The sequence below is a fragment of the Plectropomus leopardus genome, chromosome 16 (genome assembly GCF_008729295.1).
Source record: "Plectropomus leopardus isolate mb chromosome 16, YSFRI_Pleo_2.0, whole genome shotgun sequence".
In the NCBI taxonomy this organism is placed as follows: Eukaryota; Metazoa; Chordata; class Actinopteri; order Perciformes; family Serranidae; genus Plectropomus; species Plectropomus leopardus.
In genome coordinates, this window is record NC_056478.1 from 23,936,128 (window position 1) to 24,008,216 (window position 72,089).

The 72,089-nt window shown below is 38.5% G+C and overlaps 3 protein-coding genes and 1 long non-coding RNA gene across 4 annotated transcripts; 2 read left to right on the plus strand and 2 right to left on the minus strand.

Moving 5' to 3' along the window:
- The first annotated feature begins 1,054 nt into the window (after positions 1-1,054).
- aig1 (androgen-induced 1 (H. sapiens)) lies at positions 1,055-21,035 on the plus strand. Its single transcript, XM_042503959.1, is given in 7 exon segments — positions 1,055-1,150; positions 3,432-3,587; positions 7,505-7,606; positions 18,463-18,578; positions 19,151-19,175; positions 19,178-19,319; positions 20,408-21,035. Coding segments are annotated over 7 exon segments (657 nt in total). The 3' UTR covers positions 20,428-21,035.
- Positions 21,036-26,597: 5,562 nt separating this feature from the next.
- Positions 26,598-28,907, minus strand: adat2 (adenosine deaminase tRNA specific 2). Its single transcript, XM_042503830.1, has 6 exons — positions 28,670-28,907; positions 28,024-28,128; positions 27,543-27,693; positions 27,354-27,460; positions 27,024-27,096; positions 26,598-26,727 (listed from the first exon to the last, which is right to left on the minus strand). Exons 1-6 carry the CDS (start codon positions 28,760-28,762, stop codon positions 26,699-26,701), a joined length of 558 nt encoding a protein of 185 aa, XP_042359764.1. The 5' UTR covers positions 28,763-28,907; the 3' UTR covers positions 26,598-26,698.
- A 936-nt stretch (positions 28,908-29,843) lies between these two features.
- Positions 29,844-37,268, plus strand: pex3 (peroxisomal biogenesis factor 3). The gene is made up of 12 exons (XM_042503164.1): positions 29,844-30,071; positions 31,705-31,836; positions 31,983-32,064; positions 32,363-32,406; positions 32,554-32,675; positions 33,392-33,458; positions 33,558-33,612; positions 33,854-33,992; positions 34,079-34,149; positions 34,224-34,346; positions 34,527-34,623; positions 36,405-37,268. Exons 1-12 carry the CDS (start codon positions 29,999-30,001, stop codon positions 36,486-36,488), a joined length of 1,089 nt encoding a protein of 362 aa, XP_042359098.1. The 5' UTR covers positions 29,844-29,998; the 3' UTR covers positions 36,489-37,268.
- LOC121955289 lies at positions 36,390-48,407 on the minus strand. The gene is made up of 4 exons (XR_006106623.1): positions 48,368-48,407; positions 48,011-48,133; positions 41,262-41,390; positions 36,390-36,476 (listed from the first exon to the last, which is right to left on the minus strand). It is a non-coding gene; the product is annotated as an uncharacterized LOC121955289 (long non-coding RNA).
- Between the last annotated feature and the right edge of the window lie 23,682 nt (positions 48,408-72,089).

The following is a 72,089-nucleotide window of genomic DNA, read 5'->3' on the forward strand; positions in this document are numbered from 1 at the left end:
TCCACACACAAGCATGCACAGAGATAACAAGAAACACAGACATCAAGTTAGATACTAGCTCAGTATTTGTAGGATGTGTACGTGTAGGATGATACACAAACACACACACACACACGTATAAGCCAAAATGTCTCTAATGTCCAGTCGACCCCACACTTATTGGATGACACCTGATCCTCCCGGTGGGAGATTAGAGGAGAGGAGGAGTGATGAGGAGGAGAGACGGGTGCATGAATCCTCTCCACGTCTCTCTGGAGAGGAGGGCCAGATCCATCCCTGCGAATGTTTTGATGAGAGTGTTTCATTACACAGAGGCAAAGGTTAAAATACAGAACTGGTTTCTCTCTCACGTATTTGTGGTGTGTTTGCTAATATTACGCATGTATAATTTCATCTAAATACAGTGTGTTTTTGACGAAAAGGTTAGAGAAAAGATTTATTTACAGTGGTTGCCTTCGAGGGAGCTAACATATACACTACAGTAGCTGACTGGAAATTATATTTCCTCTCATCTCTTTTAAAGACAGACTTACATATAATCAGCAACAATAATAATAACAAGAGATACTCGATGTTTTCTTTCTCTGAAATATTTTTAAAGTGGACCTATTGTGCTTTTCCTTATTTTCTCTCTTATATATGTAATGTTACAATTTCAGATGTTCGTATTAAACATGGACAAAGTGTTAAAAAATGAGCTAAACGTATGCAAAAAAAAAATCATGCTAGGGCTTCAGACTGGTGTGAATACTCTGATTCTAATGTTTTTTTTAACTTTGAGCCAAGCTGACATTAGCTCATGATGGCTTTCTTTATGGTGGGCTCATCGGCTGTTGGCATGCTGGCAGGTGTTCACATTAAAGCGTACGCTACTACGTGTAGCTACATGATAACATCAGACAAACACGTAATCTTGGTTGCTGATGTGTTAAATTTCTCCTTGATTTCGGCGTCCAGTTGTGAAGACTTTGGTTTAGAAGCTTTTATTGGGGATTTTTTTTTTATGGTAAAATAGTGCTGCTATACTCTGTAACAGTTGCTAAGACGTAGAGAGATGGAAGACTTGAAAGCACTGACCAGTCAGAGCAGAGTGGGAGGGGCTCTTGAAGGGGCTCTTTGCGAAATTGAGGGCATGGTTCTGAACGTGGAGGTAAGTGGTGGAGGCTAATGGTGCTAACTCCATAAACAGTGCTAAACAACAGCAACAGCGCTGAAAGATATAACGGTCTTAACCAGAACCAGAGGGTGGGTGCTACGCTTCCACAACAGTGTCATCCCAATATCAGCCGTAACCGTCCTATGACAACAGTGAGAGCAGCGGTGATTGGCTAGCCAGATGGATGCACACTCAGGGACTCACATGCTCTAACTTGCACGTTGGGCCAGACCATCTTACCTCAACAAAGCATGGAGAATAAAACACTCATACATCGTCTTTTACGTAACTATATCAACAAAATGTCACAACGGGCAGATCCTGGCCTGGAGTCAACAGGTCAGAGGTTTTCAGAGGTCACTACTGACACCATGGACGAGGAGAAGCTAATTATTGAGGTGAAAAAATTATTTATGACACCACACGTTCTTTTTATGAGGACAACCATAAGAAGGAAATGGCGTGGAACACCATATCGGGAGTTATGGGAGTGGATGGAGTTATTACTAACTTCTGTACTGATATAATGCGTCTGATTCTGTAATTACTGTGGGAACTCCTCAGTTTTGCCACTCCAGCTGATCGGTAGTGCTGCGCCGTGCCGCACTCAAACCGCAACCGGTAGGAGTTCACGGATGAGGGAGCACGGACGAAAACCGCAGCTGAGCAGTTATGCAACGCACATGCAAGCAGTGGAAATCCAGGGCAAGCCTTTCAGACGGAGCATGAATACAGGTGTTCCAACACAGACAATATGAGGAAAATAGTGTTTTTTGAACATTCAAGCATGTAAACATGTTCTAGTAGAAACCCAAAATACCAATTTGAACTTAAAAATAAGCCTAATAGGTCCCCCACAAGCTCCTCAGTGTCCTCACAGTGTTAAAACATATCTAAATCTGACTTATTTTTAAGTCCTTTCCATTTTATTCCAATATGAACGGCGTTCCATCGTGTCCAGATACTTGCAGCAGGTGCAGGATGCGCTGCCTTTTAAAAGGAAATGGTAAGGTTGCATTTTCAGTATGGGAGGTCAAGTACATTCAAGTGGTTTAACTTTGAGAACACTGTTGCTAGGTGACGGGCAATAAAAGGGAAAAATTGCATTAAAAGATGACAGATGATTTTATGTTCACCAGATTTCAGCTTCAAGTACAGGGAAAAGAGTAAACTCCAACACTAGTGAAGGCAAACATATTCATTCTCCATGACAATAAAAAGGAGGTGTATGGAGTAAAATATCATGAGTTCATGAGTTCCATGTAAGTTTTGACATCAGTTAACCCTTTGAAACCTGAGCAAATTAGCTTGCTTTCTTTAAAAAACATCGCAAAGCCGCAAGTACCTTAATAAGGAATGGCCCAATAATTAGCAGAAAAGTAAAGATGATACCTAAAACTACTGGAAAATAGAAAAAAAGAAAAATATAAAACAAACATACAACCAAAAAAAACAAGAAAATATCCTTAAGAAAGTGTCAAAAAATTATTATTTTCTTCTTTTTTTGCAACACAATTTTTAATGTATAACTAAGAAATTGGTAAATATATTTTTCTGGACATTTTTCTCTAATTTTTTTCATTTCCTTGTCACTTTTTACAATATTTTTTCTTTTTTTGTTGCAGTTTGCAGGATATTTATTGCCAGGTTGCTCTTTATGTTTGTTTTGAAAGAAATCAAACCATTTTTCTCAAGTTTCAATGGTTAAAATGCTTGTGAAAGGCATCCAAATGCAGCACAAGAAAACTGATGACGGTCTAGGGTTTGAAGGGTTAAAGGCTGAGCTGTACAGGGTCGCTTACAGTCAGTGGGGTGGACGATGCCAGATGTCTTTACACTTTGTGGTGAATAAACAGGGACCACAATAACACTTCAGCGGTCATATTTGCGTAACAAACTGGTTCTCCGGCTGGCTGTGTTCACACATGCTCGTCTCAGACTGAAGCCAGTGTCTGCAGCAGCGTCTCCTGAGGATGTTGACACGACTTTAGGGTAATGTATGAAATTAACGACTGAAGTAGCGGAAGGCGAGGCAGGTTATGGAAAAGTGGGTGCACCACAAAATGCAATGATTGCTTTGATTGCGGTGCAGCTTTTTGCTTCAATGTGCTGCCCTGTCTCATCAACTCTTCTTCTTTCGCTTCCTCCTCTAAAAAATTTACCACCTCAGCCCCTTCGTTCTCCCCGTGTCTCTCTAGCTCTTTGAAGTGTTTGTCATGTGAAAATGTGTAAGCTGTTAAAGGGCTTGCTGAACTCTCCCCCTCTCTGTGTGTAGGTGATCCAGGCGGTGTTTTTTGGAGTGTGCGTCCTGATCGATGTGTCCAGTCTGCTGACTAAGGGAGGTGACAGCAGGGAGCAGGAGCGGCAGCTGAGGAAACTGATTGGCCTGAGGGACTGGATGATGGCTGTACTGGCCTTCCCTGTCGGAGCGGTGAGCGGATGGATGCATGCAAACACACACACACACACACACACACACACACACACACACACACACACACACACACACACACACACACACACACACACACACACCTAATAGCCTGGGGAAGGATCAGCCTGGCTTGCAGGAATCAAAGGCTCAAGTTTGTGCGTTTGCAGTATAATCAGCTCTCTCTCCCTTTTTCTCACTACCTCTCTTGCCCTTCTTCAGTCTCTCTGAAGGGGGGCCCAGATGTTGATTCAGAAAGCTTGTCCTCTCGGATAAGTCTCAAAAACACATTTGTGGACTCAGTATGTGGAAGTCCCAAGTGTCAAGAGTGCTACATTTACACTTGGCTAGTAAAAAAATCCCCTTGTAGGTCAGGTCAGGACATCACAGAGGAACTCTTGCCTTCAGGCCTTTATCAGTAACTATATATGTGGTATTACAACAGAATCAGGCCATTTATTTGTTATCTGTCACATGAGTTCAGCTAGCCGAAAGCTCTCTCTCAAACAGCCGTCAGGTTTGAGGGTTTGTGTGACAGCAACAATAAACTTTTCAGCGGCTTCTCCGAGTTATATAAAGGATTTTTTTTGTCAGCAAACACACTGCTTGACAACATGTGGGAGAGGGAACCAGAGCAATGAGGGTGGTGCTTTTTCTGTTCAAAAATCCTAAAAATACTCCCACAATATGAGACAAGTCTCTTAACTCAACGGGAAGATTAATGGTGATGGAGATGGGCAAGTTGTTACATGTAAAAGTCTTTGTATAACTGTAACAAGGTTATTGTTTTAGGTTTTTGGACATGATAAACAGGGTTCCCGCAGATCCTTAAGAAGTCTTAAAAGGCATTGAATCAATTAATCTAAAAATAAGGCCTTAATTGTTAAAATGTCTTAGTCTTAGAAATACTAAGAAATGGGCACTAGGGTTTTTATGAATCTTTTTTTTCCTCATTTGACACTATAAAATCTCAAAATAAAGAGTCATTTTAAAAAGGAAACGATAAATGACCAACTGCCTCTCGCATTAACGTCAAGAAAAAGTTATGTTTTATGTTACGATAAATAGGCTATTTGGGCAAAACCCTCTCTTACCTTTAGTAACTGATGTCGGTTCATGTTGTTTTTCCTTCTGTTTGGGTTTATGTAAAAATGGTCTTAAATTTCATTTCAAATGGCATTAAAAAAGTCTTCAAAAGTCTTAAATATTACTTGTCTTAAACTGTAGAACCCGTGACAAACAGCAATGAGTAATTATGAATACTACTGTTGCTACTACTACTACTAAAAATAATAATAATAAACAATCATACATTTCTGGTGAAATATGTTGTCAAGTATCGCTAATTTAGAAACCAGTTTATAAAGCTTACCAGAAGGTCTGTTTAGTAGCTGTTCTGGAGCTTTCAATCACATGGTTTTCATCAGCGCTGGAGCTTACCCAGTTTTCATGTTCAAATTTAAAAAAGAAAATTTTCAAGCCCGTTCAAACAATACTTAACCTTTAAAATGACCATTTGTAAATTAATTAGTCACACTGTGCCACCTTGACTTAGTGAAGAAAATGTTTTTTTTGGCTCACCTCCACTGAAAACAGAGAACATTGATTTATTGATTGATTGGTAACCACGTATAACAACAGCAAAACATCTGTTTAGAAACTCTCACACCACTTGTGCAGTATAATCCAAGTCTTACCAGTCCATTTGCATAGATAAGTTTCACTTTCTGGCCAATCACCCCTGATATGGAGTGGGTTTTACAGAATGACTGACAACATGCGGAGACTTTGCGCCCAATGCAAATATGCTGTGACGTCATTTTTGACGCAGGCACCCTCGCGCAGGGTACACTACAGCTGGCGTAAACCTCGCTCAGTAAAGAGGAGCGCCGTGGAGGCATTTTCGGAAAAAAAATAGCTGCAGCTGATGTGGAACCATCTGTTGAAATACTATTTTTAAATTCTGGTGGCAAAAAACACGGACACATTGATGCCACACCCCAAAACTCAATTCTGCAAGCTGAAATCTATTTACATTTGTCAGTTGCTGTCAGTAATCGCGTCTAGATGCATTTCAATTTACGGATGTTGATAATTGAAAATGAACTGAGAAGTTCAAGACGAATTTGAACTTGTGAATTGGCCTGCTGATGCCAGGCAAGCACAAAGGTTTTAGTGAGACAAAAGAGGAATTTGAAGATATCATCGAAAGCTCAACGAAGGAATAATTGATTATTAAAATAATAACGATTTATTCTTGAGGCTTGGTAGAATCTCAGTTAAATCTCATTGTAAATGAACAGAACAAAGGAAAACAGCGTTGAGTTGTCCTCTGTTGCTTCAGACAGCCAGACGGTGACCTCCGTCTGATCCTCGGGCTGTTCTCACAGCGTTAGCAGACTCCACTCACATGGTTCTGTCTCTCTCTCTCACACACACACACACACTTACACACTTACACAAGTCCTCAGTTGGCAAAGTGCCCTGTAACTAATGCACTGAGGAACTGGTATGACTGTCTGACCACACTATATCCCAGTTTTCGACACACACGTGTACACAAACACACAGTCATGAATACTCATACTATACTCACACACTAACCACGCACAGTCGATAACTAACTGCCCTAAGCTATCAGGGTGCTAGTTAGGTAGCTGCCATAATGGAGGCTGCAGCACACACACCTATAGAAGCAGTCAGCTGGCATGGTGCCGTGTGCGTGTGTGTGTGTGTGAGTTGGGCACAGAGTTCAGTTTACACACAGTACAATAGACATGATTATCACCACAGCTAATGTCTGGAAACCTATCCTGACTGATATGGAAAGAGTGTGTGTGTATATGTGTGTGTGTGTGCCTGCATATGTGTGTAGTGACCTGGCACATGTACGGGTGGGCAGGTACATATAGTGTATACCTGTGCATGCATGTCCATATGAGCATCTCTTTCTGTATAAGGAAGTGTGGAAACTAAAGGAAGTCAGTGTGTATGTGTGACTCACAAGGACAAATGTGTGTGTGTGTGTGTCTGTGTGTGTGTTTCCTGCCTCCACCGGCTTGTTGAAAGCAGAGAACATGCCGGTCAGGCTACAATAGGGGGGGTTGGTTCAGATGCCTCGAACTGGAACCCAGATGACAGTCAGGTAATTCCACCCCCGTCCTGCAGAACATGGTCTGGCGCGGGTCCAAACATCCTGCTGGAGATACATTAGACAAAGAGTTTGTTAGCTTATGGTGTGTGCAGGATATGTAGGACAGAAGGTTGCTGTAACAGCCCACTGGCCAAGGGACTTGATGCAGCAGTCTTGTTGTTATAAACAGGGTTTTTATTTTAACAATTTAACCACCACCACAGTGTAGAAAGGTTTAAAACACGTTACTGTCCTAAATAAATACTGTACACAAGGCTCCATTGAGAAATGTTTAAGTTCTTCAAACTATACTGAGGCAGCATGTTCTGCTTACTGCGTTCTTACAAACTAGAATTACTGACACTCAGTGTCAGTAATTGACACAAACCAGTCAAGTTGCAGTTTACATCCATGTCTGTCCGGACTCATGTAGCCATGATGTCACATAATTATTAAAATACGGATGTTGCTGCAAAGAATCTACATATTTTAACACATGGATGGTTCGCACGCATCACCAGCCCAGAAAAGTCGTTACAGTCAGCACAGGATGGACACCAAAGACCGACGTCGCCTGACCAAATTTATTATGTTAAGGAACGGCTATTGTTTGCAAAACATGTCAAAGTGAAGTTTACCATTGACCTTTCTTCCACTGACCTGACCAACAGCAGGTCCATAATACACACTTGGTTTCAGTCTTTCTGTACAGCTGCTTAGCATTGATGCATTCTGTGTGCGGACTGCAGTTTGCTAACTTTGCATTTTCTTTTTCTCTCTCTAGTTTGTGGTGTTCACATTCTGGAGTCTCTACCTGTACGACAGAGACCTGGTCTACCCCAGACTACTGGACAACTTCATCCCTCAGTGGCTCAACCATGGCATGGTGAGTCCAACTATACTGATACTGCCATTGTTACAATGAACATTAACTAAGATTAAAGTTAACAATGAGTTGCAAATGTACAGAAGACTTAAAATATATTAAGTAAATATTGCAGATGACAGTAGTAGATATATCATGACCAAGGAAATTTTCTCATGGGAAAAGACCCCAGGGCACACACAGAGGAGGGATTATATAAGAGATTTGCTGTGGTCCAGCTTTGCAAACGATACCTGCTCCACACCTGCAAAGCTCAGCACCAGAACGAACTTATTGTTTGCAATTATTCTTAAATGAATTCCAGATGTACTTTGGAATAAAACGTGAACACTGGATAAGGGGTGTTTTTACTGTTCCGATGAAAAAGCAAAGAAGCCTTAAACCACGTTAAGTGGATGTGTAATAATGTGATTTAACAAATACTGTGCAGCAGTTTTAAGTAAAAAGCATTGTTTTCCCCCTAGACTGCTTTGGCCTAGAAGGGGGTGCTAACACAATGGCCACACTAAATTCTGTTCTCAAATTTACTTTTCAGAGTTAAGTTTATTTTAATCAGCTACTGTTCCAAACATTTATCAGTTCAATTTTGAACCAGTCTTTACACTGGCATCAATTAGATCTACCACGCAGCAGTTATGTCAGAAGAAAATATGTCACTTTTAATGCTGGTTTGCCTGTTAGTGGTGTCGTGGAGAACAATGAAGGCAAATAGCATCACTGAACTGTTTTAAACGAATATTCTCTGGTCTAGCTCAGCTGAAAACACAAAAAGTAGAATCAGTCAGCATGTTAGCATGTCGTTCACTACTGAACCTGTTTGTAACCTGCCCTGACCTCGTTATCTTCACCTCACCTTTTCAACTGACTTTAGTAGTTTAGATAACAGACACTCAACTGTCCTGCTGTTAACCAACAATACTTCTCACTGTAAAGAATATTTGCTGTTATATTTGACATTAGAAAAAACTTTTTTTGACTGGCAGTGATTCCTGGCGGCCCGTCAGGCATTTACAAATTATTGGGGAAACCCTGGAAAGTATTGGCATAATTAGGATTGGGATGGGACACATAATTTTTTTTGCGGCAGCCCACCCCGATTAAAACATCAGCTGCCACAAAGAGATTTTCTCTTTTTTGAGCTGGACCATCCATTAGGAGTGCTGTTGAAATGTATATACTGTTCGGTCATTGATTGCAACACACTCTCAGAGTGCAGAGCGCACTCTGGGCACAGATGGAGCAGCAGAACATCAGGCACATTAAAGGTGAAACATAAACGTTCATTCTGCTGGGTCTAAAAGTTTGCATTCCCCCACAGCAGTTTCTCCTCTCATCCATTGACTTAATCCAATCAGTTCAGATCGGATCAGATCAACTCATCAATTATCTGCATTGCGAGTGACAAACTGCTGCTGAGGAAATAAAGAAGAAATGGAGAGCTCTGCCTGTGCTGCGAAAACCTCAGAATTTAGAGAGGGGACACATAATGATAAAAAGGGACACACACATTTAAAAGAAGTAGAAGAAATACTAAATAAAGGAATTATAAAAAGGACATTGATTAAAATGAAAATTTAGGACTGCAGCGTTTTTTTCGGGTTGCCTGCGTCTTAAATAAGACCCATGCTGGTAAATTTACATGCATGTTACATGCAGTTTTTGTAGGCTGGATTGCTGTCTTAGAGGAAGCTGGAGAAGAAGCACATCTAAGCGACCTTGTTCCACCTGCTGTGGTACTAAAATGATAAATTGACTGATGGTTCCTTATATTACAAGTTCAGACAGCCTGACATGTAAAAAAAAAGTCTTACATGGGTCACTACTCGTATCAGTAGATCATAACCTCCATAAAGTAATTGATAAATCTTATCATTGGTCAAAGCTGGTGCTGGTGAACCTCTGAATTTGAATACAGTCAGCAGCGGATCGCTGGCTTTGATTTGCCATCAAGAGGAAGTGGGTTTAATCTAATGTTTAGACAGCGACTGACACGCCGTGCGGCGTGTCGACTGACTGATAACACAGTCAGCTGTGTGTGCGCGTTTAAATTGGCCTGTGAGATAATCAGAAAATGTTCCAGCACTTTGTCTGAAATATGCAAAACCTCCTTCTGAAGCTTCCTTCTGCTAGAACACAGTGCACAGAGCGGCTGAGGGGAGGCCGTGTGTCTGTGTGTGTGTTGTGTTTAAAAAATGATCATTCCCGTAACGCTACTTTGATTGAAAAAGACAAAGGCAGTGTGTGTCTGTTTGTCTCCTCTCATACTCCAAAAGATGATGTAATTGCTAAGTGGTTGCTATGGCGCCGTTGCCAAGGACCAAAACAACCAGCACACCGCCAACGGCCTTGTGTGTGTGTGTGTGTGTGCGTGTGTGTGTGTGTGTGTGTGTGTGTGTGTGTGTGTGTGTGTGTGTGCGTGCGTGTGCGTGTGCGTGTGTGTAAGACAGAGACACAAAACGTGAGGAAGTTTGTGCATACGCCTTTGTGAAACAATGTGTGTGTGTGTGCGTGCGTGCGTGTGTGTGGGATGGGAGAGACGGAGTGTGTGTGCTAGTCCAGTATGGCTGTAAATATTTTTCGGTATTCCATGGTATCACTGTTGTTTGTCTACACTGGCTGCCACGGCAACCGTGTTGCCATTCCCATTGGAGGAGGGAGGGGTCGAGTGATGTAGATCAGGGAAGAAAGAGTACAGTATCTGAATGAATCTTTTTAACAGTCAGGCCAATAAAGTAATTAGAAGTGAATAAGTGGAGGTTTTATAAAGTTCACAATGATCTGTTGTTGTCTATATTACTAATACTTGAAACCTGAGCAATTTGGCTTGATTTCTTTCTAAAAGAAAAGTAACAAAAAAAGACAGAAAATGACGTGAAAAAAATCCAGAATTTAAATTAAAAAAAATACATAAATAATTATAATATTTTCTCTAGTACTCAAAACCTTAATGTAATCTAATTTTAAATATATAATTATAATAATTATAAACAAACCTTTACTGATGTTTTTCCCAAGTAATTTGATATTTTTTTAAATGTCTCTCTTTTTTTTTAGTTTAAGTTTAAGTTTTTGGTCATTCCCTTGTCACCTTTTTATAATATTTCCACAATTTGCAGAACATTTTATTCCAAGTTGCTGATTGCCTTTTTTATCATGTTTTTGAAAGAAATGCTATTTCAAACATTCAAATACTTGCATACGGTGTCTGAACACTGTGCAAGAAAACTGATGTCCATCCATGTTTTAAAGGGTTAAACTCTAAGATTAATAACTTAGGTTACTTAGTAATATTGTCCTTCATGCCACGAAGAAACACTGTTATCACCAGTGAAAGATCAATAGACAGCACTCTATGGAAAATAATCTACTAAACATCGAATACAATGTGTTGTTAATCTCAAGGTGCATGACTATCCACCCATTTTTATGTGCACGAAAAAAAGGAGTGGAAATGCCAATATTTTAGAAAAATCTCTAAATAGAGCAAAAAAGTTTTCATGGTTGGAGGACAAGGAAAAGTTAGTGTATCAATAAAGGTAAATGCAACTAACTGCAATGCAAACAGATTCAGCAAACGGAATAGTCATGATGTACCGTGATTGATTGCGTCCGCCACTGCAGGCTTTCTTTGTCACCTCTGGATGGATTTTAACACACTTAGGTCTGCACACAGGACTGTCAGCAGAACTCTTCTAAGAGCACAGAGCAGTCATGTTAGTTGCTCAAAACTCTATTTTCTTTATCCATGGTGCCCTGCATTATTATCATAGACAGGCAACTTGACAGCTCCCCAAAAGTGAAGCCGAAAACATCTTGACCGCTCACTGGCTGTGGTCACAAATCACGCCCCTTCAGTGTTAGCGGATCGGACATGGGCCAAACTTAAATCTCAAAGTACATGTCACATCAGTTTTATTTCCTAAAGATGGTCTCTATCATTTAAATGAGTTATTATCATACTGGTGTTTGATCAAGTTTTAGTTTTTAGTTTTTTTAGATTTTTGGTTTTGATTAGTTATTCGATGCTTTATGAGAACTTTCTCTCTGGTGTTGCAGTGAAAATCATTTATCACATGTTTTGGGCGATGAGCCTCAGCATCTTCAGAGAGTTTTAATATCTGAAAGTTTTTCTCACAGTTTGTGCCTCTGGTTTAAACCAAGCATTGCTTTCTCCATTAGATAATGTGATTAAGGGGTGGGGTCCCCTCTGTTCAGTGGTGGTTACTAAGAGAATAACAAAACAAAACCTTTACTAGAAAGTGTTTTTTTTTAATATGTGAATGTGATCCAAAAAAGAGTCCAAACAAGCATAGCAAAACTAGCATGTTTGTGTCCATCTGTGTGTGTGTGTGTGTGTGTGTGTGTGTGTGTGTGTGTGTGTGTGATCGGTTACCCTTGCAGTTCAAAAAGGCATACCCACAAAAACGCACATACACACACAGTGAGGTTTCTCATAGCAACAGAGGATTATAGACTCACACTGAGCCTGACGCCACTGACCTGTGACACACGCACGCAAGTACACACACTTTTTTTTTCTCTCTGTGGTTTTGTTATAAAAGCTGCTGGCCAAGGATCAGCTGTTTGTTAACATCTGGTGAATCATTGTTGGGTACACACACACACACACATACACTTACAAACAAACCTGGGATCTGTTCTTAACCTTCTGTGTTCTGATTCATTCGCTGCGTTGTTTTTACCTTTTAGGCTTTTAGTGACTCACACAGAATAAAGCAGCCTATTAATCATTATTAATCCTCCAAACAGACAATCATAAACTAACATAATACTTAAGACTTGATTGATTTAACTATAAGCTGTTGTCATTGTCAAAAAGTAAAAGTAGATATATCAACTCTTGACAAATGAGATCATAGACAGGTTTTTGAGGTAATTTATTCACTGCTGTTTCAAGAAAAAATGTTTATAGAGTTAATGCTTTTTACATTAACTATATGAAGATGATAGGAAATTCTAAAATATAGAAACTTTTCCTCTTATCTGTAGTTCTATTTATTAATCTAGATCCAAGCGTGAAAAAAAACAACAAAAAAACCAAACAGCAATGACTCTTTCCAGAAATCATGACCCGCGTAACTCAAGAAAATCCACAGACCTTGTTGTGAGCAGTTTCTTGTAGGAACTATTTTCTTTCTGTGGCAGTACATCCGCCAACGGTTTCACCACCACACAGAATGAAGTGTGCATCTACTGCTAGCTCACCTAGCACGGCTGAGCTAACAAATGGTAAAGCTCAGCCAGGGAGGACGCCATCAATTTGTACATCTTTCACTGCACTTGCTGTTCTATGAGTAGATGCACACTTCCTTCTGCACAGTTATACGGTTGGTGGGTGTGCTTCGGTAGAAAGAAAGTAGTTCCTACATGAAACAGCTCACAACAAGGCTTGTACATTAGAAACATTATACTTTCTTTGTAATTATAAACAACAGTGCTTAAGAATTAAAGAAAAATCTAGATATAATTGCCAATGTCAGTGAATCAAGTGTACGAATAATAATAATAAGAAGAATATAACTTGGGAGCATCATTACCAGCCTGTCTCTCTGCTGAATGCTGACATTTAGTGACTTCAGTCACAGCGGTGCTGCAGGGCTCAAATTCAGACTCAATTTCTCTGAGTGTGTTTCTGAAAGAAAGTGGAACAGGATTGTCCCTCTGTGACATGATAAGCTCCTTAAGTTCGAAAACTGTTGAGCAAAATGTCAACAGGAGACTTTTCATTTGGTTTTCAGAGTTCAAGTGGAGTTCACTTTAAAAACCTTTATCGGAGCAACAAGCTCTGCATCAGCTGCTGCTCTTTGGCCTCTTAAACTCTGAAGCACCCACCAGTGGATTCATCTTTATAATCTTATGTGATGAAGCCAAACATTTTTTTAACTTTTATTTCAAAAGCCACAAAAGTTTATTTAAAATTCTACTGAGGATACAAACGTTTCCAAACATACCAGATGTGTCAGCCTGACTTAATAGAATATTCCCATTTGATGTTATGGAGCAGCTACAAAACAAGGTTTTGTAGGCTTAAATATCACTCAGTGTAAGCTTTAATAAAATGATCGAATGAACAGATACAGATATTATCATACAAATGGGAAATCTAAATGTCAATAAACTTAAAAGGAACTGAACTGGACATTTAAAATGGAAAGAGTCAGGCTTACAAAATTAACTGGCACAGCACCACCTGTGGCAAATTTGGCAAGGATACTGGTGGACTCACGTGTTTTGTATTTACTGCCAGTGCAGAGGAATAAATCTCATTGATGTACACATCAAGTTTTTGAAAGCCGATTTTGAGCAAAAATAAGCCATTTTTACGAACTGTGCCAGAAAAGAAGTTGCAAAAACATACTATGCCAACAAGAATCCACGTTTTAATGTGGAGTTTGCAGGCCTAGCAGACGAGCATCACTAGACTTTTGAGTTAATTTATTCAATAAAGCTGTTTGAAGGTCAACTGTGGTGCCTTGCTCAGGAAAAAAATTCCCAGTCATGGAAAATCTGGAAAAGTCATGGAATTAGTAAAAATCACTGAAAGTTTTGCAAAAGTAATGGAAGTTTGTTGGGTGTAATGAAATTAATTGTTAGGTGTAGTAAGTTAGCGTCAATATGCGTCAGCTTAAAGCTGGACAGTATGTGCTTTCAGCATCGACAGTGCAATGTGCAGTACTTTCTTTAAAAGACGTGCAATGTCGTGTAAGGCAAGTTTTTAGGAAAAACTTGCACATTTTTCTGAAATAGAATTTGTATTTTTTATTTGTCCTTGAAAAGTCATGGGAATTTTTAAAAACTTTTGTCCATGAATTTAACAGCATGTAGTGGCGTACGAAAGACTACTACTACTTTTTTTTCGATGGTCCAGCCACAACTTTCAGGTCACAGCCTCTGCTTCTTAGAACCATCCCAGAGCAAATCTATTTCCGATGCAACGGTCTCAGTTGTTCGTCGAAACCGGAGGATATTTGACCCCGCGAAACCTGCCCTCAGCCATGTGACCCCACCCACCCCCAGCTGTGTATCTCTGCGTGAAATGGTTTGTCCCATTTTTAGCCCCAGACCACAGGATCGAACCACCGCTGTTTGCCGAAGAGGGGGGATTTTCCACAGAGGCAGAGAGCTGGCTGCTCGAGAGAAACCACAAACCTCGGGGGGGAGACAGACAGAGAGAGAGAGAGAGGGAGAGGACAACAAAGAGAGACCTAGAAATAAAAATAGAGAGAGAGGGACGTAGAGAATAAAGGGAGTATTATTTACGAGCCGCGAGTCCTCTGAACAAAGACTAAACTTAAACACGACCGAGACACTTGGAATTCCACTGAGGCACACTGGGTAAAAGTGCAGCGTCAGGATGTTTGTGTGTGTGTGTGTGTGTGTGAGTGTGTGTGTGCGTGCGTGCGTGCGTGTGTGTGTGTGTGTGTGTACAGTATAATGATGGGAGGGAAACCTAGAATTTAAGACCCCAGGAGAGAGAGCTATGCTGTCCTTCTCTGAGATGTTGTTACTCTTGTTAGTTTGCACATACTTGGCATCTTCAGACTGACCTTTTAAATCCTCAGAGGGAAACCAGAGATGCTGATTGGTCAAAGAAAGGTTGTGACACAATGACCTCGTCCTTCGGTGTACAGTGCATACAGCGCTCTGCTGCATCAAATACACACAAGTGTGATTTTCCTGTTAAATCTAGTAAAAACCTCTGTGAATCGCCACTCAATGTGTTTAAATGTGGCGACAGCGGTGCCAAAATGAATTAATATTAAGAGTTTCTCTTCAGATTTTTAGTATTGTCAAGAATGTAGATTAACACGAGGCACTGAAACTCACTACAGAAACTAAAACGTTCATGGTTAAAACGAGGTGACCTGTTACGCCTGTGCAACAGCTGAGTAACATTACACAATACTTACTTTTGTATTTATAAAACACATGAATGAAAGTAACAATCAAAGACTTTTTACTCCACAAAGTGGTTAATGTTTTCAACCTTAAAAACACAGGTCACCCCTCAGTTTATAGAGCTCACCTCATCTGAAATAAAATAAAAAAAACAAAAAGAAAACTCTAACATCAGAAAATTGTTACAATTCTTGACATCAGAAAGCATTACTTTTCACTCTCTGTTTACTTAATTATGTTGCAGATTTAACTTTTAAAGGATAAAATTTAAAAAAAATTACATCATCAATCCACACTTAATAACACACGACAAAGTAAAAAATAATGTGTCTTTTTTTTTTTTAAATCCAAAAAGTAATCTTACCTTTCGCTGCAGCTTTCCAAATTGTTTAGGTGTACCCGGTTTGCTTTAATCATTCTTTAGATGCATCTAAAACTCGATTGGAGTCCTCCTGTGGCTAAAAGCACTGATTGGACAGTTCAAACAGGCTTATCCAGTCCAGGGAAAAAGGAGCAGTTGTACTCAGTGGAGAATGCATCGATTTGAAGTGGCTTAAGGTTTGTATTGACCTGCTAGCTTTCAGTCCAAGCTTCAAATGCATTCCTACCTGAATAGTAAAGTATACACTGAGCCTTTTTTATCTTTTAAGGTGGATTCATAGATGTGTATTAAGTAGTTCTGGAGCGTATGCATTTAGCTGCCACATGTCTACATTGCAGCTAACCTGCCCCTCCTTAACAATGCAGTTATAAAAATGACTAAACATTTAACTACAATAACTAAAATAAAAAATATGTAAAATTTATTGAAAGATCAATATAACAATGCTATAACATGACCACAATGAGCACGCGTGCCCAGCTGGTACAGGTGCATCGATACTGCAGAAAATAAGTACTGAAACTGTTTTTAACACTCAGAAGTGATATTTTTGACAACACTAGAATCTAGACTCCTAGTCCTTCATATTTCAAATCTGAAGATGTTTGCTGCATCAAAAAAAATCAAGTTATTTCAAAATGTTCAATTCAAAATGTAATTAATATCGATGGGGTTTTGGATGAAACTGGTTGTATTCAGTGTTTAAGTTCAGTTTGTTTTTTTGCCAGAAAATAAACAAACACTTAACCAAACCTTCCTTAAGGGTAAACTTTGGTATTTTTTACCTTGGACCCCATTTTCCAATGTTTTTGTGTCTCAGAGACTAAATGGAACAACAGTTTTTGCTGTTGGCCCAGTATTAAGTCTTCAGCCTGTGTAGTCCTAAAACAGGCTGTGATGTACCCACTTGGGGCATTGTCAATGTACGTACACTAAAATTGCTTCTTTTTTTTGTTTTTACCACTGACAGACTCAGATTGTTATCATAAGTGTCTGACAAAGAAACAAACTATTTCTCCTTACCTCTCGCTTGATTGGGCTCTGTTTTGTTAGCTTGTCTACGTCTTGCACGTGGAGTCTCGTTCTGAAGTCTTGTAAGTTGAGTTGGAGGAAGGCAATAACAAAACCAAGCAGAATCAAGCAAATGGTTAAAAAAAATTCTTTGTCAGACAATCTGAGCTTGTAACTGGCATAACAAGCACTTTTAATGAACGGAAATTGACAGGGCACACCTGCCCCAAGTGGTTACATTGCAGCCTGTTTCACTGCAGCCGGCTGGATCAGTCTTTTCAAAAATTGACGTTCCCAAGTCACAAAGACACAACAACGCGGGAAAATAGGGTCGTTGTTAAAAAATACCAAAATTCCCTTAAAAACTGCAGCCTTTATACCTTATTCACTCCAACAGCATCAAACCAATCACTTCATCATCATTTCTAACTGTCAGTCTGGGAGTAATTAACAGATGGAAAAATCCCAGTCGTTTTTTTCACCGCAACATAACGAGGCCGAGCGGCTTGACGGCTGGAGACAAAAGAGCTTAGCAGCCTGACTTCGCCCAGGGTGAAGAGTCTGACGTGCACACACGCCCGCACGCACGCACACACACACACACACACACACACACACACACATTGGACTACAGCTGTGCTCCTGAGAGTGCAAATGAGGTAAGAGGTCTCGACTCTGCTGAGACGATCATGCCTGCGGTGTGTGTATGTGTGTGTGCGCCATCTCTGTTGCTGTGTGCCTGTGTTTTGTATTTGAGTGTCCCCTGCTGGACAAAGACAGGAGTTCATGCCTAAACTGTTAACACCTCCCGCTCATTTGTGAAAGTCAAGATTCACCTGAGAGCAGTTAATCAATTCAGCAGACATGTGCTACTATGCTGCAGACAATTAAAAATGATCATTTGCATGAATTTGCGAAAAGCTTTTGCAATTTCTTCAAACACAAGAAGAATTACTTTTCTAATGTGCACAAGTCAGTAAAGGATGTGGAGGCTAAATAAGTCGAAATGTGCAAAAGCTACTGAGAAAAATTGTACTTCCTTATGTTTGACTGAAAACAAGACAGATAAAGTTAAAAGCACGCAGGGATCAGTACTGGTGGAGGGTTGAGGGTATACATACTGCTGTGTGTTATTTTGATGCAGTGTGTTTGTTTACCGCTGTCTGATGGTGAGTCACAGTGACACCGATAACACCTCCCGCTCATTTGTGAAAGTCAAGATTCACCTGAGAGCAGTTAATCAATTCAGCAGACATGTGCTACTATGCTGCAGACAACAGGTGTGCAAACACACACACACGCATGCACGCACACACACACACACACACACACACACACACACACATAGTTTATATATAGGGGTGAATGAATCATTCAAAGACAACAAACTTTTACTTTTTAACTCTGGTAACCACTGGAGTTAAAAAGTAAAAGGTTCCCAGAAAATCCATCCAAAAAGTTAATTTTGTGATCTTTTTTTAGATTTTATATTTATTTTAAAAAAAAGTCTCTTTCCTTTTGTCTCTGTCACTTTCTCTTTCAGCACACCACTGTTCTTCCCTTCATCATCATCGAGATGCGGACCACCCACCATCGGTACCCCAGCAGGTCGTGGGGTCTGGCGGCTGTGTGCTGTTTTGGCGTGGGATACATCCTCTGGTACACTCAATAAACACCACATACACTTCACATCCAGTTTTGGTTAAAGCAGGTAGCTAAGTGCCAGATACATTTAGTAGTATGGTATAGATAACATGTAGATTTGTCTCGTTTTGGCTGATTTATTTGTACTTGGTGTAGAATTCTTTTAAAGGCCTTGTAAGTTCAGTTAGGCTTACTAGGCTTTAAAGGGACAGTTCACCCCAAAATCAAAAATATGTGTTTTTCCTCTTACCTGTAGCGCTATTTATCAGTCAGTCAGTATTCTTGTTGTGTGAGTTTATTTATTATCTGTTTAGTTCAGTTTGATTTTGGTTCAAATCTTTTTGGTTAAGCTCAATTTTGGTTTAAGGTCCAATTAATCTTTGCTTTGCTAGTTTAAGCTTAATTCAGGTGAAGTCTGGTTTATTTTAGAACTTCCTGGTAGGGTTTTAATGTAATTTCAGCCTAGAAGTTTGAGTACAATAAAACTTTAAAATGGTTGAATCTCTAACAATAACTGTTGTGTCACATAAACCAAGTCCAAAATGTATTCTAAATGCAAAGTGACTTTCTGCGTCCCCGCGACCCAGGACGTGTTGGGTGCACCAGGTGACAGGGGTGTGTGGGTGTACCCGGTGCTGGAGCGCATCACTCCGCTGGCTCGAGTCGTCTTCTTCAGCGCCATGACCGCGGTGATTTGTATTTTCTACACCCTTGGAGAAATCCTCAACAGCTACATCTGGGACCAGCCACAGACAGGTACACAATGCACATGCAACCAAAACTGCTTTAATAAACAAATGAGTTTAGTGTTTTATTTCATTTATTGTCTGACTCTTTTTAATTAGTTTGTTTCCTCTTTTGGGTCGCTTTGCAGTGTGAGCAGTAGTTACTAATGCTGGAAAAGCAACTTTTTTTCTGCAGGAGTCTCTACCATTGAATATAGCTAGGAATGCCCTCTGCCTGAAATGGCCTGTGATTGGCTGAAATCTCCTGTCACAGGCTAGATTTGTCTGAAAACAGTGAAGAGGAGGCAAACAAGTCAAGTTTTCTCCCATTCCACTTGAATTGTAAAGATTCCAATGGTCAAAAAAAAACTCCAAGTGAAAGCAATGTTGTTTTTTGTTTTTTTTTTATCAGTCTAATGTCTTTACATAAATAAATACTGATACAGATATTAAAGATGTTATATTAATATATCCAGTAAAAGAGTCTTACATGAAAAGTGCTGCTACACTCATTCTCAAGAGCTGCCAAAACATCTGGAACCAATGGCAAGGGCAGAGTCCAAAATTAGGATTTACAATTAAATTGTGCCTTCGAATGTCTGGAGTCAAAAATTCTCATGCAGACTGAGGAGAGCTTCATTCTCACTCAAAAGTTCCGTTGTTAATTAACTTTACTGAATTTCGTTGGTCAGTCTGAAAAGTGCTTAAAAGCAGAAACAGACGAAGCATGTGCAGACGGGCCGCCTCCTTGTTTCCCAGTCTCTCACACACACACACACACACACAGACAGACAGACACACACACGCACAAGCATGCGCTCTCCCCCGTCCATCTGCTCAGCAGGTCGGCAGGTAGCACTCCACCCACACCAGAGACATAAATCTGTGTGTGTGTGACTTTGTAGACAAGAAGCCTGCAGCCTTAGTCTCGAGTTTTACTCTCACTTGAAATACCTCCCACACACACAGACACACACACAGACACACACACACACACACACACACACACACACACACACACACACACACACACCAACCACACACACACATACACTTTAACACTTTGCTGACTTCACAAAGTTCACTCTCCTTTCTCTCCTATTTGTCTCTTTCTCTCAGAAAAGATCAAAGGTGAGTGATCTTCCTTCCACTGTGCGGGCATCGAAGTCTGCCTCAGTCGGACAGAAGAGGACGAGTCGTGCCCCGCCCACCCAGGACAGCACAAGAACAGAAAACAGGCGACCTCTCTGGAAAAGACCATTTACCATCGAACTGTACTCAACAACAAAATCATAGAAAATCATCGTTTAACTGTACATATAGAGGGAAAAGGCGACAAATGCAAGCAAATCAAAACTCATCTTTTCTTTTTTCACTGGCAAAAACTAAGCAGCCGTGTTGCATCTGGCTTTGTTATGTGGAGGACAGTGGACTAAAACACAGATCTTCAACACACACACACACACACACACAAGCATTAACACACACACATTAACAGTATTTGTTATTTGCTTTTCTGGTATGAACTACTGATCAAAGTGAATGAATTCCTTCATCAGCTACTGCAAAAGTACTACATTAATAATGTGTTGAACATCATCATGATTATTATTATTATAATTATTGTTATTATTATTATTTATTATTAATATTACTATTATTATTAATATTATTATTATTCATCTTATAAGTCGCACTACATGTATGGAAGCAACTTGATGTTGGTATGAAATCAATAAAGCTCGAGTGGAAAATATTTCCTGTCAGTCGGTCCGGTTTGGATCCAGAGCAAGATCTCAAATTTTGACTCTGTGTGGAAATTTTCTCAGGTAAGATGAGCAGTACACTACACCATGGATACTCAACTGGCTTTGCCCCGGAGCCTGGGGGCCATTAATGACAAGAGGCCAGGGGCCAGACGCAGCTGCCCTGCACAGGTCAGGTGTACACAGTGGTGTTTATAGCAGTTGAGGGCATTTGGTATTATATTGATATTATATATGATATTCTATCGAGGCCAGATTCAGCTCTTGGGCCCTAAGTTGAGTATCATTGCACTGACAACACCTTCATGAGTCTGACACATATTGTCAAATGTGCGTAATCTTAAATATGGATAAAACTTGAGTTTTCATATAAGGGACCATCCTGTGTTGTTCCACTGAAAAAACAAAGCAACATCTTGGGATTGGCTAAGTGGGTGACCTCAGCACCCAAAAATGTTAGAATAAATGAGTTGCATTTAATGATCTAAGACTTCTTGTATGCAAACAAGACTTTGACTTTTAGACTTTTCAAAATGTTACACAAAGCTTCACAGATGCTTTTGCTTTGCCAAAATGACCCTTCCACCTGACAGGTGCGGCATATCAGGCTGCTGATTACAGCGACCAGCCCGAGGCACAGGTGTAGTGATGATGCTGTCTAGTCAGCATCTTGATTTTCCACACCTTTCAGGTGGATGGGTTTTCTTGGAAAAAAGAGAAATGCACATGAAGAAACACAGTCAAACAAAACTGTGCACAATTTGAGTGAAATAAGCCTTTTTTGTGCACAGAAAAAAATCCAAAGAAAGATCCAGGTAGTTCTAGCTGCCTAAACCAAATCAGACCTCTACCACACAGGTAGGAACTTATTCTTTCATTCAGATAGGAGAACTTGTTGATGCACAGGTACTATATATGTATGTGTGTGTATATATATATATATATATATATATATATATATATATCATTGTGACTTGCATTTGTCTTATTTTAATGATGGCTTTGATGGAATTTCCTCAAATTTGGGAACAACTTCCACTCGGGTGTGGAATGGAAATTCTCAAGTAAAGTGCTAGTATAAGTTGTACCACTGGTCACTGACTAAATGTGTGTGTGTGTGTGTGTGTGGGGGGGGGGGGGGGGGGGGGGGGGGTCAGTGGAAAGTTGATTAACACAACATGAGACTGATGGCCTGGGTTTCATCAGAAGATGGATTTCTCTCTCTCTCTCTCTCTTCTCTCTCTCACACACACACACACACACACACACACACACACACACAGTGGCTGGGTCAGAGTGATGAAAAGGGAAGGAAATTTCTTTTAAAATTTCACCAAATCCAAAACCTAACTGCTTTTCAAGCTCTCTGTCACCATGGAAACCCAAACCTCAAACACAATTAAGCACAAGATGAACAGCACTCACACATCCACTGCTCTCTATAGTGGTACTCTGTCAGCTGGCATTCTCAGTCGAAATAAAGCACGAGAGTGAAAAGAAAGTGGTATGGAGACCTGTGTCATCCAGGTGCGAAGGATCGCAGGCATGAGTCCTCTGAAAAAGAGAAAAATGAACGTCTACTGAGCGTTTCATTCCTCAACATGTGCTGAGCAGACTGATGGAGCAAGACGAACACCATTTCCTTTTCTTTAGGCTGTAAAGGTTAAAAGCAAGAAACCACAAAACACATCAACACTGTCAATACAAACCAAACTCCCACTGTGTGCCGCAGTGAAATAATGATAATAACAATTTTTTTAAAAAAAACTGTATTTTCTCTGGCAGTTTTGTTCTTTCACCTTTACACAATATGACATCTCATATTACACCGCCTTTTTAAGTGTTGGGAAGTGTGTGTAAATGTGTGTGTGAGACTCGCACTGTCAGTTTGGAAAGGAGAGTTTGACACAACACTGTTCATTAGCGGTTAACAGCTAACTCGGCTCTGCTCTGCGTGTGTGTGTGTGTGTGTGTGTGTGTGTGTGTGTGTGTGTGTGTGTGTTGTCTCTTCATTAACACGTCAACTCCTCCACTCTGAGGTGACACATTAAAACATTCTGGAATTTTCTGCTCTGCATTAATTAGCATAGATTTACATGCTAACGAGCAGAGAGGAGCTGGACCCCGGCACATGTTTCAGGCAGATTTAAACCACGTTTTGATTTGTGATTTTTAAAACCGTTTTTTTTTAACTGTCCTTGGAAAATAAGGAGGGGAAAATGTTTATGTGAAATGTACGCACATGTTGCGTTATGGTAAATCCTCTTCACATTTAATCTTTGGTTTTTGCAAGGTTAGTGTAGGGTAGCGTAGTAAAGGATGGGGGGTGGGGTACGGCAGGGTAAGGGGGGTTAGGGTAGAGTAAGGTTGAACAGGGTAAAGTAGGAAAAGGATAGAGTTGGGTAAGGTAGAGTAGGATAGTGTAGGGTACAATAGGACAATAAATTGGGGTAAAGCTGAGTTCTCAGTTCGGCTGTGATCGGTTCGGGGAGCTACCAAACCGACCAATCAGCACACATTTTCAGCCCGAGCCCAGTCCAACCTGTCGGCTTTTCAGTACCCAGTGTTGGTTTCAGCTTGAGAACTTAAGGATAGAGTAAGGTATGGGGGCATAGGGTATTATATATTAGTCTAGGATAGGGTTGGGTGTGGTAGGGATGGGTAAGATAAGGTATGGTAGTGGGGGGAGGGGCAGTTAGGATGGGGTAGGTTAGGAAAGGGTAAGGCAGGGTAAGATATCATTCCCCCAAAGAGGAAAATGGTTTGCCACCACAGACAAAGACATAGACTCAATATACACAACATGTCTTTTGTCACAATAGGTAACACCATGCAGAGGGAAGTTCAGTTCTACTGCAACAACGAAGAGGGTCAATAAAAGGGTGATGACTGGGTGTGTATTTCATATGTAAAATATAAAACAGGAAGTATAAAAAGTATTAAGGGAAGGAAATTATATGGTGAAACATTAAAGTGAAGAATTGGGAGTGGAAACACTCATTTGATGGGCAAATGAGAGAACAGAAGAGTGTAAAACCACTGTCTTTTAACACAGAGACTGCGCTATAGAGCCGCGACAAAGTCCCTTTTTTTTATACCTCTTTTGCATTCTTACACAAAACCAAAGTATGGCGGTGTCATGCAGCTCCAGTGTGAGATTATACACTGCATGCATTATCGTGGGATCAAAAGAGGCGTGACATGTAACACAGCAGCGTCTGCCTCTAGTAGCATGGCAAGAACAATCATTCAAGGTGTCTTTTATATGGCAACTGATCTTGTCCTCTGCTCGGAGGGTAAGGACCAGACCTGATTGTTTTCCCAAGTTGCTTAAATTTTCGGCTGCTGTTCTTCTTCTTCAAATAGCTGCTAACAGCTACTTTTAAAATCTCCTGCGGTGGCTCTTTGTTTTTAGCCGAGTAGAACTAAAATATTTGGTGATTCTGCTTTTAGCCATTATGCTCAAAAATGCCAGAACAGCCTGCCAGATCCAAAAGGAGCTGAATATATTGATAATTTTAAATGTAAACTAAAAATCTTTTTATGTCTGGACTTTACTTATTCTATTTTTTTAAGGTCCATTTTTGCATATTTCCTATGTTGTTCTTATTTTTGTTTCTTCAGTCAAACTGTAAAGCACTTTGAATTGCATTCGATTTGTTTGAAAGGTGCAATATAAATCTAATTTGACTGATTGATTGTGCCAGATATAGAGAACGGCAAGCCAGCCACCTGCAGAGTGTCAGAGATGTTGTGGCTTCACTTTTGGGGAGCGCATATGTTGTCTAATTTTGCATGCATTCTCACACACACGCACACACACACACGCACACACACATCACAACACTTGTAGCTAATGATACATCCCTACCACAACCAGTTCATAATGGGATGTCATGAGAGGTAGAGTTACTGAGGGGAGATACATCCCTCCTAGTGTTTGCAGTAAGGACTACAAACCATCATGGCATCCAGTAAAAGACTACAAGACCCACAATAAGCCAGCAGGCAGCCAGGACACCTATTGCTGCTCAGCTGAAACAAATCAGCTGCCTGCCCTGAGAGCTGAAGCTGAGCGGGAGTCATGTGGAAGAGAAGACAATGACTGAGACGGACAGAGAGTGAGAGCTGAGCGTTTAGTTATGTTACTCAGGAGACAGTGAACTGGAGTTTTGATTTACATGCCTGTTTTTGTTTTGTTTAACATCTGTCTCAAAGAAATAAGTTGAACTTTTAAAGAAGACTGAATTCACAGAGTTTAAGTTGAAAAGCAACATTCGTCTTCATTCACACCTCCAAAGCTCCAGGAGAAAAGCTTTAAGACATCACAATGAGTTAGGAGAGGGGACATGGTGAAATGGTGTGTTTGAATGTGTATGTCTGTCTAACTTTGCGTCTTTCTGGAAAGTTTCATTTTACATGGACCTGTTTAGAAGTTATGCACCTCTTTGTCCTCCCACACACTTGATCTTTTTGCTGGACTTCAACCTCTTAGGACACAAAACATGGTCATCAAATAACTGTTGACCGAGTGGACCGACAGAGGGACCTATAGAAACGCTGGTCGCCGCTTAAAACAAAACGCTGAAATAAGTCACTGAACACAAGGGGAGAAGGAAGAAAAACTTAGAAAGAAAAAAAAAATTGGTAGAATAGGAGTGAAAGCAGGGAAAATGTCGTAGAAAGCAGAAGGGAAATTTGTTACAAAAAATAACAAAAGGAGGAAAGAAAGGAAAGAAATCAACAAATACAGAGAAGGAAGGAAATAAGGAAATAAACAGGAAGGAAGCAGAAGAGGAAGGAAGGAAGTTGTCAACCACTAAAGGCAGGAAGGAATAAAGGAAGGAAGTGTAGAAAAAACACTGACCCCAAGAAGAGTCTTTCACGCAACGTGCGACCGACAAGGTGAGAAAGAGTTTAAAAATCTGCTCTCGGCTGTGTTGGGAAAAACAGCAGGACACCTGAAACACACACACACACACACACACACACTCTCACACAGCACCTCCCAGCCGCAGACACTGAACACACACAAACTCCAACATGCCACAGTATGTGTGTGTGTGTGTGTGTGTCTGAGAGGAAGTGAAACGACAGAAAGAGTCTGAACTGCGTTGGTGTGGGTGTGTGTGTGTTGTCGGAGCAGCTGTGAAGGTCACTCCTGTTGCGCTGCCAGAAACACACACACACAGACTTTGTTGCTGTATTTTACACGTTTCTGTCTCATTCTCAGATAAAAAGGCTGACATAGGAAATGGTGAGTTTACATTTACAGTTTAAGAACAGACCGATCATTTTGGTAATTAAAAAAAAAGTACAAATCAAAATAGCTGACCAGTATCTCAAGGCTGTTTATAAGTGGACAAAAAAATCCCACATTGACACAGAGCTTTAGATCATGAGAAGCCAATATTTTGAAGGTTTATCATTAGAAAGCGAGTTTCATTTCTCATTTATGCTCCAAACGTTCCCTTAATACAAAGTTAGCTGGTCTGCTGCTCCCCCTGCTGTAAGACTGACTGGGAGTCTATATCCAACACCCAAACAATGATTTATGTCATTTATTGAATTACAAAAGTAACAAAGGCTAAAACAAACAATATAAAAAAGCTTAATGTACAACTGATTTTTCCAGGAAACTCGGTCAGTCTTTCCTTGTTTTGGGTTTTGGGGCTGAAACAGAAAATATGATACTGTTAGAGAAAGGAAAAGAAAAGGGAGAAAAAAATAGCAAAGAAAAATAAGAAAAAATGAGAACAGAGAAAAGTACAAGGGAAAAGGTAAGAGTAAGTAAAAACTAAATGAAAAGAGGAGAAAGGATGATGGAGGAGAATAAAAGATAAAAAAGAGGTGCAGTTAAAAAAGAGAAAACATAATGAAGGGGAAACAAAAATAAAACGGAAGAAGACAAACAAAAGAGAAGAAAGGAGAAAAACAGAGAAAAGATGAAAACAATAAGAGGAGATCACCATTTGGATTCTCCTGTTTGTAGAAAGTCTTCAGCATCTCGACCGCTTCTTCTGCTCTGTGACCTGAAACACACTGAACACACACACACACACACACACACACACACACACACACACACACACGATACACAGTCATATACACAATATGGCCAAAAGTATGTGGACATCCAAGTTTTACACTATGGACTGCGATCACAGCCTTCACTCTTTTGAGGAGGATTTCCAAGAAACATCGCAAAGACACAGTGTGCTTTCAAAGAAAAAGATACACATATAAAACACAGCAGTTAGACAAACATAACGAGACGGCAGGACGTCATGAACACAGACCTTGAACGTGGTCCCAGACTGAGGTAAGTTTGCAGAGGAAACATCTAGAACTGAGCCGCAGCCTCCAAACCGCTCGTTCCTGCAGCCGTACACAACTACTGGAATGTCTGAAAGATGGTGAAGGCACAATAACTGTCATCACACACACACACACACACACACACACACATGAAAGTGGGGGGAGGATACTGAGCAGACGCAGGGCTGCAGCACACATGATGCATGGCTCCACGGTGACGTACAGAGCTGTTCGTTTGCACACGCTGCTCACATCCAAGTTGCCGTGACGACACCAGTCCAGGAGCTGGTCCAGGGCCACCATCTCAGCATGACGAGTGGCCTAACACACACACACACACACACACACACAGAGAGACAGACAGACAGACACAAATATATGTTATGCATGGTTCAGGTGTCATGTTTTCATCGGTTTGGCACATTGAGTTGAGCTGTGGTTAAATGTGCTACAGTACGTCGTCACTGTGGTGTTTTGGTGTCTACACAAGCTTGTGTTTTTGCTGACATGATGAAAAAAAAAACAAATAAGTTTAATTTCAAACTGCATGTTTAATAAACTGACAGATTTCTTCTTCTTCATGGGGCCACAAAAGAAGGAAACAGCCTGAGTTTGTTCACACAGAAGCAGCACATTGTTTTGTTTCCCTACATTTTTGGTCTCGTTGACTTCATTCCGCCCCTTGCCCACAACTTCATCGTTGTAGACCATCAGACATCCAACTGGTACCTCTCCATTCTGCAGAGCATCTTTAGCCTGCAGTAACACATTCATAGCTGGTCAACACACAGCAGCTCCACATGAATAATCAGACAGTAAAGAAGAAACTACACAGAAGAAACTCAGCAAGTTTACCGCATCACCATACAGTGTCTTTATGTAGATTAAGGCTCAAACAAACTATTATTTTTCATTGTCACTTTATTTATTTATTTATTGCGTATTTGCTTTTGCACTGTATCACTTTAAAAATAACTGACTATATTAAAAAAAACTGAAAAGCTTGAAACAGCAACTGATTGGCACATTTTGACATTATAATGCTTTTACATTATCAGTTAATCGTGTAAAATGATCGTTTCTGGATATATTTGCGGCGCATTAAGTTTAATTGATAAGTGGCAAGACATTCCTGTTGTACATTACAAGATACTGAATGACGTGATTTGGGGTTATTATTTAAAAACGGTAAATCTAAAAAACAAACAAAAACAAAACAAAAGAAAAAAAACACAACTTAGTCGACGTTACTTAGCCGAGATGTCCACTAACTGACTGACTGTCTTTTGGCACACACCACGTCAAAAGCGCTGGACATCCACTTCTCAATTTCCTCATCACTTGGATTGAAACTCTCAGAATCCGCTTTACCACCCTCCTCTGTTCCCATGGCAACTACGCTATTTAACTTTACTTGACAAAAGTCATTCTAGTCACATATAATATTTTTTTTTCGCTTGTTTGTCTGCTTTTGAGTTACAATTTCGTCGCCGGTAGTTTACACGCCACCTACCCACACCACCAGAAGGGGGAAGATAATATTGGACGGACCACTTACAGACATGACCAATCGAGCTCCTCAGATCCATGAGCCACACGTTCATCATGACGTTATCGATGCGTGAAGTTGACTACAATGGGCTGGAAATAAACCGGAAATAAAGGGATTTTTCATATAATATAAAAGCTCAATGTAGCCTGTTATCTTACGTAACTTTATTTTCAAGCATGTTGATTGTCACACGTGCAATCAATGACGTGATTGTGTACACAGTCAGGCCAACTCCAACAAAGCGCTGGTGCTGAATTTATTGATTAAAGGCCTTCCCTCTTTTTTTCCTTTTCTTTACTTCTGGACTACAGATTAAAAATGCTCTCCTGGCTAATTCTGCCATTTTTATACCTTGTGTATTTATTAATTCACACTGTTCCGTTTAAAAAAAACAAAAAACAAAACAAAAACTAAACTGTAAAACAAACTGCTGTGAGGGTTCAAGGACAGAGGGATGTAATGTGCTGCGAGCCCTCTGAGGCAAATTATGATTTGTGATAGTGGGCTTTGTGAATAAAATTAACATGGCTTGACTATGTAACCAAATTTAATTGGCCCATTGATTGTGTCTTTTGGCCAATATATTGTTATCAAATATTTTTTGAAGTCAAATACTAAAATCAGGATAGGTGGAAAAGGGAGGATGGAGGGAGGCTTTAATTTGGGACCTCTCTGCTCATATTGTGTCTATTTCAGGCTGTTTTGCTGCAATATAGTTATAAACAGATTGTGGCACGTACAATCTGCAATTGCATAAGTGCACAACACAAATATCATCAGGTTTATTTTTTAACTATCAGACTTTCCACTGTTTTTTTGCATGCAACCTCACAATGACGAGACACTTAATGTCTACCGCTAAATGCGTGTTTTTATTTTGAAATCGATAGCCGGAAGTGACGCTGTTTACTCTGCGGATCTTAACCGGCACTTTTGACAGTTAGCATGTTAGCAACGAGCTGCTAACTGTCTAAAATCCCCCCGATAAACATGTCCATGAACTAGTTCAAGCTAAAAGTTAAAACTACGGAGCGTTTTTGGATTTGCGGTCTGTGAACCCGTCACTCTCCGAGGATGTTTTCATCTGTGTGGAATTTTATTAAACGCCACAAAAATAAATTTATTTTCACCGGAGCTGTAGTTGGAGGTAAGTGGTGTTCGTGTTAGCTTCTGAGCTAATAACTTCAGCAACACGCCTTGCTGCACTGCAAAATCTCCATGTCATATTTTATTTCCTTTTGGTAGAATTCGTGCCTTTTAAAATGTATTTGAAGAAGTTTTAAGATTAGATGTGCGTGTATTTGCATTTCGGCAAATATATTCTCTATTAAGCAGCATAATTTTCCAACTTAAAGGCACTATTTTTACACATCCAACCAGGTGTAACGCCACTTAAAAGTAAAAGAACTCAGGTAAGAAGAGGAGACAGGAGTTACATTTTACTGAAATTAACAACGCGCAATGTCTTGGTTGTGTACTGCGTTAAAATGATTTCAGCGAGAGTATTAGTTAGTTGTATTTTTGAGACTTTGCCATTGACTAAAACATTTTCTTTTATTTTAAGAAAATTAAATGAAGTCTGACTTGACGCCATATTTAGGAGCTGAGCCTTACTACATGTTAGCACACTGACTTATCGCTAAGCTCCTTTAGTGAATGCGAGGCGAGGATGAAACATGACGTGAATATTGGACATAACTTCCGACCAGTAAGTGTCCGCGATTTCTGCCATGTGACTTTGTAAAAACTGCAGGTTGGTTAACATTGTTGTTTTATTGCTTTGCAGTAAATCAGTGATCGACTTCCTACCTCAGTTAAACCTTTGAAACTTGAGCAAATAAGCTTGATTTCGTTCAAAAACATGGGAAGAAGTCAATGAGCAACAAAAGAAATTGCCCCCAAATTAGCAGGAAGTTTTAAAAACGTACAAGAAAATTATCTGTAAGTTAATGAAATGAAAGACCCCCACGCCCCACAAAAAAAAATCTACATATGCAGTAAATTTAAAAAACAACATCAAAGAAATGACCAAGAAAATGTGCTTTAAACATTACAATTTCGCAACATAATTTTAAATATGTATATATGATAGTTTCAAATCTCTGGCATTTTTTCTTATTTCCCTAGATTTTTTCCCCTAACTTGTGTAAAATAATTTTCTAAATCTACTAATTTCTTGAAATTTCTGGAACATGCTTTGCCAAGTTGCTCAGTGCCATTTTTGCCATGTTTTTTTCTTCTCAGGATTCAGACGTCTAAATACTTGTGAAAGGCATCTGAAAATAGCACAAGAAAGTGATGTCACTTCTGGTTATAAAGAGTTAATCTACTCACATCTTTAACTTTCAGTGACATTCAAAATAAGTTCATTCATTCATTCAAAGTTTTTGGTGTTATTAAATATTAATAAGATTTTACAAAGTTTCTATAATGATTTTGGCTTTCAGTGAAATATGTGACATATTTTCTCAAAAGTTTTTGTTTATTGATGAATACAGAGGAAGAGATAATGTGAATTTAAAGACTAAATAAAAATAAAAACACATAAAAAGAGTGCTGCTTTTTTTTTTTTCCTTGGCATGATCAATTTTAATTATTTAATTTAAACTAAATACTTTTGGAAACATCTATTCCCGAAACATATATTTGTACTTCAGCCGGGACAAATTGCTGGTGACCCCACATGCAGTTCAGACTCATCATAAAGTGTGATTCATGTTTGTTGAGTTATTTCCTGTGCTTGCTAGTAATACTGCAGCTTATTTGTTGGTGATCCCCAGGAGTGTACTTCCTGGGTAAATATGCCCAGAAGAAGGTCAGGGACATCCAGGAGAGGGAGGCGACAGAGTACATCGCTCAGGCCAGACGGCAGTTCCACTTTGAGAGCAACCAGAGGACCTGCAACATGACTGGTAATGACGGCAACATTTTTGTTCTGAATAATAATCTTTTTGGATTACTTGTACGTCTTTTTTCCCACGAAAGAGCACAAAATAATGGAAAACTAAGAGTTTCTCTTTGTTCAAGACATTCTTGATTTGACTGTAATGTGTTGCAGTGCTGTCCATGCTGCCTCCACTGAGAGAAGCCATCGTCAATCAGCTAAATTCAGAAAGCCTCACTGCACTACTCAAGTCCAAGTGAGTAGATCTGCTTTTTTCTGTTAGATAAAACTGATCAAACAATTCCAAACCCACTTACGCACAATCCTACACACTGTTTGAGTTATACATATTACAGATTTTGCATCTACATTCATTATTTTATGCAAATATGCCAGTTTATGCCAATCTTAGAAGCTTTTCTTGTAATGAACATCCAATATGAAGTGTTACATTACATAACTGTCTATAGTGAAATAGTGCAAAATGACTCGTTGTCTTTATGTTGTAGGACAGAACAGTAATGCCTCTTTTTTTCTGTCACATTATCTCACAGACCAGCCAATAAGCTTGAGATCTGGGAAGATTTAAAGATCATCAGTGAGTTCACGCAGTTGTGACACATTATTTGCAAATCCCATAAAATACTTTCATGCACAAAAACAGAGGAATCATCAGCTTAAATGTGATTGTTTTTTTAAATCTGGTATCTGATCCCAAACGTGTCAAACCTGTTGTCGTCTTCAGGTTTCACCCGCACCATAGTGGCGGTGTACAGCACCTGCATGCTGGTGGTTCTCCTGAGAGTCCAGCTGAACATCATAGGAGGATACTTGTACCTGGACAACTCTGTAGGCAAGAACTCAACGGTGAGGAAAACATATTTACAAGCTTCTTTCCCTTTCACAGCCTGTAAGATCACAGTTTTAACTTCGATGCAGCACTGTTAGTTTCTGAAGAAATGCAAATATTTGACCGCAGACTTCTGCTGCTGAAACCAATCGTTGGAGCTCTAGTCTAAGCAACAAATTATTCCAGTTTCTGAAACTGGAATCTGACTATAACTCCAGAGTTTCAGAGTGCAGTGTGACTGGCTCATTCCCTCCATGTGAAGGCGTATTGCAGATGACTTTTGCAAGCAGTTACCTGGTACTTAGTCGCCCTGATGAAAGAGTAAACAAGTGGAATATCAGACAAGTAAAGAAAGTCAGAAAGCTTTATGTTCCTGTCTGCTTGTGTAGGATGCAGTCACTCTAAAAGACTAGCTGTTTTTTTCCAGAAGTAAATTGTCTATTTTACAAAGCCTTTTGGTGTTGCGGAATAAGATTCGAGCAGTTTCAGTGGGGTTTGAGGGGGGGGACTGAAGGTTCAAAAAAATTTGACACAGAAATGCTCAGAGATTTCTGTGCAGCGTGGGGATTTTTAGAAAACAATAAATCAGAAAGAAACATCTTTTTGAGAGCAAAAAGAAGCACACAGCAAGACAAGGTGGAGATATTTTAGGTTTATTTACATATGTGTGTGTGTGTGTGTGTGTGTGTGTGTGTGTGTGTGTGTGTGTGTTATGTTTTTCTTTTACTCCCAGACTCCTCTGGCTCCCCCAGATGTCCAGCAGCAGTACCTGTCCAGTATCCAACATCTACTGGGAGACGGTAGGGTTACAAAATGCACGCACACTAAGTTCTGTTTAACTCTGTTCATTAAGTCTGTTGGGACAATCACCACCTCTGTTTGTCTTTGTCTGTCCCCAGGTTTGACAGGGTTGATGACAGTAGTAAAGAAAGCAGTACAGAACTCACTGGGAAGGTGAGTCTCTTACATTAATGATTATTTACATTATTATTTTTTTCTTTTAATTTTTTAGACAACAAAATGTTATACATCACATGATATTTTCAAATCTCAACCATCAACAAAACAACTAAGATATTCAGTTTACAATCATATAAAACAGAGGAAAAATAGCAAAACCTCACATTTCTGATTCCTGAATCGGAAAATAGTGTCATTTTCGTCTAATAAGTGACTTGAAATTGTTTATTTCCAGCGTCTCTCTGAAGCAGAACATGTCTGTGCTGGAGTTGGAGCAGCAGCTGAGCTGGATCAGAGCGGAGGTGGAGGCCAACTCTGAGCGGTCGATGTCCTGGTACATGCTGGCTGACGATGAGAACGCGCTCGCTGACCAGGTCAAACACACAGAGCGCGACACGCAGCCGCACTCACAGACAAAGCATCTGGGTGTTTAACAGACATTCTCGTGTCCTCTGTGCAGGCATGTGGACTGACAGAAAACGACCTTGTGACCATCAGACTGTTAAATGAGACTAGAGACATGTTGGACAGGTAAACATCACACCTGTGTTCTCACTGTAGCTGTGTGTGTTTTGTGATTCTGATGTGTGTGTTTGTGACTCCAGTCCAGACTTCAACACTGTCCTAAACGCCAGTTTCAACCGCGGTTTTTCACGTCTTCTTGACAACCTGGCGGAGTTCTTCCGGCCGCCTCCTTGTGACTCCGCCCTCAGCTCTGCACCTGACAGGTCAGCTGTTTGACGGACAAAAAATGTTGTTTTTTTTATCTACATCTGCATTACAGGTTTATTATGTTTATTTTTAAAGTTTTATTGTTTAAAGAAACAGACGCAGCTGCTGTTGTTTATTTTAGCTCCGTGTTGACATCGGTCTCTACATTGGCCTCTTTTTTTTCCCCTCTCTTCCAGTCTGTCTGCAGTCAGTATGCCGCTGGCGAAAATCATCCCCATAATCAACGGTCAGATCAACACAATCTGCAGCGAGACTCCCAGCTACTTTGTCCAGGTGAGACCGGGCTTTCACGAACGCAAACATCACGGTGGAGCAACAGAGAAACCTGCATCATATAAATCACATCACTTTGGAATGGGACACAGGCTTTCACATGTTTAGATTTTGATTTTGTGTTTTTGCATGAAAAGATGGCAAAATACTCAACCAGCCAAATTTCAAAGCGAAGTACACTTTTTCTGCCTCAGTGCCGGTGACAGCCGTGGCTGGAGGCTTGTCTGTCTGTCCCGTTCTTCTAAATGCGATGTCTTAAAAACATCATGAGGGAATTGCTTCAAATTTGGCATGAACATCCACTTGGATTTGATGATGAACAATCTAAATTTTGGTGGTCGTAGGTCAAAGGTCAAGGTCATTGTGACCTCATCTTTCTTGTCAATGTAATATCTCGAGAACACCATGAGGTTTTTTTTTTTTTTCACATTTGGCACAAACGTTCATTTTTACTCAATGATTTACTGACTAGAATTTGGTGGTCAGAGGTTAAGGTCAGTGTGGCCTCACAAAACATGTTTTTCACTATGCACTAATTACGACAAAATTTCACACAAATATGTAATAGGATAAAACGATGATATTTTATATCCAAACGGTCAAAAGTCAGCATCACTGTGACATCATAATATTCTCTCCTTTTCTGTCATATCACAGGAACAAAAGGGGAGACTTTTGGTCAGATACTGAATTACTGACACTTATCTTGGGCGTGTCCACCTTAAAACGGATCATATACACCCTCTGTGCTGCTGCGTGTAAAATGTGTGTGAAGCATCCATGTTTTTACAGACGACGACGTAATCTGTAGGTGTAACTTTAGTGGTTCACAGAGACATACAACCCAGGAGCTGCAAGTGAAGTTGTTCATGCGCCACTGGTCAGTCTGCCACCAAATTTAGGCAAACAAATCCCATCTGTTGGCACAAACAGGCTGCACGCCTTGGCACAATGATCTCCAAACAAAGTCCACTCTCTGTTTGCCCGTTTTTTTTTTCTTGGATGTTTGCTGAGTGATAATCAAATAAAATATCCCAAGACAACATGTGCAGCTCTCTGATCAGATTATAAGTGCACATTTTTTATATATAAGCACAATTTGACAGTGACTCAGAATCAGTCTTTAATGTTTTTAAGAGAGGACAAAATTTCAGTTTCATTTGAAAGATTGTTGTAATTTGATTGAGTTTTTCAAAAAACGGTTCTTAAACTTTTCCAACTGAACTTTTAGGGTGTTTAATAACACTGACCACCTTAAAAAATCAGAAAGTTCTTTTTTTGGTAGCAACTGTGAAGTACCAAATGCTGACACCAAACATCTCATCATATCATTATCTTTTTCACTTTTTCCTCGATTGGACAGAGTTTGATGATCATAATTTTTCCATTTTAGACTATATTTGATTAAACAAAGCTGCTTGTGATTAGATGTTACTTGAGGTTTCCTTCTTTGTAAATATGCTGGATTTTGATGGATTTTTTTGATGACAGAAGGCATTATGTGGCATTATTACAACAGCATCATAAAATATATTTACAGCATAAAGTAATTTTTCCCACGAAATACTGATTGATGATTCCCACTTTTGTACAGTTTGACTTTTACTTAAGAACTCTTGAAGAGGACAAGAAATGTCAGACAACTTTAAGATAATTTTGGAATATTTGAAAAAAAAAGAAAGCACATTTTTTATTCACAGAATTAGCCAAAACACAATAAATACAATCAGTCCTTAATACTTCTCTTAGTGTGTCTCTAACTCGCCGTCTGTCTCTGTCAGGACTTGCTGATGAACGACCAGGTGAAGGAGTTTGCTGCCAACGTCTATGAGACCTTCAGCACGCCACAGGAGCTGCAGAAATAATCAACGAAGCATCAGTAGAGTAAGGTGAGGAATATATGAGAAAGCGGGATGAAAACATAAAGGATTTAAGCCCTGGACTGTTCATCCCTTTTTCCTTTCTGTGGAGATTCGTGGCAGAAATGTCCACGACAAAGCAGCAGCGAGGGCTTCTCTGTTCCTTTTGCGAGCAGAGCCTTTATGGATTACTGAACTGGCGGAGGGAGAAAAGACTCACACTGGGTTTATAGTCACAGCAGAGCCTGTGGTTAACTCCAGGACTACTGCATCTTGGGAAATGGAGTCTAATCTGGTAAAGTGGTTTTAATTACCATAAGAGGTGACAAACACACACTGAGACAGTCAAAAAGTGGAGACAGGAGCGGTCGCAACTTTTTCATCGAGATGACACTGAAACATTGTCAGTTTGTGTTGATATTATCGATTTTAGGATGATTTCCTTCTTTTCTATCAGCAGTGGTGAGTGTTTTATGTCTGTTCTCGTTTCCAGCTGTTCAGTCTGCACCTTGGCTGTGTATATCAGAAGGTTTTTTTTAAAACATTTTTTAACATAACTTAATACAGGTTGGGAAAAGGATGCACAAGACCGATGGAGGCTGATGTTCATATTTTTGTTTTTTTGCTAATATTCACTGTTCTTAAATTTGACTATTTTTCGTGTCATGGTGGAGAAAATTTGCAGCGGTTATGTTGGAAATTTGGGGATATTACAACTTGTTGTTACAACTTATATTACAATATTACAACCTACAAAAATTGGTTATTAAAGAATGATAAAACAAAGAAGATGATTCCAAATTAAATATGTCGTTAAAACTGTAATTTATCCAAGCTGGATGACTTCCAGTGGTCACAGTTTTTTAGTAAAACACAATTTCAGTTCTTTAAGCATTAGTCAAACAATACAACATGCAGACTTAAGTATGTATCTGTTTTATGGAGCATTTAATCTGGTTTCTAAACCCTATTTTCTTGGTGTAGTTCTGTTTTTGCCCACAGGGTGTCAGTGTCTCTCTGAATTGCCCTCGTTTTTCTTTAAATGTAGGGCTTCATTCCAAAAATGTTTCTTTTGTTAACATTCAAATTAAATGAAAGTTAAATTTTCCATTTGTTATTGTGTCCTTGGCAGTATTGGTGTTACATCATGGCTTGCATCCTGAAATAGTCCATAACACCCAGGGTTCACTTTAACCCTTTGAACCTGAGCGAATTGGCTTCAGTTCTTTGAAGTGCTCTGAAAGAAGGCAATGAGCTACTTAAAAAGAAATGGGCCAAAAAAGTAGGGAAATTAAGAAAAAAGTTGCATGAAAATTACCTTAAAATAGGCAACAAAAAAGAAAGGTAAAGAATTAAAAGAAACAAGAAAATGACCTTCAGAAAGTTCTAAAAAAGAAGAAAAAAATCAACATAACATAATTTTAAATTTTTCTTTTTGTAACATAATTTTAAATATATAATTATAAGATTTAGAAATATAGTTTTCAGGACATTTTCCTTAGTTTTTTGATAATATCTTAAAATTCCTCTCTCTAGAAATTTTTTAGGCTATTTTCTTGTCTTTTTTCCTTTTTTTTTTAAATTTGTGAGACTTTTCTTGCCAAATTGCTCTTTGTATTTACAATCATATATTCAGAAAGAAATCCAACAAATTTTCTCAGGTTTCAGAGCTTTAAATGCTTGTGAAAGCTGTCTGAAGGCAGCAAGAAAACTGATGTCGATCCAGGTGTTAGGGGGTTTAATTGGCACAATCATTTTGTATCATTCTCACAAATGGTAGCTTATGTTGCTTTATAACAAAAGTCTTTCCACCTGTTCCTTCATGGTTTACACTTGTACGCAAATTCAGTGGAAAAAATATGCTACTCTTTCAAAAACTTAAATGATTTTAGAGTCTTCTGTGTGGAAAGACAGTTTTTTAAATTTCCAAGTGGTTCTAAATCCTTTTCTTATCGACCCCCTGCGCTGCACTATACTCATCCCTCGTCCGATTAGTAACTCAAATCAGGTGTGTTCAGCCAAGCGAGCGTCGTCAACACACCTGATTGAACTGATCAGGTTAGATGAGTGGAGCAGGAAGAGGTGGACTTGTACAGCACCTCCTACAACACTTGTGTCATCTTTTTATTCTGATGATACTTTTTTGTCATCCAGGTAACTGTAATCACAGTAAAAAAAAAAAACCTTTGTGACTACCTTTGTTTGCAAGTACCACAGACGTTTCGATTTGTCCCCCTTCAGTGACACACACAAGATTGATTTTTCTTGCTGCAATCCATCACATAACAAAATGTTTTTGTTTACATGTTTCATTCAGCCCATGCTAGATTTGTTTAAGGTGAAGAGTTCAGTTCTGGTGCAAAAACCCTCAGCTCCTAAAATATACTTATCGGTCCTGTAAGCCCAATAATAAAACGGATAAAGCAAATTAAAAGTCAAAAAGTGCAGCTTTTGATCAGTGAGTGATTTTTCTGTCAGAGCAGTTGTGTTAACCTGTCAGTTTTACCTCTTTGGAGATGAGAACACATCAGGTTTTAGGTCAGCTAAGTTTATTCTAACAGATTTGTGGATTACAGAATAGTCAGGTAAGAATGTAAATCTCTCTATGTAATCAATAACGTTATGCCTTTTAAAGAATAATGTCCAGAATGCCAGCTAAAATCTATGTTTGTAGCAGTTTATTAAAGAGATAATAAATGTAAAATGTGATTTGATATACATTTTGTGTTTCCTGCCTCTGTGCTGTGGGGTTTTAAAACTTTTTAAAACAATAAATTTAGATCCATATGTGATTTGCATGGATGCAAAGAAAGAAGAAATTCCCCCAAAATTTGCAACAAATGAGTAAAATACAAGAAAATCGTAATAATTCTATTATGTAATTTTAGATACAGAATTATGATAATCATAATTGTACTTTTTTTTCCACAGCTTTTTTATTTTTTCCCCTAGGCATTTTTCCCTTTAAAATCTCAATCTACTAATTTCTTTTAATTTTCGGAACATTTTTTACCATTTTTCTCATTGCCTTTTCCCCCCGTGTTTTTTTGAAAGAAATCAAACCACTGTGCTCATGGTTCAAAGGTTTAAATACTTGTGAAAAGTGTCTTAAAGTAGCACAGAAAAGTGATTTTGCTCAGGTTTCAAAGAGTTAGCAGGTAACGAGTAACACTTTTGGCAACAGGGGGCGCCATAACTGCAGCAGGAGCATAGAGCAGGACACAGTCTCATGAGATAAGAGCAACCCTTTTGGAAATTACTGGTCTTGGAAAGTTGTCACTGTGCAGTCAAACAGCTGACTCATGACACATTGGTGAGTGCCGTCATCTCTTAATCACTCACTAATTAATTTAGGAAAGAAAATCTTTTCCAATATGGAAATTTAATCAAAGTCAACCTGGGTGTATAATTCCAAAAAAATTATTACTACTCTAGTTTCTATTGAGAAGATGAAGAGATGAACATGACATCTTCAGTTTCACTAAAAGAAAACACACTCCTTTAGTTTATTGGATCATGAAACAGAACTCATAAACGCTCTGTAAAAACCTCACTATGTTTGGTAAAGTTTACACATGGATTGATAAACACAGATTTATCTTGATCAGGAACATAAAACAGGTGAATCAAAAGGACAAAAACAAGAACAAACACTTGCTAGAAACCTGATGTGAGCCTTGTGAGTGCTGCTGCCTTTTTGGAAAAAGAGATTTAATTTGTGGAGGAATTTACTGATATTTTACTGTGATGATGAACACAAAAGGAGGAACTATTAATTCTATATGATTTCATAATTCATTATCACACTCTTTTACAAAACTGAAATTGAAACAGATTCTTTGTTTCCTTGTTTTGTGAGGCCGATTAAAACATGCTGGATTGCTAAAACTGATCATTAAACAAGATTCAAGCTGGTACCTAATTACAGGGCTACATACTAATTACAGTATATTAATTACTGTAGTATACTGTATAAGCAATTAGTACAAAGAACATCACTATTTACCACTTAAATTAACAGAAAATTATACATTATGTGCAACATCAGATGTCAAACATTAGAATGACACTGCCAACTAAACTTTAACATTGTCTAATACCCCCCCCCCCCCCCCCCCCCCACACCCACCCAATGATGTCCATGTTTTTTAGCATGTTAGGATGCTAATATTTACCCATTATAGATAACATTTAGCCAAAGGAATGTCATTAGTTTTTGAAAAAAAAAAAGTCAATTTCTGTCTTTATAATGATGCTTAGTGATAAGTCAGGACATGAACATCTGCAGATTCAAAACTGCAGTACCATGAAAAGTTATTTAACACCGTCAGTCTTTGAGGGAACTTCCTGGTGACGCCTTTGGAATATTTGACTGCACTGGCTGATGCCTGAATGCATCAGAAGTTTTGGTTTCTGTGCGAGGTCTCTTTTTTGGGACAAGGAAGAGTTTCAGTCTGTGCTTTTGGTCATCTGAAGGACACATCTTCACTCAACTGCGTCCTTTGTTTTGTTTCAGCTTAAATGGATTTATTCATGATGCTCATGAACTCTGTACCGGCTATTAATGTTTTCTCTGCCTCTGCTTTAAATATAATATAGAACACCACAGAATAAATCTCTAATATTTTTCATAATCAAATTTGCCTAACATTTTGCCCTTTAGCAAATAAGCATATAATAGCTTTATATGATATTTATATACTAATTGTTTTCTGTTTGTCTCAAAAAAAAAAAAAAATGTTCTTGAAGACAAATTACCCCACAAATTCCCCCTCTGACCTTGAATCAGCAGGATTTGGTGGTGACAGTTTGTTCTCAGTGGAACTTTGAAGAAGTCATTGTCGAAATCTCTTATCAGGATGAAAGTGCAAACAGTGGAAAAAACTGGCAGACAAATTATCTGCCGTGCTGAAAACAAAAAAAGATTCGTCACACACAAGTTCAAGGGTCATAACACCAATCAATCATCAACCTTACTGATTTATTATATTTCACACAAATACTTGTACTCGTACATGTAGGGAGGTGTGCGTCTATCTTTGTGAGAACCAATTTGCGTTTCAGACCATGAGAGTGAGAAAATTTGGGGTAAATGCAGACATTTGGGGCATCCAGTGGCTTAGTGGATTGAGCAGGCACCCCATGTATAATGGCACTGCTGTGCCGCAGCAGCCGCGGGTTCGAGTCCGGCTCACAGCCCTTTGCTGCATGTCGTCCCCTCTCTCTCCCCCCCTCGCACTGCTGATCTGTCCAATCTAATAAAGGCAAAAATGCCAAAAAATAATCTTTAAAAAAAAAAAAAAAAAAATACAGACGTTTTGGGTGGCCCTCGCCTTCAGTCAGATGTTCACAGGCATGTTTCAGGGTTCAGACTTGGTTTTAAGGTTCAGGGTACATCCAGGGGGTGTAGCTCTTGGTGAATGGGCACACATAAAATATTAGGGTTAGAGGTTTAGGTTTGTCATGCAGTTGTGATGGTTAAGGTTCAGGTTAAAGACAAGGGAAATATTAATCATTATGTCCATGAGAATCCTCAAAGGAGTCGCTGTATAGGGTTGTGTGAGTGTAATTGGACACATAATGACATTCATGTTCTTCCTGGTTGAGTGTGACTCAAAAGATGACATCATCTTCTCTACTGACCCTCTTTGACACTATACCTTATAAGGACGAGAGATATTTTTTTCCCGCCAGTGGTTTAGTGGATGAAATGGTTAAAATAATTAATGCTGCTGCTGTGTGTTGTCAGAAGTATTTATTTGACCCAAAACTTGTAGCAGGAGATAAAAGACCAGCGAAGTAGCTGTGTCATTGTAGTCGAACAACAGTAAAAGATGTTGCACTTTGCTGTGAAATAGAATAAGTTATCAAGCGTTAGATTACATCTAGCTATAGTAGAACTGTAGTATTAAATGTTTTCTACAAAATATTCTCACTTCCAACGCACTACGTATCCTGGGAGCATCGGTTGTTGACATTCTGGGATGCTGTCAGTTTACGCCTGTTACATGCATACATGTCTTTTCAAAACACATTTCAATTTTTCACAGGAAATGTACAGTTTCTGCTTGTTAGATGCATACAGTCTTTTTTCAAAATAAAAGCACAATGTAGGTAACCCTCAAATTTATGTTTATTCCCCTGTGCAACTAATGTGGTTAGGTTTACTTAAAAACATAATATTTGGCTCAACTTTTTTACAGGAAGCAAACACCAGACTCCCAGGTGAAGGTCGGGCGTTTCCCGCCTGTCCTATAGGGACTGTCCAGCTAAGGTTACATTAATGTCAGGCGGTATTTTGAACTGACGCTGTCCGGTAGTGTTTTAAAATGACATCAGCTAGGTTAGGGCATGTCGTCAGTGTCTGAGGGGGAATCAATGAACAAGTGGCGGTATTTGAAGACTTTGGAATGAGAACGGGTTAGTTTCCATCTATCCATCCATTTTCTGCCGCCTATCCGAGGCCGGGTCGTGGGGGCAACAGGCGGAACAGAACATTACAGACGTCCCTCTCCCTAGCAAGGCTGTGTCAGCTCCTCCTGGGGGACCCCAAGGTGTTCCCAGGCCAGGCGAGACACGTAATCCCTCCAGCGTGTTCCTGGTCTGCCCCTGGGCCTCCTACCAGTGGGACGTGCCTGGAGCACCTCCAGCGGGAGGCGCCCAGGAGGCATCCTGATCAGATGCCCGAACAACCTCAACTGGCCCCTTTCGATGCAAAGGAGCAGCAGCTCTACTCCGAGCTCCTCCCGGATGTCCGAGCTCCTCACTCTATCTCTAAGGCTGAGCCCAGCCACCTTGCGGAGGAAACTCATTTCGGCCACTTGTCCGCGATCTCATTCTTTCGGTCACTACCCAGAGCTCATGACCGTAGGTGAGGGATGGAACATAGATGAACCGGTGAATCGAGAGCTTCGCTTTCTGGCTCAGCTCCTTCTTCACCACAACTGTCCGGTGGAGCGTCCGCATCACTGCGGACACCACGCAAAACCACCTGTCCATCTGTAACCCTTAACCTGAACTTCACTCTAACCCTAACAAAAAAACACCATCTCCCAACCCCCTAAAATTTAAGAGTTGGAGCTGAGTCCTGAGTTTTTGAACTTACTTCATGAGAGCTTTTGTTGAAATAATCAATTCCCCAGCCTCTGAACCATAATGCTTAACCCTTAACTTCAAGCCTAACTCAAAAACCATGTCCTTTCCCCCAAACAGCAATTTGCAAAAATAAAGACTGAACAAAATGTCCTCACTTTCCAAAGAAATTCTCCCTGACAGAGCACAGTCACACATGTTGTCTGGCAGATGGTTATCAAATTTCCACATAATGAAGAATGCCATGTGGTCTGCAACACTGTGAGTGCGTGTGTGATGTGTTTGACCTCCACTCATTTTCCTCCGAATTGCAACACAGTGCCTCCAGTCAGCTGCAGCCTCACCACCTCATGACCCGCTCTGCTCAATCTGACAACACTCCTCTGCTGATTGTCTGTGCGAAACGTGTCACTGGGCCCGTCGTGCTGACGAAATAATTTTTTGCATCCCAAAATAGAGCCGGAGCCCCACATAAACAAGCTGAATCATGCAGAGTGGCAGAATGGAGGCTTTGTTCTATAAAAAAGGGCCTTTATTTGCTGAGTAACTGTGTGTAGTGAGGCAGTTTTCCATCAAAGCGCTGCTGGGCAGAGTCCCGTTCAACACTGCAAAAACAGTTCCAACTCAAATTAGCCTTTACCAGATGACTGCGTGTCACACTTTGAACTTTTGTCGTGGTATGTTTGTTCTTGCTCCACAGTGAATTATCGTCTTTGCCCGGTTTGTGGCACAGAGCTGGAAATCCCCCTGTTGGTGAACTAGAAGTCTGAGCCGCTGATGTTTTTGAACACTTTCTGGCTGCATGACGCAGCTCACGTCTACACCACTGACCCACATTGCAAAAGTAGGAACTATTTGATAGACGGGAACAGGTACATGCTATTTGTTTGAGAGTTTGGAAAAACATGTTATGCATCACAGTTATGTTGAAATTCCCTGAAATATGTATTTTTTTCATCTTCCCCAGCTGTTCTGATCATCAGAAAACAGAGAAAATAGTTTCTATCTGCAGACTTTTGTTGCACAGCAAAACAAGTCACAAAATTATTAAAAAAAACTGCTAAAAAATAGACATGAACAAAGCATATTTTGACAATTAATGGAAATTGATAACTGTGTTTGCTAGTATAGTGGAAACCTTTTTTAACCCTTTGAAACCTGAGGAAAATGGCCTATTTTCTTTCAAAAACATGGGAGGAAGATAATGAGCAATGACAAAAGAAATGTCCCCAAAATTAACAACAAATTAGTAAAAAGTACAAGAAAATGACCTGAAATTTCAATTTCAAGTACCAGTTTACCATCACTGTGAAATCAGCCATGTCTACTGTCCCATACCCATCAGTGGCCATAATAGTTACTGTATTTACAGCACTGAATAAAGTAACACTTTATCTGAGTACAGAGATTATTGCTCTATAGATCTTATTCAAACAAATGTTCCCACCCCCTTACAATGTAAGCAGCTCAGTGATGCGGGAGTTGTTCCAACAAAAGCAACAAAGACTCATTATAAATTCAAAACAAAAAAAAGGACTTGAGGAGTGGTGGAATTTTTATCTGAAACTTGCATAGCAGGAAAAAACATTCTCATGAATCCAAAATCAGATTGTGTAATTTCAGTGAAGTCATCAATACAGCAAACAGGCACCTTATTAAGTCAAGTGTTGGGGTAAACCTGTGATTTACAGAGTTACAACATGCGTTATAACCACTCAATGAACAGTAAATAACATGCTTACACATGACTCAAGGTGCCAGCAGCCCGGGGTTTAGGACCCATTTGCCTGCCCTACGCGCCCTTATATTTTGTTGTTAACATTGGCGTTTCAACCGTTTCATGTGGACGCAGCAGATGCTGTCCAGAGGCATATAATCACACCCTAACTGGTTTTGTCCAGCAGTGATCTGATGATGACGCCGCCCGGTTTCCTTTCAGTTGCATGCAAAAGGTGCCTTTTGTGGACTAATGACAAGAGCACCATCAAAGCGTCGCTAATTTATGAGTTCAGAATGAAAACAGGCTGCAACACTTCACTGCCTTTACTATTGAGTAAGTGGATTGGCTTCTTTGTGTACCATTGCTGACTGCTAATATGACCCCCATATCATGAGTTTTGTTGAAAAGGAGATTCTCAGTTATGAAATACACCAAACAGTAGAGCAGCTCCGTAACAAGCAGAAAGTTAAGTAACATTTTGTTTTTAAATATCTGTTAGTGCAACCAAGAAGATCAGTGAAACAAAGCCTTGATTCCTCCCTGTGAAACCTGCTGAGTGACACAATGACTCAGGTCATGTGATGTCTGAGCTGGCATCATGTTTTTTCATAATCGCTGTTGTACGTGGCCTACAGTGAGTGTTTAAAATTTTCCCTTCAGTGGGATATTTCCTACAGAGAGTCAAAAATCTATTGTGATAATGATCAGGTGTGTACAAAACCTTTCCACTATCACAGTGACTCAGCAGGTGGAACCTTTATGCTCATTTCAGGTATTCAGGTTTGATCATCAGCCGTGGCGAGGAATTCATGTACAAACAACTTCTGTTTTACCACAAAAGATCATAGAATCATCTCAGGTTTATTTTACAGTATGTAAGCCAACAACTGCTTTTAATGTAAGTTGTAAGTATCAATACCTCTGCTACTACACGTTTTACTGAGAGTAATTTCTACTTTTTAATTTGAGGAGTAATTTAGGAGTAATGTAAGAAGTGCGAGGGTCCCTATGTAGTTGGTTAGAGAGGCGATGGATGGTCCAACAAACCCAGGACTTTCATGTGGGAGTCTGGTGTTTGCCTCTCGTCTGAATGTGATGTTTTTTTTCCTATACCTTACCATGTGTCTCCTTCTCCTAATCCTAACCATCCGTGCCGTTGTTGGTATCCAAGTGTTGATTACCGTGTGCTCGTGTTGTCTGAGCATGACCACATGCCGCAATATCCCACCATTTGCTTTTGTTGACATCACAGTTGCGATATCCCACAATATAAACAGCAGATGCCGAAAAATACCTAAAATGGAATAAATAGACGTGGAAGTCCACTGCAAGGTGGCAAAATGTGATGAGTTGGACAAGAATGTGTTGTTCATCCTCTAGCATAGAGTCGGCAGTCTTTTTGATCTAAACTGCAGCCAGCCACCAGGGAGCGATCATTTTGGCTTTACTTCTGAGGAACTTTTATGCCGTCCATCTTTGATAAAGTTTACGATTAAGACACTATTATCAGTAGTAACCCTGTCGACAAAAAAAGACAAAGAAAAAAAGGGTGAAAGTAAAAAACAGGAAAAAGTAAACACAAACCAGGAAATTATTTGAAAAAAGTATAATATTATTATGACAAACTAAAACATTTGGGTTTTTAGTTTAATTTTCCCTTAGCTTATTTTTAAAATAATTTTTCAAATGTACTAATTTCTTGCAGTTTGCAGGACATTTTTTGCCAGGTTGCTAATTGCCTTTCCACCCATGTTTTTCGGAAGAAATCAAACCAATTTGCTCTGTGTTTAAAAGTTTAAATACCTGTGAAAGGTGTCTGGACTCACAAAAAAAAAAAGGTTGCGTCAATCCAGGTTTCAAAGGGTTAAAGCTGGACAAGGTAAATTCATTGATATTAAAGGTTAAGACATTATGAGGAAAACACTGTAGATAAAAAATACTCTGCAGAATCAGTTTTGGCAGATAAACAAATATGAGATGTTAATTTGTCCTTTGACAGGTAGAGAGGGTTCATCACAGACAGTGTGCATAATGAGTTTCATGGCTCATTTCTGAATGAGTTGTAATTTGGTTGTAATTTGAAATATTACAATTACCCCTTGTTACAATAACCCCCAGTCTCCCCTATTGCTAAAACAACAAATGTTAGCTCACAAAGTATGCTACTGCTACCTTCGATCCTATAATCTCTACTGGTGCTGTATAAACCCTTACAAGCATGTGAAAAGTGTTTGTCCTCCAGACTCGGTCAGGAAAAAAGAAAGAAAAACACTGACTGAAACTAAATGATCAGTGTGGGAATGGAGCCAGCGTTTCAGGTTGTAGTTTGTAGTATCAACAAAGCTGATTAAGGCACAGAAAGTGACAGGTGAACAGTAGCTGTGTTTTAACCTGACTCTTGCGTTTGAAATTGCTGTTACAGTGGTGACTCACAACTACTGGCAATGAATCATCCACACTGAGATCATCCTGTTTTATTTTTCACTCTACTCTCACTTTTCCTCCGGTCTTTATTCATTTTCTCAGTTATTTGTAAGTCAGTCCGTCCTTCCCTTTCTCTAGAAGTCTCCGAGCTTCGTCATGTACTGTAATGGTAGTAAGGGCAAGCTTGGGGCGACTGTGAGTGTGTGTGTGTATGTCTACATTATTGATTCCCTCTGAGGCAGTAATCTGTGAGCTGCAATGTGATTGGCTGGCTACTGTCAGGCCTCATTACCTGATAATCTGAGCCTCCTCTGATTGGATGCCGTCGGATCCTCGTTAGGAATTCATAATGCAGGCTGAGGTCACACTGCTGATCGGGGGGGTGATGTCATCTCACCTGAGCCCTTCGATTGGCCTAGATTGACCCAGACATATGTACAACAGAGAGAGCTAGATAATTATAAGATTCAGGTATAAAATGTAACATGATATAAGATGTAAAATGAGATAATGTGATAAGACATGAGGTACAAGGTAGATTTATTTAACATTTAAAAAAAACAACAAAGTTTAAAGAAAATGAAATTAAATTTTGTCCCTAAATCCTGCTGCATCTTTTGGTATCAAAGGAGGAGTTTATGAGTCTCACAGTTTGGGGAAAGAAGCTGCTCTTTAGTCTGGTGGTTCAGCAGCAGATACTTCTGGGCTCCGTGCAGACACCTCACTTCACTGAGGTCACTGCTGCTCTGTAGATGGGAACCAGTGATGTTCTGGGCAGTTTTAATCACCCGCTGTAGAGCCTTTTCTGTGCTTTTTTAACCTGGGTGGTGATTTACGATGACCAAGATAGGTTCTTAGTGATACTAATTCCCAGGAACCTATAGCTGTTCACCTGCTCCACCTCAGCTCCACTGATAGGAGTGTGTGTCTTTGCCTCCTTCTTTCTAAAATCAGCAATCAGCTCCTTGGTTTTGCTGACGTTGAGCAGTAGGTTGTTCTCTGTGCACCACTCTGCAAGACTGAGGAGAGATGACCTGATAGAAAAAATGGCAAAAAATAGGTTAAAAAGAAAAGAAATGAATTTGGATAAAATCAAATGAGATACACTAAACAAATGAGTCAAAATGATAAAACGAAGGTGAGATGAGATTAATAACTTTAGGCTGGGTAATATATCAATAATATATCCATATCATGATATGAGACTATATTTTGGATATCATCAGAACAGTGTTGTCTTTTCTTGTTTTTTTGTGGTGTAATTCTCTAAACTTATTGGACTATTCTAGTTGTTCATCTATTTGCATTTACCCACTTAGCCATTATATCCACATTAATGATGATTATTTATCAACAATCTTATTGTATAAATATTTTGTGAAAGCACCAATATTCAACCCTGCATTTTTGTCACAATATCGATGTCAAGGTATTTGTTAAAAAATATCCTGATACTTGATTTTATCCATATCACTCAGCCCTACAAAAGGCACAATCAAATGTGGGATGATAAAATAACTATATTATGACATTAAAGGCAGAATTTGTGATCCAAGTAAAGGATTGTCCCAATGATAAACTTCAAAATGCAGAATTGTAACATGATTTAATCAATAAAACTAAGAACCACTAAATATAAACTGGTGAAAGTTTGTTTACCACAGTGATATTTTCACATTACATTACATTTATTTGGCAGAAGCTTTTAGTCCACAGCGAGTCTTTCATATATGAACAAATTCAAATTTACTGCAAAGGATCATATTTATCTTACTTTCCCTATTGTTATTATTTTTATTATCACTTCTTCTATAAGCAGAAAATGGGACAATGGGCCCCTGGACACAGATATGCAAAAGGCCCAACCACCTTCATAAGAACAAGACACACAGACTTTTTTGTGGTTTTGCCTCTTTTTTAGTTTGTTTGCATCTCTTTGTAGTCATAATGCATATTTTTTGTGTGGTTTCGTGTCTCTTTAAGCTCATTTTGTGTTTTCTTTTTTTTGGTCATTGTGTTTCTCTTGGTTGTCATTTTGTAACCCTTTGTGGTTGTTTTGCCTGTTTGAAGTTATTTTGTGTCTCTGCAGTTTTTTTTGCATCTTTTTGCTGCTGATTCTACTATCACTCTGCTACTACCTGCACTTACTTACTGGAACGCAATAAAATTGTCTATTACAACTCCCACAGGCAGTGCTGATGCTACGACAACTGCTGTATCACTCTTTACTACAAGTACTGTAAGTACTTTTTACAACTATTACAATATACAGTACAACAAATACTTCTGCTTTCATTGCGATAGCTATTACTGAAGAACCACTTCTAGTACTAACTCTACTGCTAATCCATGTACAATGAATTGAATTTAGTGTTTTTGAACTGAGATGAAGTGAGGTAGGATTTCATAAGCCATGACAGTAAACAACATGACAATGTGAAATCAACTGAAATGTGCTGATCTGACTCACCATCACATGAAGAGAGCTGATGTGAAACTATGTGATGAAACCGGGTTAAAGACGATGTAAACCTCATGTACAGCATGTGCGCGAAAGAACCAAAACACCGTGACTCTGCTGGGAAAGAATCAACTCTCACAAAAACGCAGAGTCATGATTAGAAGAGCGAAACTGAGCGTATCAAGCAAAACAAAAAGCTGCTGCTGCTGCTGTGTGTGTGTATGTTTGTGTGTAGTCTGATATCAAGGCTGGAATCAGGAAGCACTTTGGCTTCAGCTGAAATTAGTGGAAATTTAGAGTTAAACTTTAACTCGGCAGCGTCAGAGTGAGGAGGAGTTGTTCCTTCTCAAGTTAGTTTTTACAACTGCTCACACTGTCACTGTGATGTAAACATTCGTAACACATTTGTTTTAGAGTCAGAGGCCCTCAAATCTGAGTTTTTGATGTCATTTTTAGGTCTGGTGTCCCTTTCTTCATATTTTTTATGTATCCTTGAGATGTGGAGTCACTATTTTTTTTCCTGTTTGTCTGTAGACATAATTATAAAAATGTAATTAAATACACAACATACAGATGCGAATATTAGCCAGTGGCCCAGATATGTCATCTATGACTACGAGTCTATTTACACAGTAACAAATCTTCCCGCTTATTAATGTCGACACAGTGATGTAATGTCTTTTTACATCACTGCTGTACAACTCTTGTATGAGACAAATAAAGATCAGTAGTGTTTTGACGTCACTGATACTTTAAAAAAGTGTGTGTGTATGTGTGTGTGAGAGTGTGTGTTGCAGCTGCCAAGGCCATTTAAACCAGTTAACACAGGATCTAAAAATAACAGCAGAGCAACAAGAGGATGTGACGCCAGGTCGAGCCAAGAGAAATCCTGGGAATCCTGGGACGCATTCCATTTAGTGTTACTTTCTGTGATCCCTTGCTTCTCTTGATTGCCTTTCTTAGTTTAGATATAAAACAACTGAGTGAGCATTATTAATGAGTGATAAGCCCAAACCTAACCTTTAACCCTGATTCTTGAATGTAATGGTAATTGTGATTTATGACATTTAAAGTCAGTTAACGTGTTTGTGTAACTTTTATGTCCTGTTTTGTAATAAAGCACTTTAGAGATATACTTAGATAAATAATGGTACTATTATCAGTAGTAAAAGTAAACAATAGGGAAATCTATACAAAAAACACACACAAAAAACCTACATTAAACTGAAACTCCAAAGCCAAGAAATCAATCATCTTAACAAAAAGCCAAACAAGTGAAAACAAAGACAGACTAAGTAGTGAAGGCAACTTAAATGAGTCTTAAACAGACACAATCCAGTCTTTTCAAAAGTCTGAAAGAATCAGGACAGAGCAGACTGTAACATTAAATGCAGCCCCAAATTAAATTATATACCATATAATAAGTCAAAATTTCACATTTACCCCCAACCCAGTACAAATACATCAAATCCAAACATACCATATACAAAACATAAAACAGAACAGTAAAACCAGACAGTAAAACAACATAAAAAACATAAGTATAAAAACACTGCAAATAACAAGGAAAGCAAAATTCCAGATTGCAGATGGATGGAAGGGAAACAAAGAGTTAAAATGCTTCTGAATGGAACGCAGCCCCGGCTGAGGTTTCCCTTCCCCTCCCCCTTTCTTTCTCTCTCTCCCTCTCTCAGGCACTCCCTCTGTGTCGACCTCGCTCACACACCCATCTGTCTGTCTGCGCCAAGGGTAGAAGTCTGCAGGGCGTGAAGGTGTTGTCGCCACGGTAACAGCCATGTAAACATAAACAGAGGGGTTAGTGGAGCAGAGAGCGAGGGAGCGAGGTGGAGCTGCAGATTAAAGCCTCGGTCAGGGATCCACTTACACAGAATTAATATTGAATGAGCGGGGTCAGCTGGCTGGGGATTCATGGGAAATCTGTTTCACAGTTATATGTTTGGCATGAACATTATGTTATATAAATACCTTTTGAATGTAATGTCAAGAGTGCTTGTCAAGAGTTAGTGTTTTAAAAAGACCAGTAAATCAGTTTGGCATCTTTCATAACATCAACAAATAACCAGTAACTTCAATCTCTTTGTTGCTCTGTTTTTATAATTTTATTTTCATTGATGTTAAAAGGCCACTGAAAAACTACATGAAAAACTTAAAACATCTTTCGTCTGATTCTGGTATTTTTCTACTCATATGTGAATAACAAATAATACATATATATAATTATGAGGAAGGTTAAGAAACTGATTTAATTTGAAAAAAAAAATCCTCTTTTTTACTGGTCTGTAACTTCCTAATGATGGAAAATTTGACCAAAGTTGGCCTGTGATTATGAAAAAAATTTAATTATATGTTATCCTGAAATGATACACACTTTAAGGTGATTATTATATTCAGATTTTGTGGTCCTGCATTATCATTGTATCCTCATACAATGGTTTGTGTGATATCTAATGTTAGTGCCCCACAAATGATGTTATGTACTTAACATAATGTTATGTAGGTTAAGATGAGAAATAAAATCACGAAGATGATGTGAAAAAACTCTATTTTCACCAGTCTCCAAGGGGAAAGTCGTGTGTTTTGTGACTCATCCACCCCACCCTGCCTCTTTATGCAGAGTTTCACTCTTTATACTACTTACATCTTTAATCCTGTCAGTGCATTAGTCACATGATCGAAACCTTTCTGATGATGTAAGTTTTGTTCATGAATAAGTGGGTTTTATGCAAATCCAGGTGCAGGACTTCTTATACACACCCCACACCTCAGAAACCAAAATAAAGTGTAAAACATAGTACGTGCTCTATTTCGACCCAACATTGTCTAAATCAAAGCTCTGTGGACAGTAGGAGTCAACTGTGATGACTTTCTGCCATCATCATAGATAGATAGATAGATAGATATACTTTATTGATCTCAAAACTGAGAAATGGGGAAAAAACTGAGAAATTGGGACAGTGTTGGGATAGTGTTACATCGTAGTACATCAGTGTTGTAAAATGCAGTTACAAAATTTCATTGGTGTGTAGTTGAGCTCACAATGACAGCCAGGTGTGAGGATGACTGTTGTCTGAGCAAGGGCTTTCGGTTGCAGATCATTGTATCGTGGTCGGCGTCATCCCATTGCAAGGTGGTCTCTCTAATTTAAAAAGTTTGTTTTGTTTTTGTTTTATAATTGTAGCATAGTTATCCTGGTTTTAAACCCCCTAAAAATGCTTAGGACAGATACTATGTGTGGTCTGCTGTAAAAACCAACATGGCTACTTGAATGAAAAATGAATTAATACATTGATATAACAAATACAAAGTATACAAGTAAGCTAGAGGTTGCTATGCCAGCATTTGCATCATTGAGTATTGACAACGTAACTGAATGCATGAAAAGAATTCAAACACATCAAGGATTTTATTTATGAGTCATCTTCACACGTTTGCACACATAATGAGACGCCGTCATCTATAGTGCTGACATCTACTGTAGCACATGAACAAACAACCACTAAGCCTGCAAACATTCTTGGTATGTGAACCTGCTCAGGTTCATTCTCAGAACAACAACAACTTGCAAAAAGTTGCAGAGTCACAGGGAACTTCCACTTTGTAACAGCAAAGATTTGAGATGGAAATGCCCAATCTTCCTACTGCATTGAGATTTCATTGTTGCATGTGTTCACTTTTGTCTGACAGCCGAGGCTAACACACAAGATAAATGTTTGGACTTTTTTTTTAGTTTTTCCCTCAGTGTTCCTCAGGTGTTGTATTAGAGTTTTGCAAGCTTGTAAGGGCATCTTACTTGCAACCCTGCAGATAACACAAGTTGTCAAGCCCATCTTGAATTCCTGCAGTGTATAATCTTTTATAAAAGCACACATTTTTGAATCAAATTGTACAAAAAATAACCCTTTGTCAGTGATTGTGGTGTATACCGCCATCTTTCGCAGCAGTTTGATATGCAGCCAAATGGTGTCATTTTATGATGGGGCCGGGGCAGAACCTTTATTGGCGTTCTGATACACCACTGGTTGGCTGGACGGCGCCTGGCGGGGCAGTATGATATGTGGATGGACAGTGTCAAGTTGAAACTCTGCTGGTAACAACATAATATAAGGAGCTGGAAGGTACCTACAGGATGGATGGGAAGAGTGGTGGATGGGTCAAACAAACCCCAGACTTTCACCCAGGAGCTTGTTGGTCACTTCCAGTATGAATGTAGAGCCATGATGTTTTTTCCTAAACCTAACCACGTGCTTCTGTTGCCTAAACCTAACTAGGATCCAAGAACATTAACTGCAGATGCAGGAGGATGCCTAGAGCGTAATATGGAGACGTGAAATTCCAATGACAAAGTGACAATATGTGTTGTCTTGAAATGACAATATGTTATAAAAACTGACAACCCTACTTTGCATACCTTACAGATTTGATATTTTTCTCAAATGATGTCCTAGATTCTGCTAATCATGTAACGTATTATTATTTTGGTTATTTCGGCTTTTCTTAAGAAACACAAAAGCAATTCAAAGGCATGAAGCAGCTTTTGAAATTAAATGAAAGGGAAAATCAAACTTTTCAAGGTATTGCCACCACAAGGTTCATTTATTAGCTGTATGGGAGCCTTGGATCATATCACATGACTTTTATTAGGAGGTGGAGTTAGCCAGATGTCACTGACTTTTAGATGTTACATTTCTATATGTTTGTTAAGGCTATTTTCAAGACTTAACCAAAATAAAAAGAAGATTCAAAGTTGATACCTGAAGAGAGCAAGTCATAAATCAACAATAAAATCCATTTAGTCAGGAGCTTTTAGCATTATTATTTGTTCAATAACAGAAATACACCCCAATACACACACATGAGATAAATTAGGAAGAAGAAATATGGAACGTCCTTTTAACTGAAGTAGCTAAGGCATTATAAATAACCATGACTGGAGCAGCTGGAGTATGTCAGTAGTGTACTGTACTACAAGGAGGGGTGCCAAGAGGGAACAGAGAGAAAAGATGGAAAAGGAAAAGAGGAAGGAAAGAAAAGGAAAGAATGAGGAAGGAAGAAAGAAGTCAAATAAGAAAGGGAAGGAAATGAAGAACGACTATCAGGAGAGAGAGAAAGAAGCCATGAAGGGAAGGAATAAAGGAAGTAGTGAGGAAATGGGGGAGGAATGTCTCGTAGGCAGCCCTAAACTATTTTTTCAGGCATGGTGTCATCAGCCGGCTTTGCGTTCCCACACTGTGAAGTCCACTGGCCAAATTTAGAGTCTCAAAACCGCATCGTCACTGACAACGTCACCATAAGACTATATTTACATTGCTGTGCTGATGTTTGACTTTGCCTCAAAGAAAAGAGTGCATACCTCCACTGAGGCGTCACAACCCTATCAAGGTGTTAAATATCGAGGGAAACACAACTGGCAACCTCTAGGGATGAAAAATTAGGCCAACGTGGATGCGCTATGAACTTTAAATGACTACTTGTGGCTGACTCCAAAACAGCATCAATCCCCTACAGCTCCATGTTAAAATCTTTAACTTTATAGCAGAAATAAACGTGTTTGTAGCCTGGTACAAAAATCAGTTTTGGTGTCCATGCTAATTTCATTCATGACAGGTGTAAGGGGGGAGGGGGACTTTCATTTAACTAACCTGTTTACATTTTATTAAGGTTTGAAGTTATGCATAATTAAGGATGGGGCAACTTTGAGTGATAGACTGTCTGCGGATAGTGTCCTCATTCTCATCCCAAGTCCTCATATGTTGCCACTTTGCAGTGGACTTCCACATCTACATATTATGTTTTAGGTATCCTTCTGTGTCTGCTGCTTACACTCTGGGATGGTGCTACTGTGCGGTCAACAAAGTCCCATGGTGGGATGACGCAGCTGTGTTTAGACAAACCCTGAGAAAACCTGTGCTGACACGGTGAGACCATGCAAGCTCTGAACCGAGAAGCCCTGGCTGCAGGCGGGTTCAAACCTAAAACCCTCTTGCTGTCAGGCGATAGTGCTGACCACTGCACAGTGCTGTCATCATGTGGTGAAATATTTGCCATTTCTTCATCTTTTTAGAAAACTGTGGAATTTACATAATTGAGATTGTACAGGGTTACCAGGTTTAAGCTAAAGTTGTGGAGATTTAATTTCTCCTCTGTTTCACATACTGCAGCAGGTGGAAGTGTTTTGGAGAAAGCAACAGGAGGGAAATAATATGCCCACAAATTACATACTTTACATACATACATAAAAGTTTTTATTTTGGCGAGAAAACATTGATATAAGAGCAGTAGAAAAAGGAAATTAAAAGCTCTCTGCTGAGAATATCAAATGATAAATTTGAAAATCATTTCAGGAAACTCCAGTCAGCTTGCTTTGGCATGTAGTATCAGTAAATCTGTCTGCAACAGCTTGCTCTTCCTCTGTTGCTTCATATCAGATTTTACTGTCACGTTGGCAGAATGTACTGTGAGAGATCGTAAAACAAATAACAAAAGCAAATAATCATCAGCGGTAAAGATGCCTCACTGTTCTCATCAGTAACACCATGCCAGAAAATACCAAAAGGTGGTTCATCAGGCTGCATCAGCATAACGCTATGCATGCGTGTGTGTGTGCATGTGTGTGTGGTTCCTTTCTTCCTGTTTTCTTGCTTGGAGGAAATACTCATGTGATTTACTTCAGTAAAAGTAGCAATACCGCTCTGTAACGTAGGCCTACTCTGTTACAAGTAAAAGTACTTGTTGGTAAGTATTTCAGGGAGGTATACTAGTATACTTGCAGAATGATGTTATTAATGGAATATTTTTACTGTTGCTTTAAAACATAGGCAGCATTTTAATATTACAGCTACTGCTGATAGAGAACACAATAACTTCTCTATATATACACAGTTTACTGTCAGAGCAGAGCATTATATTTTCAAAACTGATCATACGTGTTGTGTAAAATCTGTAAAGAAAGTGAAGTAGTGAGGTCTAGAGCATAGCATGGCATTTAACTGAAATACTTGAGTAAAGCAAAAGCACCTCAACTTTGTACTTGAGGACTGTACTTGAGTAAATGTCAATATTCATTTCTAACACTTAATTTGTTTTCCTGAAATGTGCATTTTAAGGTAAACATTACTCTAAAGTTGTCACAATCTTAGATTTTGTATTATATTGACTTTTTGTTGTTACTCATGTTCTGTTTCTGCTTTATTTTGTAATTTCACCCCTCATGTGTCACGTCTAGTTTTCCTTCCTGTTTTCCCACCCAAGTGCTCTCGTGATTAGTTTCACCTGTTCTCACTCTCCTTTATGGTTTTCACGCATCCTTCGTTCGCTCTGCCTGTCTTTATCTGTCTTTCACACCTGTCTTTTATCAGTCTCGTTTATCCTTCCCTGTTACCAGTGTCTTCCCTGCACACCTGTTCTGTTTTAGTCCTGTTTGCTCCACTCTGCCACTTCTTTCTCTACCCGAGCTGTGTGTCGTTCTCCTGATTAGCTCTCTGTGTATATATGCCTGTGTGTTCGTCTTGGTTGCTGGTCAGTTCATCTGTTGTCCTGCTCTGTTGTCCTCCCTGCTGTTTCCATTGTGTTTGCTCCTGTCTTCACCTGTCTTCTTCCTTATGATCCTGTTTGATTTATTTGGTTTAGTTTTTATCTGTTTATCATTTGTACTTTGTGTTTTTAGTTACAGCTCACTTTTGGTTTGTACACTGTACACTTGTTTGTACACTACATTTGGGTCAACATCTGAACTCACTCATGTTAGGTTTTTTTTTCATTTAACTTGTAAAACACCTCTAACATAATCTACATACCACCTAGAATTTCCCTTTTCCACCTGCCAGTTTATAGCCATTTACCAGTCAACTGTCAGTCACCACCCTGACTGTGCCCCCCCCTCCCTGAAATGGTCTACATTCCAGTTTCTAGATTCAGTTTCTGTGCACCTTACATATGCAGCCTCAGTTGAACCCATATGATGTAATTTCCAAAATTTGCTGATGTAACAGCTGCAAACTTCACATACAGATAAAATACAAACACAAACAAGCTCCAAATTCATTTGAAGTGCAGAACTGTACATGGACCTGCTCTCTCCATGAAAGATACTATGAAACTTTAATTATCCCTGCAGGAAAAGTGGAGCGCTGCAGCAAAAGAGACACAGAACAAAAGTACAGAAGGTCAACAAACTTGGTGTATTTGTTGGGCAACTAAGAATAAAATTATCTTTCTGGTAATAAACTATTTGCATGTGCTAATGCAGCCCTATACAGTAATGTTAGTGAATATCTTTTCTTAGTAATTTAGTGTTTTATTGTAATTTTCCAATTACAGCAAATTCACCAGCTTGCAAAAATCTTCATGCCATTATTGTTTAGTCCTAAAGGTTTTACAAGAAAAATTATCTAACAGTGTATCTCTGGATCAGTCCTTGTAGTTTCAAACAGTTTTCAGTTACTGTTCATAACTGCATCTCATCAACTGAAACTCTGCTTCGTGGTGTTCACTAATGTTCTGTCCTGCTTGCAATTCGCATTCTTCCTCAGGAAAATAGATCATTTTTAAAATATTACCTGCCATTGCTATGCAGATGATATTCAATTATACATCTGACTATTCTACAAATGTGCTAATACTCAAATAAATAAATGAAAATAAAAAGAATAGCAGATTAGTGTCTTCAGCTGCTGACAAAACACACTTTCATATTTCTGCCTCAGCTGGCTTTTTATCTTGACTGTTTTAATTTCCTTTTAGCACCTTTGAAAAGCCACTCAAGAGGGTTTTAGAAATTTTATTTATGTCTAAATTTCATATATGTTGCTCCATCTTTTTTTTTGTTTTTTTAAAAATTTTTTGGGGCTTTTTGCCTTCATTTGATAAAAGGGCAGATAAAGCGTGAAAGTGGGAAAGAGAGGTGATGGCATGCAGCAAAGGGCTGAGGCTGGAATCGAACCTGCGGCTGCAATGAGGACGTAACCTCTGTGCACGGGGTGTCCTTTCCACCAGCTGAGCTCCTGGGTGTCCCTTGCTGCTCCATCTTTTTTTTCGCATTTTTGGCATTTTAATTCCAGAAAACATTTCACCCTGCATTTTAATCCAAATGTACGTACTTTTTACCATTCATATAAGTGTAAATATGTAAAAAGGATGTAGGGGAAGTTTTTAAGTCGGAAGTTTTTAAGTCGAACTGGTCGTCGGTTATTTAGTTGCGCTAATTAGTTGCACGAACTAACCAACGGCCAATTCCTTGCCACAAAAACAGGTTGTTTTTAACAAGTCTTCCAAATGTCTGACTCTCAAACATGGAAAACAAATGGCAGAGAAGCAGGATAAAAATGTGAAGGACAAGAGCAGAGAAATAATCAGGGAGAATCCAGGTGAAAGCTTTGATCGCTGATAAACTTCACCTGTGAGGTTAACTTCTGTCATGCAAAGCAAAAACAAGTCAAACGAGAAGTTTTTCAGCCTTGAGGGTGCAACATGACTCCCACAAAAGCTTCTGCAGCTTGAAAGAAGGAAGGTGATTAATGTTAAAGTTTCCTTTGTCTGAAATGACATCCAGTATGAACATCATGTTCTTCCTGTTGGGAGTTTTGTGCTTAGGCACAACAAATGAGGCAATGCCTGAGCTGCAGTTAGAAAACAGTGAAGTAGTGTGAGAGATGAAACTTTAATAAAAGTTTAATGAGACCTGAGGGGGAAACTGGGTCACTGCAGCAGAATATGAATCAAATAAGAAAACATATTCAGGCTCAAGCTTCAGCAGCTTCATCATGCTAGCAAAGAACTTTGGTTTTAATTCTGTTGTGTAACAATAAGCATAATTAACATCTAAAAATATTTCTAAAGAATAGAATTATTATTCTGATTAATTACATAAAAAAGAAGACAAACATGAAATGAACTTATCAGGAAAAAAATACAGCAACACACTGGGCAAAAATAAAAGTGGACTAAATTTAGCTGAAAAATAAAAGTTATAGATCATAGATCATAGTCTAGTAGTCATCATAGTCTAGTTTATAGCATTTTAATGTCTATTTTTAGTGTAAATAAGATTCTAACTACACGTTGAAAGAAAGTCATTAAATTGAAACTGTTAAACTGAGAAACAATCGAGCTGTGTTGTCAGGACCGAATCAGACGAGGAGTTGGCATTAATTGACAGAAAACAGTATAAAGAGCACATTTTTTGCTCTTTATAAGTAAGCAGGTTGGCGTGTTGGATGGGTCAAACAAACATAGGACTTTCCTCCCGGAGACTAGTGTTAGGGACTATGTGAGCTTTAGGTTAAGCCTTGCTTTAACTCAAAGTGAACTTTGAGTTATTTTAAGGTATGTTGTGAGCATGTTTTTTCCCCCTAAAACCTAACTTGCGTAACTTTACGTCAAATATGTAACTTAATTAAGTAACTTAAGTAACATGACAACACCTATGTTTCATTTTCTAAACCTAACCTATGTAACTTTGCACTAAGTATGTAACTTTGCGCTAAGTATGTAACTTTGTGCTAACTTCACAGTCAGTACGTAACTTGATGCTAAGTATGAAACTTTAGGCTAAGTAAGTAATATGAACACCCAACCAAGTTTTTTTTCCTGAACCTAACCCATGTAACTGTCCCTGCCTAAACCTATTTTAAGTATGAAACTTTACATAAAATATGTATCGTGAGGATGCACTTTGCTGGGTGCTAATATGTAATATGAACTGTTTTATGCGCATTTTCATAAGATATAAAAAACATTGTATGAGGATACATAATAGTAAGCATAAGTATAGCCCACCCTGTCCGTATACCCTCTGTTCAGGAGAGGTAGAATTATTTATTGTAATGCTAAGTGTAGCCTACTGAATTGTCCAACATAAAAATAACAATATCTAAAATCAGAATGATAGTATTTAGATAGACTGCAAACCTTTAAGGATATGAGAATAACTATAACAATCTATGCAAGAGGGATGATAGATGATAAGCTGCCAAACTTCATCACAAACTTATAAGATTCCCCACAGCCTCAAATTTATATCCCATGACCTGCCACCACTTCTTTCCCACAGTCACACAGTTTCATCAACCAGTCAGTTTTGACACACACACACACACACACACACACACACACACACACACATACAGTCACCAAAAACATGACTTCTTTATCAAAAACACTACACGTGGCTGCTGATGTATGACTCCCTGAGGTTAACTTAAATGGGTAACAGCAAAGGAGGAGAGGAACAGAGTGGGTGGGGGTATGAGGAAATAAGTGAAAGGGTAGAGGGGGAGAGGAGAGAAAAATGATGACAACAGACAAGAAAAAGGAAGAAACTAATAAAGGAGGTCATGGGAGGACTCGATGATGGAAAGGGATGCAGGGAAGGAGGGAGCTTTTTTATGGTATTTTATCAGATAAAAATATAAGTCAGGCAGCCACAGCACACCTATAGCACATCTTTAATTGTCAGTTGGCAAGTTCAAAGTTTGGAGAAGCAGGCTGGAGTCCAACATGGAGCAATGCACAGCGATCGATGGGGATCAGACACTAAACATATTTTAGCCAACTAAAAAAAGTCTCACCAAAAATAATCTATAACACTGTAGGTGTACACTATATTTAGAGTATTTTCAGTGCTTTATCTTCACGTCACAGTGATTTCCAACATGAAGCTTAAGCTGCTATATCGCTCTCTTCACAGCTAGACTCTATATAAGAAAAACAATGATTTAACATTGTAATAAACAGGAGCTGCTGACGACAGCACAGACAAGGGGAACCAAAGCTGTTGATGGACCAGCTGTTTGACAGAAAGATAAAGTGGTGAAAATATTTTAAATATAGCATACACTTAAACTGATATTGATATTTTTGTAGGTGCGACTTGTTTTTAGGTGGCTAAAATGTGGCCATCCACAGCAACACAGTAGCTTCTGTGTTGGTCTCCAGCCTGCTTCTCCAAAATTGGGGCATGCCTACTGACATCTAAAGTATGTACTACACTGAATATGGATAACACCTCATACAACCCCATAAAAAAAATCTGAACTACCCATTTAAGTGATTTGTAGTTTGTAAATGGGCTAAAACATACAAAAAACACTGCTATTCGGTCCTACCGACCATCTGTAACTGACCTTTTGCCCGCATGATGACATCACCCGTACTCAGAAAACAGGCTGGTATCAGATACAAAGAGCTGGCTTTCAAACTGCACTGAGCTGTGAATTAAGTATCATGAGAAACACACCTTACTGTGTGACTGTTCAGGTGCTGTGTGAAAATCAAACAATGGCACCAGTTTGTCCAGTGAACTGATGCAAAGGCCTACACTCTTGAATCACATTGTTTATTGTCCTTTGTGACCTTGAGCTGACTTTAGTTGGCACAACGTGGTTCCTTTATAAAAGATCATAGCCTGTACTTTTGACAGAGTGCCCTTCCACCATACTGGTACACTCAGCAGTGGTTTTCAAAAAAAGCCACAAATGACACCTACGCAGCCACAACCACCCACTGTGTTAGGTTTAGGAGCAGGAGAATCAACTTTAACATGAAAAGCTTCCTTTTGTTTTTTTCTTTCACATAAACCTTGAGGCAGGAAATATTGTTATTCAAGTAAGAGAAACAAAGCGATTAATCACAAAGATCAAGCACACACTGTAAGCAGAGACATGGAGAAGTACAGTGTGCAATAGAGTTCATGTGATACAAGAGTCCTGGGGTGGTACATTATTGATTTAACACTTAACAACTGTTGGCATCATGGATGGATTAATAAACAGGCCTACTGGGTGCTGGACCAGAAGCCTCCCTGGACTACAATCTTTGTAACAAGTGATGGCTCGACATTTTTTGATGTAAAGGTAATGTAAAATGTTGACCACAAAGAACCACAGACACAAACAAAAGATCACAAAAAGACAAAATATGACCACAAAGACAAAAAACATCCACAAAGAAATTGAAAAGATTCCAAAGAGACGGAAAACAAACACAAAGACTATTAAATAGCCACAAAGAGATACAAAGAGACAAAAAGACCACAAAGTGACAGAAAACAGTGTCAAAGACACACAAAACCACTGCAAAGACACACCAAGTGACTAGAAAGACACAAAACAAAATACTACAAAGAGACACAAAACTATCACTAAGATACAAAAAAATGGCCAAAAATAATGCATCATACTTTGAGGTGTCTTTGCGGTCATGTACTCATGCACAGAATTACTACAAAGAGACACAAAACATCCACAGAGAGACTATAAAATACTACAAAGAGACACAATGCAAACATAAAGAGACATAATAAATGACCACACAGAGACACAAACTGATGTCAAAGATACACAAAACCACTGCAAATAAATACTGAATAACTAAAAAACACACAATTACTACAAAGAGACACCAAACAACTTCAAGGAAACTCAAAACAACCATAAACAGAACACCACATCACTACAAAGAGACACAAGATGACTACAAAGACACACACACACAAAGAGAATGAAAAAGACCACTTTTTCAGTCTGTCTTGTTCAGTGTCTTGCTCTTATGTTAGAGGTCAAGGAGACATTTTACATGTCTGTGTCCAGGGCCCATTGTCTCATAATCTGTTCAAGACTATTTGGAGTTCAAATAGTGCTTACTGATGTGATATTATTTCATAATAACAGTACATATAGTTTTTAATTGCCATTACACTGAATATACCATGTAATTCTTAATAATGTTAATTACAAAATGTGACCCCCCTCCTTTATAACTGGTCCCCCCCCGCCCCCAGACATCATAAACATCATCTAAATACAGCCCTGGGTCCCACTAAACACGTTATCATATCAAAGATGTAAATTATTCTCAGAGAATACACATGTTTTTCAAGTCAGAAACAAGTCTACAAACTAATGGAGGTCAAGGTTCACAAAATCCTGACTTTCATACTGTGTCACGTGAAGCGGCTGACTTTATGAGTTTACAGCCCTCAGCTCTTTTTAAACACTGAATCATCGCTCTGCTGCTGCTCTAACCATGATGAATCATAATCACATCAATCTAGTTTCACATCAGTCTGATCTTTATCTCTGTCTGCTGTTGTTGTGAATGTCGCTGGATGTGAAACAGGCGTCACAACCTCGATTAAAAGCACATTAAGGTATGGAAAAAACAAAAACAAATTTGTGCTCTCTTTAAACCAATCTGCTCCCTGACAGTATTATCATTCAAAGAAACTTCTTGGTAGATTTAAAAACAATGTGAGTTTATGTTTGAAGTGAAAATAAAGAAGAATAATCAAATGATTGGTGGTGCAAAGTACAAATGAGGGTGTGACTCATTAAGTGCAGCATAGGCTACCGATTAATATGCATCAAATTACAAGCTTCAAATATACAATCAGTCTAGGGCCAAATTCTACATGTGATAATATGCAAGTTGACCACAAGCTATTACATAACATAATCTTCAAAACTGGATTCAAATAAACTTTACTGTGTCATAAAGGCAAACAGTGTTTGACCCTGGTGTAAAACAACATGATAACAAAATAAGCCAACAACAGTAAGACAGAAAAAACCCCAACCATAGAGCAACAACAATAAAACCATAAAAAAAAAACTATGACAGCAAAAACTATTTTAACACAACAAGCAGTATATAAGACATCCAAGACCATATCAAATGTTGATTGGTGGGCTACAGCACTGTCACACAGTATTTTTAATTAATTCAACATTAAAAAATGAGGACTATAAATTTAGTTAAAAATACATTTTTAATGGTCAAGTGAATTTTTGGTGTAGATTTTGGCAGTTGGGGCACAGGGAATAAGTTCCACATCTTTTTTTCTGTCCTTCTTTTCAATCCTTTTTTTCGAATTTTTATTTTATTTTATTTTTATTTCTACAAAACTAAAGACATTTGCAGCATAAATTGATGCAGAAAAGACAAGATGCAAAAGGTGCATAAAAATTCACCAGAAGAGTGAAAAAAGTGTATGATGCTCACAAATTTCTGGCCGAGGACATTAAACCCTGAGTTTTAATAGTGTAGATGTTAAAACAAAACCTATGCCATGGCTTTCAATCTCAAATTTTAAACTACTTAAATGTTCAGAAAAACAATGTAAATTTGAACATTTGAAATCGCAGACAAGTGGGCGACATCTGTTTGCAAAATGACGGCCATGTGATGTGATAGAAGAAACATGTATTTACAATCATATAGAACAAAATAATATATATAAATTGATAATGAGCATATGAGCATAAGTAGTTGAAGATTAAATCATTTTCAATCAGTTGAAAATTCATTAATTGGCTGATTTTTTCAGCACCATGCATGGCTTATAAGGTTTACTTCAATTAAGGGATAAAACTTTTCTGCAAAATGTATAAGATACTGATTGATTTAAATCTTTATTTCGAACATGTACATTTTTTTATATACCAAAAAACAACAACAAAAGCAACCAAAGAATAGCTACTAATCCAGCATATGCTTCCTTATTTAAATATAATTTATGAATACATAAATAAACAGATATGAAATATATATATACACACACATACACATATACACAATACATACACACACACCCATATATATATATATATATATATATATATATATATATATATACACACACACACACGTATGTATATATATGTATATATATATATAGGATATTATATTTGTAACCAAATGATATACATACATATATATATAATATATATATATATAGATGTGTGTGTGTGTGTGTCTGAGATATTATACTATACTAGTTTAGGATTTTCATCAAATACAGTAAACATCATAACCCACAGAAGAGTTAATCTGAGAGCAGCTGTTATTAATGGTGTTTTCTGGAAGCAGCATCGGCCCATAAACCTGCAGTGTTCTCAGCTGTTTGCAGTATTATGGTCGGTCATCAGCTCGTCTTGCAGCTCCGCTTCAGCAGCACGTAAATTTACCGGAATGCGGTGAATCACTCAGATCGAAAGTGCAAATGATCCCAGCCGGCTGCCGTAACCTTTAAAACGCCGTTTACCACATTAATATGTACCGTAAGAGCTGCGTTATCCATCCATCCATCCATCCATCCACCCATCCGCTATCCATTCACACCCCGCCCCGCTTCTCATCAGTGGCGTGATGCCGCAGGGAGGGAGGAGAAGAGGAGGAGGAGAGGAGGAGGAGGAGGAGAGGAGGAGAGGAGGGGTATTTCCCGGATCCCCCATGATAAAGAAGAGGAGGAGGAAGAGCTTCCCGGAAAAGATGATGCAATCTGGACAGGGAGTGAATAACGTAGAAAAAGCAGAAGAGAATAATAACAAAATAAATCAGAAAGAAAAAAAGGGAGAAAAAAACTAAAGAAGAACTAGCCTATAGAAAAAAGAAAATAATAAAAGAAAAAGGTGGTATAACATAATCATTATTTTAGTTTGTTTTGATTTGATTTTGTCTGTGGTTTTCCTACAAATTATCAAAATATAGTAAAAGTATAGTTTAGTTAAATTAATATTCAGAGCTCCAGCTGAAGTATAGTTTACTCAATTTGTAACTGCTGTACAAGTAGTTGTACTACTACTACTACTAGTAATAATAATAAGCAATAGCCCAATAATAATAATTGAATATAATTTGTCATATACATAAATACTACAGTATGGTAGATAATAATAATAATAATAATAATAATAATACAAAGAGGAAGAAGAAATATAATTGTATATGAGTTTATTTCACGTCATTTTATATTTATTTTATATACTTGATTTAATATTGTATTTAATTAATTTGTGATAAAATTAACCTTCTCCCAGTTGTACCACATTGCAGCATTATTTTAGATATTACAACAGTAGAAAATAATAAATTCTTATTGTCATGTGGTTGTTATGATTTTACATATTCCCTAAAGCGACAGAGGCGTAAACAACAGCTCCTCTGTCCTCCCCCTCCTCCTCCTCCTCCTCATCTTTTATTCTCAGCAGGAGCAGATTACGTCACCCTCTTCCTTTCCGGGAAATAATGCCTCTCATCCTCACGGTGGCTTTACCGGGCAACCAGCGGGGGATCGGGAAAAGACACCAGAAATATGGGAAGCCTCCTCGTCTTCTTCCTAGTCTTCACCAACAACACTTACTGTCATCAGCACTTTTATTTCATTATCAGAAAATTTCAAAGCTGCAGTTTTTAGTGCAGGAAATACAAAGGGGAACTTTCTCCAACAACAGAACAACAAACTCTTTGTCCTTAATCAGAAAATCTTGGGGTGGAGATCTAGATTATTAAATAGACCAATATCACACCCAGCAAACACTTAACATTACACATTTCCTTTGGTTTTTGAGCTTTTCCTGTTTCAGATATATTGAACTAGATCGACAAACATCATCAAACTTCTTGATTATCTGCTCTCAGTTATATTTTTATTTTTTGTTTTTTAAAAACTTTTTAAGCATGTAGTTGTTGCTTTGACTGCAAATCATCAACATTATAGATATCCCATAAAACTGATTCTAACACTGGGAAACTAAGCAAATAAATAAGGCATTTATTTGACTTCTGATGGACTCACATAACTAACATTTGACTCTCTCCAGTTTGCTTCTGTTACTCAACTTAAACTTGATGCACTCTTGGAATGACATAAACGAGTAACTTTCACTTTCAACTTTACAAGAGTCGTCAACAGCAACTTGCTACATTACAATCTTCCCCAACAAGAGTGGTATATGTACTTAATGTGATAATCATGTGTGTACTCCCTAACATTTAACATAATCTAAAAAGTGTTTTGAGAAAGGGGTGTATTAGCCGACGTGAAGTTATAAAAATATCAATATGCTGACCAAAGTCCAGTGGCTATAAGAGCTGCATCCACTAGAGCGGTGATACCAAACTTATGGCTTGTGGACCAAATCAGTCCTGCAATGGGGTCCTGGGTGACCCACTGACCATTTTCAAATTCATGATGAAAATGAATTATTTACACTTTTTTAAATTTTTTTTATTTAACATAGATGATGTGTCAGAGTGCATAAAATAAATAAATAAATAAATAAATAAAGTGGATTCCCAAGACACCTAACAAAAGTCTGGGCTAAGCCTCAGAGATCTTTAAACCAGTAACACAAAACAAACAAACAAACACACTCGTGTGAACAGCCCATCTGTGAGGGTCTTCTCAGATGGGATTTGTCTCTGGGTAAAAGTAAATGAGGACAGCAATGGTGGAAAGATTAAAAACAGGCAATTCATTCATTATCTAAAGTGAAAAATATTTTTCATGTTTGTCTACCAGGTCCCTTATCGCCTGTCATTTTGCAAGCTCAGTTTACTGAGGGTGTGCTTCTTGTTTCCAATACAATTATTCAGTATTTTTTTTATATTGACCTAACCCTTTCACATTGACAATAACTGCTGATAAAATTTGATAAATCGCAGTGTTAATGTATGTGTATCCAATTTCTTTGAAAAATAGGTCAATTAATCTTAATATAAAATGATAATAATAAAAGGCAATGAGTCTAAAAAGGGCATCAGATTTGAACAACAAAGTCAAAACATGAACCACTGGAGGTGGTGCCATTTATTGCTTCATTTTCTTTTCACTTTCTCTTCCACAGAGAGCAGATTCTCTTTGAGAGAAACTCCCTGATATCCGAATTCCTATCCCTCATAGTGAAACTTTCAGCTGCGCCATCACATCTGTTTTCTTTATCAACCGACGTCTGCGGCTGAAAGTTCACAATCCAAACACACTCAGCAGTCCTGGAAGTGAAATGACAAGCTGACGGCAGGGGAAAGCGAGAGTTTGGTGGTTGACTGATGTGAAGTCTTACTTGATGGTCACCATGCAGTTTGAATTTAATGTGTTTATTGGAGACTAAGGTTCATAAGTGATTTGAAGCAACACAGCATGATTTATTGTCCCGAGGGAAACATTTTAAAAGGTTAAAGAACCAGGGAGAAAACAGCCAAGGACATAATACTCACATTTCTGCAATTATTAACAGTTACATTGTTGATTTTTTTTTTTACAATTAGCTAAAGAAAAACTGACTGAAGTTTATCATTATTTATTATTTACTGGAAATAAGATAAAATAGCCCTGACATAATTTGAAATTAATTTGATTTTTAAAAATAATCAAAACCTTTCTATATCATCTATAATAAACTCTCCATATATCAATTGCAGTCAATTTAACAACGTTTTATCTCCAAAATGAGATCTCTATTTAAACTCACAGTCTTGATCCCTATGTAAAAAAAAAAAATGAATATGACATCTGTTTTTTAAAACGCAGCAAACAAACACAGGAGTTTCATGGATGTGATTTGGGGCGTGAATACACACAGAGGCCGGTATGAAACCCTTCATATATAAAAATAGAGAATGTGATCTTCAGCCGGCGGGTTAGCGCTCCGATCATGTGGTATTAATAGTCAACAGGGTCAGCAATGACTTCAGGTTGCAGCATCAATCTGTTACCACACTGACCTCCTAAACTTTTCAACACCCGCCTGCCTGCTGAGGGACAGAGGGAGTGTGTGTCTCGGTGTGTGACATCCGACAGTATTTTCTCGATTGTCCATCTTTCTAAAAATAATTATACATTAAGACTCTTTTCAGCTGTGATTTGACGCAGAACATATAACAGAAATTTGGATCTTATTTAACTATTCGTTTTAAACTTGAAAAAAGTTATCGTTCAGGTTGCCTTAAAATTTTCAAGTTGACTGAATTTGAGAAAACAAGTTGAATTCAATTTGCAATAATTCAACTTGTCTTCTTAAATTCAGTCAACTTAAAAATTGTACAGCAGCAAGGACACTAACTTTGTTTAAGTTCAAACAAACAGTTTTTTTCTACTGTACACATTTGTGAAGATATATCATTACAGGTAGCCATGTTGTCTGAGTAGCTGCTAATATACCAGCATTTGTAACAATGTTATTTGGACCAAAATCAATATCATATCAATATCACATCAGTATCAATGGAACCACTACAATCAGTGGATTCACTCACAAAGGGGAGTCACATTAGCCCTAATTCTCTCTGTTACAGCTATTAAAAGTTTGATTTACTTTGCAGGTTAAGATCTTTTTTATAAACACATGTATATTACAAATGTATTGAATATGATACTGTGCTGTAGTTTAAACAAATATTAAAAGATTTTTACTTGTGACAGAGTATTTCTACACTGTAGTATTGCTACTTTTTATAAAATAGAAGATCTGAGCACTTACTCCACCACATATGCAGCTTTAAGTTAATGAAGCCAAGCCCTTCCTTTTCCCTGCTAAGCTGCTGTTAACATGGGCAAACCAGAATTTCTGGGCATCTGTCTACACATCATCTCCCATCTTTTGTCTAACCATGACTGCTGACACTTGTTCCAAAGAACCACTAACACCACACGGTCTTACTGCATACATTGCAAAAAAATGTTACAAACACACATACTACTGACATGGCTGGCCACTGCAGTGTTTTCACAGGAAACAAAACCAGAACTGAAAACATAAAGTAGCACTCGGGAGTTGTGAGCTCTGACACACTTCACTCAAATGCTTTGAACTAAAACATACAGTCACAGCCCAGACGTTCAGACAGGTGGTGTATGTTCAGGTTTAGGGGGTGGGAGTAAATAAAAATATTGTCTCCATAATATGTATAATCTCCATATAATGTATAATATAATATATAATTATAATTTAATTCAACTTAGGCTTTTTCTTTTTTTCTTCTTGTAATTCTTTATCTGTATTCTAGTTTTATTTTATCTATATTTTTTGCCTTTTTTTATTTTACTATTATTATTTTATTTTATCATTTATCCTTTTATTTATTACACTTTGATAAATGCCTTGAAGTGGCCATAAATGCACAGTATGTACGTTGTATCTATTCTGTGCAGTTAAAATAATGCAGGGGCAGGATCACAGGGATATGCCGGGAACCTGTTGTGTTATTGTATCTTTTTTATTCATTTAGTTACGTTTTTTAATGAATGTTTTTTTCTTTTATATACTTTTAACTGGTACATATACTTGTATATGTAATTAAACTTGTATTAGTTTTTCTTCTTTTTTTCTTATAATTTTTTATCTGTTGTCTAGTTTTAATTTATATCTATTTTTTTAATTTATTTTTAAACTTTTTTCACTGGTTCTATTTCATTATTTACTGATTGATTTTTATGCTTTGATAAATGAGCCTTAAAGTGGCCTTATATACACAGTATGAACATTGTGTCTCTATTCTATACAGGTGAACTAACGCCGGTGATGTAAATGTATCTTTTTTATTCATTAAGTTATTTTTTTTCTATCTTAGTTTTCCTTCTCTTTTCATGAATAATTTGTTCTTTGATATAATTCAATATCTTCTCATCTGTCATCAGCAATTTATAGTGTCCATTGTAAAATCTTTTTCATACCTAAAATTCCCAAATCTCCTTATCTTTGAAGTGACATTATTTTTTGAATAACTAAGGTTTCAATTTGCACCTTAAGCTAACAATACATCTGAGATTGTTCCCACTTCCCGCTTTTCCTGAGAGCAGGCATTTATCACTCGATATCTCCGTGTCCCAGATTTCATTTTATCTCTCAACCCTTTAACCTCAAAGCTCAATTTGTTCAGTCAGCAACAGGTGAACTTAGGTGTTTTCAATTAAAGGTTTCTGCTGTATTTCTCTGTCAGGAAAGACTGTTTGGTTAATGATTAACCGTTTTATGGCTTTTACAGCAGGTCGGTGTGCACCATGAGATCCCAAACACACCCACATACAGAATGTGAAGGCTTTCCTGAATGGAAAGTCACCATGGTGGTGTTTTCAGCACCCTGTCAAGGCTTCCCTGGAAATAATGCATAACCCAGG

Coding starts and splice junctions, on each gene's coding strand:
- adat2 (XM_042503830.1), bottom strand. CDS start 28,762: ATGGGAACAGAGGAGGGTGGTAAAGCGGATTCTGAGAGTTTCAATCCA. Junction 28,129..28,669: donor TGTCCAGCGCTTTTGACGTG/GTGTGTGCCAAA, acceptor GTGTTACTGCAG/GCTAAAGATGCTCTGCAGAA. Junction 26,728..27,023: donor CAAACAGGAGAATCCAAATG/GTGATCTCCTCT, acceptor TTTCTGTTTCAG/CCCCAAAACCCAAAACAAGG.
- pex3 (XM_042503164.1), top strand. CDS start 29,999: ATGTTTTCATCTGTGTGGAATTTTATTAAACGCCACAAAAATAAATTT. Junction 31,837..31,982: donor GAGGACCTGCAACATGACTG/GTAATGACGGCA, acceptor AATGTGTTGCAG/TGCTGTCCATGCTGCCTCCA. Junction 33,613..33,853: donor GTACAGAACTCACTGGGAAG/GTGAGTCTCTTA, acceptor GTTTATTTCCAG/CGTCTCTCTGAAGCAGAACA.